Below are 72,089 nucleotides of genomic sequence, written 5' to 3' on the forward strand. Positions count from 1 at the left end.
GAAAATCATCAGAATCATGTATATAGAAGTGATTTGCAAAATGAAAAGCACTATATGATATCAGCTAACCTTTATTAGTGTTTCTAGGTGTCAGGCCCTGTTTAAAAAACTTACCTGTATTATCCTTAAGCTCTGCCTCTTTTGATTCTTATCAGCCCTAAAATTTGGCACTACTATTATCCCTGATTTACAAATGTGGAAACTAAAGTTCAGAGAGGTTAAATAGCCTATCCGAAGTGTTAGAATGGTGGACTATAGAGCTTGCCTTCTTAATCAGTTCATGATCTATGAAGACACTTTTCCCAATTTTAATCGTTTGTTAATTAAAAATACAAGAGCATTACAGAATGGAGGTAAATGTAAAATGAGGCTAACAGTACTTCTAGCAGACATGTCAAGAGTATGAATCAGGCACTAAATATTGAGAGCTAGACCTGAGAAGTAGCAGAAAGGCTGGGTCTCACGGTATGCTGTCATCCGTCCAGGAAGCGGGACGGGGACACTGGTGCGCACTGGGACAGTGGGGAGCATCTGCGGAGAGGACCTAGGTGAGAGGAAATCTCAGAAGTGGAAATTGGGAATTTGAAAGCACCGAAGACGAACTTAGCCTGGGTCACAACTAGAACCAGTCGTGTTCAGTCTTTTACGAAAACATTGGGGCCCGTTGCAACCCTAGATGAAGTTGTTTCTTTTTCTCGCTGAGGAACCCCCAGGGAAACATGAAAGCCCACCTGCGATGCCGCTTCACGCTGAGCCGTCTCCCAAGGCAACCGGGGGGAGGCGTGGCCTGATAATTGATCCCGCCTCCTTTCCCTCCATCCCGAACAATGATTGGTTCGCAGGCGCGGCGGAGGCGCAGGGGGGCGGATCCAGGATCACCCTCCGGCAGGTCTGTGCAGTCGTATTGGGTTGTGTAGGTTTTCGGGACGTTCCGAGTGCGGCCGCATGCCCGGCCGGTTCCTCAGAACGCAGGCCTGTGGCCATCGTCCGAGTGTGGGTTGGAGCCGGGAAGCATCCCTGGGGGTAGCGGCGGCGGGGGCAGGATGAGCGCGGAGGCGGCGGACCGGGAGGCGGCCACCTCCAGCCGGCCCTGCACCCCGCCGCAGACCTGCTGGTTCGAGTTCCTGCTGGAGGAGTCGCTGCTGGAGAGGCATCTGCGCAAGCCCTGCCCGGGTAAGCGCGGCGCCTGCAGCCGGGGAAGCGGGACACGGTCACCGGCGCTGTCCATCCGGCCTCCCTCGACCCCGCGCCTTCCTCGGCCACCGAAGCTGTGGCCTGGGAGGCGCGCACGGGGCCCAAGCTCTGGCCCGGTGCCTCGATAGGCATTAAACATCCTTGTGCTGGGGTCAGACATCCTTGTGCCGTTTAGGGACAAGAAAAGGTTCAAAACAGGATTGTCCACACCCGATGGGCGGGCCCTGCTTTGTCAGCCCGCCTTCTTTGGTCCTGTTTACTGTCTGGGGTTTCAGCACCTGCGAGGAGGGTCGGAATCCTCTTTTATAGAACCCCCGGCTGTATAAAATCAGGGAAATGGGAAAAATGAGCTATTCTGATGCTGATCCTGACGCTCATTAGTTAGTATCTTAGGTTCTTCAGTGAGGGGCTTTTACTGACTCTTAATTATATGTTCCAAAGTTGGGCTGTAAATTAAAATAAAATCTTTGAAAGCAGGAACTGCTATACAGTTGCAAGATGGCTATTGTATAGTGGTGATAATGATTAATATTCCAATTAAATGGGCATTACTGGGGAAGAAGGAAACTTCCAGGCATTTCTGGAAAGAGGTATTAGCATGAAAATTAAGTTCCTTGAATTGCATTTTACTAAATTCAAATCCAAATATAGCTTGTTCAGTTTAAAAGACGCCTTAACTGATGAGGACTACTATGTGAGAAGTTAGTGCACTTTTACTTGGGCGGTTTTACCACCTATATTATGTCCTTTTAATTCATTCTTTTTGAGAAGCCTGTGTTGAGTGCTTACAGGGTGCCAGGCACTGTGCTAAATTCTTCACATCTGTTATTTCGCTTTATTCAGTTTTCACAATAATCCTGTGGGGTAGGTTGTGCTACCCTCTATTTTGCACTGGAGGAAACAGGTGTAGAGAAATAACTTGATGGAGGTCCCCCTAATTAAGTGTCAAAACAAAAGTTCTTAAAGGCTGCGTCTCTTTCCTCTAGTTGGCATTGGTTATTTGCTGAACTGGGAATCTAGAACTATTATGCTCTTTTCTTTCTTCTGCACTAATCTGTTATCCTTTCCTCTTTACCGCTCTTCCTGATCTTCCCCTCTTCAGCCCCCTGCACACTTCTTATCCTTAGTCACTATAACTACGCAGCTGTTTGTATTCCTTTTGTGGCCAAAAACAATACATTAAATCCTTTTGCGTCTTCATAATTAAAACTTTAGTTAAGAATTTACTTTCTTTTAAATCCTAGATCCAGCACCAGTTCAACTTACAGTTCAGTTTTTGGAACAGGCTTCCAAACCTTCAGTTAATGAACAAAACCAAGTTCAACCTCCACCTGATAATAAGAGAAATCGTATGTTAAAACTACTTGCTCTTAAAGTTGCTGCACAAAAATTTGAAGTGGGACTTAGACATATTAGAGAAAAGGTTTAGAAGATTTAAGTGACATTCTATTTGCAGTACTATCTAGATATCTTGGTTTATTTTTATATATGGTATTTGATATTGGCCCTTAAAATAGAATTTTTTTTTTCATTCTTGGTAAAATGTGTACGTATTTTTCAAAAGGTGTAAGAAGGCATATGAATGTTAGACGAATTTAAATTGCCCTTTAAAGAATAAACGATGTTATCAGTAATGAGGCAGCTTAATATTATTATTTTTGACATGGTAACTAGAAAAAATTCACACCTAAACTGTTTTAAATGTTTCTATTGACTTTTACATATCTGAGTAAGATGAAAGAAAGTGAATAAAATTAATGATGGATGTTGCATAATGTAGATGATTTACTATTGAATAATTCAGTTAATTTTACTGGTCATAAATCAGTCACTATCTCCCAACTATTAAAATAGCATATTAAAATCAATGCATATTTGTTTAAACATAAATACTTTCAAGGCTATGGTTAGAAATGACTTGTTTTCATCCCCTTCCCTTCACAATTTAAAAAGAAATACCTTATAGAAAATTTGGAAAAATTCAGAAAATAGGAAATAATAGGGGAGGGGAGAGAAGTATATTTTAACATTTTTTGTGTAATTTTTGTCTTTTCTCACTATATTTTTAAACAAAATTTATACCTCCATTGGTACTGTTTTGATTTTTTTCCACTTAAAATATGAATATTTCCCCATTTTTGTTTTTTTGAAGATGATTCCATTGTATGGATGATTAACTCATCCTCCATTGACAGTCAGTTTTTCACTACTATAGATCACAAGGCCTTAAATATCTTTGTCCATAAACTTTATTTGTGTCTTGATTTATATCCTGAGGATAGAGTCTTAAATTGCTGGTCATTTGGTACAACTATTTTTAAGGCACATGAGGCGTATTGCATCCCATCAGAGTTTATACTCTTACCAATAGTATTTTTAAAAAAACCTTTTTTTCAGCATTTTCAACATTTTCCAGCATTAAATATTAGAATAAAAAATGTATTCTTTAATCTGAGGGGAAACCTATACCTTAATAGACCGAAGAGACATATTAATAGCAGTGTGTACAAAGAAGTATGGTATATATGAGACAATTGGAAGATGTAATACTGATTGGATATTTGATGATAATAGCAAATTTTGATTTTTTAGATTAGAAATTAATACTGCAATTATGTTGAGTTAATTTTTTGAGATACAGTCTGAAATATTTATGGAAGAAATGATTTGGGAAGTTGTTAAGAGTAGAGATGGAACATGATTGGCCATCAGTTGATAATTGTTGAAGCTGGATGATGGATACATGGGTTTTCATCATATTATTCTGTCTACTTCTGTATATGCTTAAATTTTTTTCATAATAAAAAGTTTTAAAAATCTTTTCAAATTTGATAGGTGTATGTAAAGATTTAGTCCTTTAGCAATGTAGTTGTTTTCAGTGAAGATATGGAATTGTGTATTTTGTGCTTCTTATGCAGCTAACATGCAAACATGTACCTTTTGCTTCTTCCTTTTAAGTTTGTCAGTTCCAGTGTTGAATATGCTGCTAAATGAACTGCTCTGCATCAGTAAAGTTCCTCCCAGGACAAAGCATGTAGACATGGATCTGGCCACTTTACCTCCAACCACTGCCGTGGCTGTACTTCTCTGCAATAGATGGTAAATTTTTTCATAGACCCCGAATGTGTCGGGCAACCTTTGTTTAATTGCACTGTCCTTCACGTGTATGCTTTTAAGGGACCTCTTTTGCTCCAGAGGTCTCGAGAGGATATTGAGAGCTGTGAGTCTGATGGAGAAAATTTGTGACTGCATAAATGAAAAGCATTCTGATAAAAACCTGGATGATTTTTAAAGCATTATATGTCAAAGTATCAGATAATTTATGATACAAATCTTCTAAGGAGTACTTGAAAAAATAATTGAAGTGACATTTGTAATATATTAAATTTTCTTTTTTCTGTCTTTTCTTCAGGGCGATTAGGACAATTGTTCAAAGTAGTTTTCCTGTCAAACAGGCAAATCCTGGACCCCCTCAGTTAAGTGTGTAAGTTGGCAGATATGACCCTTGGCAGTTTTTTCATCAGAATTTTAAAAATTTTTGCTAGTTTTTAATAACTCCTGTTACAGAGGAAGTAGAGCAGAAATGGGAGGATAGAAGGCCTGCATGAAGGTTTGTTTGGGGGAATTACAGGGGTTGGAGAATCAGGTAGTGCCCTAGATATCTAGAGTAAAGAGCTCTGAAAAAGAAAGGGAGTACTTTGGGTATTGTGCCATTCATCTGAAAGTATTAAGATTTTTTATTCATTGAATTAAATTGTCTTGAAGAAGTCATATTTTTGTTTTAAATGTGGGCAAATTAATATCTGTAAATACTAGTTTAGCATATGAAAGTTAATTACAAAAGTGATCTCATCTGGAGTTCTGAACCTAATTCTTAAGTTCTAGGTAGCAGCTTACCCAAATGTGGAGCTAGAGAGCATAGTTTGTAACTTGACATAAATGAGCTTTTGTTGTCGATAAGTTTTACTCTTAAATTGAGTATTTTTTTTAATGCAAAGCAAATGAGAAAATACAGTTAAGTTAATGAACATCATAATAACTAGGGTTTTTGTTTTTGTAAACATGAAAAGAAATAGCATTAAAAAACTTTAAAGTGAACCTCACTTTCAAGAAAGGTGTTTTTTTAAGTTTTGAATTTTTCAGTCTTGAGAATAACATTTGATGGTCTTCACTCATTTCTTTTAGTATGAATCAGATGCAACAGGAAAAAGATCTAACAGAAAACATTTTGAAAGTGGTAAGTATTGGCATCAGTTATGCAGACATTTCTGGAACAGATGTAGATGTGCCTCTACTGTTAGGTTTTTACTGTTAGATATAGGTAACATTATAAATTGTACAGATTTTCAACTCTAATGGTAGTGTACTTTACCATTGATTCTATTGTTGAATATGTCATGATACTTTAGCAGGGAGAATCAATCTTACAGGTGATGTCTTTATATTCTTTTGTATATTCCAAAAATTCTACAATATGTATGCATTATATTTTTAAAATTATTTTTATAATCAGAAAATTATAGCAGTTATCTTTTAATTGATCTACTTACTATAAAAGGAGAAATGTGGAAGTCTCTGTAATTATTTAATACTTACAGTGTTCCAGAGATACCATGTAAGGTGTAGATACTGGGGGAGGAGAGGGAAGATAAGAAATAATCTAGCAGAAAAACAAAACAAAACAATCTAGCTATATAAAACAAATATGCTGTAGTAGTTTGAATAAGCAAAAAGCTTGCATCATTTTAATTTTGTTACCTAGTGCCTACTAAAATGGCTGGCACATTGAGGCATACAAACATTTCTTGAATAAATCCAAGTGGAACAGTGCAGATCTTGAGAGCTTGTTTGGAGGTTCTAGCAGGGGAGCGCAGCTACTCGTATACCCTTGACCGAAGAACGGTCCTCTCCTCTAGCGGGGAAGATCGTCCTCTTCGACCGAGCGCGCAGCTTCGGGAGGGACGCACATGGAGCGGTGAGGGAGGAAGGGGACACCCGCCTAGCCAGCCAGATCAGCCGAATCAACCCTGGCGATCAATGGGGTGACAGATGTCGCAGCCAGATCGCCCTCACATCCAAGTGCAGATCTTTAAAGCATTTTTCTTCATTAACTTTTCTATTGAAAAAAGATAGGTCTTTCCTATTTTTTATGTTTTCTAATTTTACAATAGGAACTTACTGTATTGGTTAATTTAAGACAACTTTTCAACAAATTTGATTATACTCTTGCTGTGTTAAAAATTTTTTTAACAATTCAGTACACTAAGTATCCTGTAGATATTTTTGCTTAGTATAATCAGTAGCTATTTTTGTATATTAATTTGCTTATTGAATTTTTGTAGCTAAAAGAACAAGCTGCTGATTCTATTTTGGTACTGGGGCAGCTCTAAAATTAAACAAGGATCTTTATGTCTACATGATAAGAACTCTAGATTTATTGGCCATGGAACCAGGCATGGTAAATAGAGAAGCTGAGAGTTCTGCTGCTGGATTGAAAATCAAAACTGAGAAAATGCAGTACCAGGTATTTATTTCAGTATTTAATCAATGTATGACAATTTTTTTGAAAATTTTACATGAGGTCATCCTAGTATTTTTAATTAGAATTTATTTCTGCCTTTGTCTTTTGATTTTGATTTAAGAGATTAAAACTTTGTTTGCATTGTTTTGTAAATTTTATAAGACATAACTTGAAATTTTTCTAAAGAAATTTAGGGGAAATTTCATATGATCTATTGTTTCTGAAAGAGTTTCCCAATTGTATTTTGGTAGACTGTTTAAATACTGAGAATTCAGTGAGTATACTTGTATCACTGATTTGCAGTTATTCATATTATTAAAAATTAGACCAAAAAAAAAAGCCCTATTAACATTGTGCTAGACTTTGAAAAATCTAGGCCACTAGAGAAAATATCTGCCTTTTCAAGGATCTTAAGTTTGTCTGCTTTCTCTAATTCTGGGCCCTAGATCCTTTGACAGCTTTCAGTTGATGTTTATTGCCAGATGCTATTTTAAGTGTTCATGTCTTCTTCTTCCCTGACAGATTGTAAAGTTTTTGAGGTCTCTTTTTTATGTTTTCTGAATCTTACTTTCTAGCACAGAGCCTTGAGTATAATAGAAATTTAAAAATATCTGATGATATCCTAGGCACTAGGTTAGTGCCTTTTAAACTATGTTCTCATTCCTTAGTTGTGTGAGTTGGGGTGGCTTCTTTCATCACTACTTCCTTTTCTAGAAAGGGGCAGAAATAGTTATGACAGAGTTGGGAAGGTGCCTTTTCAAATTAACTGGTTATAGAGCTGAATCACTTTTTTCAAGACCCCATGAGATGGAGTTTACAGGAGGAGTAGGAGTGATGAAGGATTGATACTTGGTAACCTTTTAAAATAATTAATGAAACTTGCATATATAGGAGGGTTTCTGGACTCTGGTATTTCATAATCTTTCAGAGTCTGTTTAAAAGTTTTTGTAGCACTTCTGATTTTCACAATATGGTGGATAATATAACTTGAAAAACAAAACGAAATTCCTATAAAACACCTAAGGGTGCGAGGTAAACTTTATCAAATATTCTTTTAATTACATAGCTGAGTTGCTATTTCTGTTTTTTGAATTGCAAATTAATGGTAATACTCATTTCTTGGCATGATAATATTTAAAGTATGTTCTTTTTTTCTTTTTCTCCCAAGTAAGCTAACCGGCCTTCCCTATATAGGGATCCGAACCCGAGGTCTTGGTGTTACCAGCACCACACTCTCCTGAGTGAGCCACAGGCCAGCTCTTAAAGTATGTTCTTTACATTACCAAAGTTTACCTAAGATTCAAAAGAAAAATTTTTAATTTTTTTCCCAGTAAACCAAGTGCTAACCTTCAGGGCAGCTTCATTATCAGTTTTTTTTTTTTTTTTTTTTTTTTAATCTGTTGAACACCTCTTATCTACAGAATTAAAACTCATTTTAATACTTGAAAATATCTTTTTGATATTTTATACTCTTTGCCTGGAAAGGGAAATTATTTATAAATATAGTATGTATATGTGTGCGTGTGTTATGTGTATGTATGTGTGTGTGTGTGTATATGTATATTGGTATGTATATTTATTTTTTACTGCTGTAGCACCCCTCCACTCCAGATGGGAGGAGCTTTCTAGAATGAAAATTAGCCACACATTTGGTATGGATTCAATAGTGCTTAGCAGTGTTGTAGAGGCTGAGAATAGAACTGTATCTATAAAGCATATCAATAAAGAGAGGTTCCATAATGAGTACCAGACATTTGAATTTGGCAGAGGAATAAGTATCTGTTGGCTAAGGTTGGTTTGGTATAAATGGAGATAAGGGGTGTGGAATGAAGCTCATTTCTAGGAACTGATATGAATGGGGAATTGAGAAGACTTATGTGATTAAAATAGAGGACAGTAGAGGGATTTGGAGAGAGAAGTTAATCCAGATTCTAAGATCCTTAAAGATTAGGCCAAGGAGCTTGAATTTTGTCCTAGTTTGGGGAATAACTGAGGACTTTTTAAGTAAGTCAGATGAAGAAGACTGATCTGTCAGCTATGTGCCGAATAAACTTCAGGCAGTAGTAGGAGCCTAGGGATCTGGGTTAATGCCTGGACTCTGTCACTACTTGATTATATGCTTTTCTTGTCACTTCTGGGCCTTAATATTCTTGTCCACGAAATGGCCAAGTTGAAGTAAATTTGAATCTTCTCTGAGTTCTGTATTTGGTGAAACTGAGCATCAATCTAAGAAAGTTCTTGGAAAAATATAGAAATTCTACCATTAGAAAAAGAAGAGTATTATTTTATAGTCATTAATTTTAATTTTTCAATTTACTCTAGTCAATCTATTATGATGGACATTTGTGCCCCCTCTCCTTTTGAGGGACTCCCCAGCATCTGTTCTCCTAAATTAGAAGAATTCGCTACCTTTTGAGACCTGGTAGGAGGCAGAGCATGCTTCCTATAATAGAAACTAAAAACTCCAAATACTAGCTTTCTCTAGCCTCATCTTGCTTGAGGGCAGGCATGTCACAGGCTCGACAGACAGAAACACTTAGTTGTCTGTGAATCAGTAGCTAGGAAGTCAAAGAAGTGGGTAAGATAGAGACTCCACTGAGGTGGTGGGTAACAGCAACAATGACAGTAAAATCTAGTTTCCAGAGGCAGTGCTTGGGAAGTGTAGCTGCTTCTTTCAGTAGCTAGTGTTGGTGGCTGCAGGGGATATAAGGTGTGAGGTCTAGTGTTGACCTTGGCTGCAGTTGTATCTTCATTAGAATAGTTTTGGCTCTTTTCCTGACTGCTTGCTTTTTCCCTTGCCTCTTTTGTTTTCCTAGCCTGATTCACCTTCCCAGTAATTCTGTAGGTTACCTGAAATCATATCAGTAAGTCAATTTTCTGCTTAAAAATCAGTCAGAGTTTGTTTCTGTTGATTGTGATGGTTTCTGTTGATTGTGACTAAACATTGATTATGGCATTGGTTGTTGAAATGTTTTCTTCCTATTTTTTTCTTTCCTTTGTTTTCCTTAGATAAAGATAATTTTGAGTTGTCAGCTCTTAAGTACATGAAAAATTATTAAGCAAATTGGTATTCATTACTGTTTCAGGTGTGTTATGATTTGGGTGCAGCATACTTCCAGCAAGGCTCCACAAATTCAGCTGTCTATGAAAATGCCAGATAAAAATTTTTTAGAACCAAAGAACTAATTGCAGAGGTAAATACAGTCATAATAGGCACATAATATTCAGTTCCTTAACACATCTGTAGGTTTTTTGGCTTTAATGTTTCTGATGATAAAAAACAATGTGTTCATTGTGGTAAATTTGGGATGTTAAAATATACTAAAAACTGGTTTTAAAAAATCTATATTACTGCCTGGAAATAACCCCTTTGGCTATTTTAGTGTATTTTCTTCCAGTTTTTTTCTTTTTCTTTTTATACAGTTAAGTTCATATTGTACAAGGGGTCTTCAGAAATTCATGGAAGGATTTGTATTGTCTTTTTTTAGTTTTTCCATAAACTTTTTGAGATACCCTTGTATATACTGTTTTGTATTGCTTAAATCTTTGAATAGGCATTTTAAATTTATCATGTGGATGTGCTCTGATTTACTTTATTTCCTTATGTTTGGTCATTCAGGTTTTTTTTTTTTTTTTTGGCAGGTGGTGGGTATAGGGATTAAACCCTGGACCTTGGTGTTATCAGCACCGTGCTCTAACCAACTGAGCTAACTAACCAGACTTGTTTAGGATTTTTACTCTTTATTATAAAGCTGCAATGTTTATATCTCCAAGCATAAATTTTTCAGATTTTAGAGGCTTTCAAGTTAAATTTCTTGAAAAGAATTACCGTGTCAGTGGTTATTAATTTTTTAAAGGCTGTAATTTATAGAACCAATTGCTTTCCAGGTACATTCCTCCCAGGATATTCCAATCAGCAGTGAGTGTTTTAAAAAAAGAATTTTTTTTTTTGTTAATTTGATGGGTGAAATACGGTATCTTTTATAAATTTGCCTTTCTTAATTCCTAATGAGGGCAAACTGTTTTTATGTGTTTATTATTTGCATTTTTCTTTTTATGATTTCAGATGACTGATTAAAATACATAACAAAAATATTCCTGGTGCCTGGAAAAATTCCCACTTTAATCTTTCCTCTCCTCAGTAGAGAAATTGATTAAATGCCCTAGAGGTTTAATTTAGATCTATTCTAGACCCATTAGGAATCCCCATTTTACTTTGCCTAGGGAACTTATCAGATTTCTAATTTTATAGCATTTCAGGTATGGTAATTGAAAACTTTCATTATTTTTTTCAAATTGCCTTTTTAAAAAAATCTTCTGTTTTGGTAGAAGCATTTCTGTCCTTTCCCATTGAGTTTTCTTTGCTTTCACCTTTAAATCTTTGCCTGTTTATATGTACTTGAAAATGTTTAAGCTTGTTTTTAACAGTGTTTACTCTTCATTAATGTGTTATTTGTCATACCTACTTAGAGTGATAATAATGTCCGCCTTCTGTATGTTGGCCTGAAAACTCTAAATCAGGGGTTGACAAATTTCTTTGTAAAGGATCAGATAGTAAATATTTTAGGCTGTGTGGGCCACATTCAGCCTCTTTTGCATACTCTTATTTGTTTTTTTTTTCCCCCCTTTACAACACCTCAAATCGTTTATAACTCTAAAATGTTCATAGTCTAAGGGACAATCAAAAGCAGAGCACTGCTCTAAATCTTTAACCTTTTCTTTTTTTATGGTTCTTCCAATTTTGAATTTTGAATTTTTCATTAGTATTTTCTTGTACTATTAAGATATGCTAAGGGGTGCTAGACTACTGTTTATATTACATTAATGGATAATGATGTATACCTCTTGCTTTACAGATAGGTTCATTACCTCTTCATTGTACCATAGATGAGAAGCGGTCAGCTGGCTATTGTCAAGCATGTGATGTTCTTGTACCTTCTTCTGATAGTACATCTCAACAATTGACTCCATGTAGTCAAGTCCATATTTGTTTGGGATCTGGCAGCTATCAGGTAAGACGTTTGATGGAGTGCCTGGTGTAGTTGAAAAGTTTTGGAAGCCAGATGAAACTCGGTTGAAATTCTGCCATCACCATTTATGAGTTATGTGATTTGGGAGAAGTATTCTCAAAAGTGTTATACTGGCCTATAAAATAGTGGTAATAATTATCCCATTTCATAAAATTCTTATGAGAATCAAGTGAGAAGTTATAGGTTATAAGTGCTAAGGCAAAGCACTGTTCAGATGTTAGTTCATTATTACTGGTATTAACCTTTCTTGAAGGTATGGAGGTTGCCCATTTTAAATGAATCTGTAAAAAACTCTGTAAGCAGAACTCTTAACATTCAGAATTATAGGTAGACAGCTTTTAGTTTTACAGAGCCGGAAGTCTTTTGTCTGTTTTGAAATTTTGGTCTTGTAGCCCAGCTTTATTAGCCACTGCAAACATTAAGACCAAATGAGAAAGTGAGCAAAGCAGTTTTGGTAGGTTGGATGGTCTTTGTTATGAGCCTGGTCATCATTTCTGTTTTACTCATGAAAAAGGCTTAATTAGTCTATTAAGATTTTTATTGTCCCTTTGGGATTCTTATCTTAAGTTTTGTAATGAAAATCAGTGGGAATTAGAATTTGTGTTTTTAAAATCTTATTGGAAAGCCTTTATTCTAGAGACTGAACAGTTTCTTCAGGTTATCTTGCTCAAAACAGGAATCATGAAATGACAAAGCTGTAACTTACTTTTAGTTTTATGTCTCCAGTTGGATTTTATCTGAGCTCTATTAGTTCACTTCTCATCTAGAGTTTCTTTTTTTCACAGAAAATAGATGAAGAGGGAGGAGATAGCACTTCCTCCCCTTTTCCCTGGCCCATTTTTCAAATATTGTATTGCCCTAGGGAAGAAACTAAACTTTCTTGAAGATGAATTACAGATCCAGGTGAATTTATTAAAGACTAGAGATCTTTTAGTTAAACATTTCCTTAGTACAGGTAGGCTTATAGAGGGTCAGGATCAATTATGGTGAGATACAGATTCTTTAAGTGGCTGACTAGAATGGCAAGACTTGTGCACGCAAGAACTTTAGAATATTACCCATAGACAGGCTTGTGTTACTGTGAATATATTAAAAGTACCAAAATATGTAAGTCAGAAAATAGTGTAATGAGTAGCGAGGAAGGGGAAAATAGCAATTTTGTTGCAACTCTGAAATTTTTCACTTTAGTAATTAATATATTTGGAAGTATCTTGGAAATCATATTTAGCCTTTTATTTGAATAGGGTTTTCTTTATATGAACTCTATAGTTTTTATTTTTATTTTTTGCTGATCAAGCAGTAGTTGAACGGCTATAACCAATGTGTCTTCTCACACTTGGGAAGTGGCTGTCTTGCTCCTTTGGAGCCCTATGTTGCTCATGTTTTTCTGTGGAGATGAGATAGTGGTTTCTCTATAGTTTTGAAGCCACTTTTGTCAGTACTTTTGTGGTAGTGGCCAATTAGCTTGAACTGTTTCCAGAAATCCTCTTCCCTGTCTCTTCACACTATCTCCCCTTTCTTTCCTCCTCTTCCATTGGTTGAGAAAAAGCTGAGAAAAAGTCTGTATGTAATAATGTAGGTATTTTCTGTAATTCACTAAATAATATATTTTAAACCATTTACCTTTATTAGAAGTGTTAGCATATGTTTTTTTCTAGCTGAATTATTTCTAATTAATTTAGTATTTTTAAAAGTTTGTTTTACGAACCCATGTTTAAAGTGGATGAGAATATTTTAAACTTTTTCTATAGTAACATAACTGAATTGGCTCTTATTGATTGATTTCTCCCTCACCTCTCATTTTTGGTTCATGATCTTCAATTTTTTTTAAGAAAGGGGAGGGCTGTTTTTACCTTTAATCTAATTTTAGAATTTTAGAAAGAGGTTTTTCCTAATAAGATATTTTTATTATTTTCTCAACTTATATTTTTCATTATAGAAAGACTTTTTTAAAGGAAAGAAACTTTGCCATGGTTTTTGAAATGGATGCAATTTTATGTATGTATTCCAGGAGGTAATACAGATTTTCACTGACCATAACTTAACCTTCAGTTTACCTGTCCAGTTCCGGCAATCAGTACTAAGAAAACTCTTTCAGAAAGCTCAACAGGGGTAAGTAAGTAAGTTGAAAAATTACTTTTTGAATAAAAGAGCAAGTGCCGTCTGGCTTATCAAAAATATACCTCCAAATTACCTGTGAATCTGTGGCATTACTTTCACTTTTGTTAATGTAAAGGAAATTCACATAGCCAGAGGAGCCACTCTAACGTTTGGCCATCTAGTTCGTTTTAAAAGTGCTCGGGGGAAAGATTATACATAGCAGAATTCCATTATGTTGCCTAATCTGTAACTAAATTGTTCCTTGATAAGTTCAAAAACTAGTCTGCTTTTTTCCCCCAATTTGTTATATGATATTTACTAATGTGCTTGAATATCTTAAAATCTTACCTCAAGAATAAATGACTCATTCTTGTGAACTTAGTTTTGTAATATACACCTTTCATTTATAATAAAAATAACATTATTGGATCTACTTTTGTATTCTACAGAAATGAAGCTCTAGGTGAAATCTGTTTTAAAGTCTGTGCCTGTAATACAGTCCGTGATGTAGTGGAAGGTAGAACAATTAGTGTTCAATTTAACCAGCTATTTCTTAGACCTAATAAAGAGAAAATAGACTTTCTTCTTGAGGTAAGACTTTACTTCCCCTTTTGATTTATACTTGTGCTTTACAATTACTAGTGATCTCTTAATTGCTAAATCCAGTGTCCTCTTTTTTGTCTGTCTGACTTGCTTTTCTGTAGCTGATAGTTGACACTGTCCATAAACTGCGCTCTTCTGCCTTGTCATCTGCTAAGCTTGTTTCTAGTTCTCCTCCGGGTTTCCTCTCTACTCTTTATTGGGTTCTCCTTCATCCTTCATTGACTTCTCTTTTGCTCTTTTTAGTGTTTTTGTTTACTGGACTTTTATCCTTGGCTCTCACTTATTCTTATGTCATTTTTTATTCTCATCTGAAGCTTCAGTCACCTGTTCAATCACCTGTTTAATATAAAAACTCCCAAATCACACCTCTAGCCTCTCATGTAAGCTGCAGAATCTGTGTTTCTACTGGATTTCTCAGCCTTTCTCTTAAACAGTCTTCATGTAATAGACATTGAGAGAAGTACGTAAAGCACAAATAATGCAACTTAATTTCCCAAACACAACATTGCCAGCACTCTATAGAAGCCTTTCTTATGCTCTTTACCAAACCCCTCTGCTTCCCCTTGAGGTGAACACTGCCTTGCCTTTTGTGATAATCATTTCCTTGCTTTTCTTCATATTTTATTGCTTATCACCTTTTCGTGCGTCCTTAAAGAGTATTCTTTATTTTGCCTATGTTGAACTTCATATAAATGGAATCATGATATTTATTCTTCGTTTTCTTTCACTAAGCATTAAGCATTATATTCGTGAGATTAATTCAAGTTGTGTGTAAAGATTTTTTTCATTGTCGTAAGGTGTTAGAATATTATATGGACCATGCCACAATTTATTTATACATGCTTATGATGCTGGACATTTGTGTTGTATAAACTATAAAATTTTTACTGCTTGGAACATGCTTATACATATATCTACATGTACACATGTCCTAGTTTCTCTATGTTATATCGCTAAGGAAAGTATATCTGCAACATTAACTTTTTGATATCAGAGTGATTTGTACCATCAGCATACATGAGCATTCTCATCGGTCAATATCCTGTGCCAACATTTGATATTATCAGATTTGCTTGTGAAGTGGTTATATAATAGTATCTCATTGAGATTTTATTTTCCATTTCCCTTATTACCAAAGGATTTAACAGCTTTTTGCTCATGTTGATTTTGCTTATATAGATTTTGTCTTTTGAGGTACTTGTTCTAAACGTTATGCCTCATTTTTCTATTAGAATGTCTATTTTTTTAATTTTTGGAAGGAGTTTTCTTGTAGGAGTTCTTTATATATTCTTTTACCAATTTTAAATATTACAGGTGTCTTCTCTGAGTTTGACTTCTCTTTTAATTTTCTTTATATTGTTTCAAAAGCTCTTAATTTTAATATGATCAAATTTATGATTCTTTTCTTTTATGATCATTTCTCTGTCTTGTTTAAGAAAGCTTTTACAGTCAGGAGGTTGTGAAGGTAATCTGTTTTATTTTCTAAAAGCTTTACAGCGTAGCTTACTTTTACATTTAGGTCTTTACCTACAATTGATTTTTGTGTTATCAGGTGAAGTAGGGGATCAGACATCTTTTTTTTCTCCATATGATTATTCATTTGTTCCAGCACAAATTTATTGAAAGGTCCATCTTTTTTTCACCAATCTTTAGGGCCGTCTCTGTTGGATGCCAAGTATCTATAAATGTGTGGGTCTGTTTCTGAGCTCTCTATTTTGTACTACTTTTTAATTTGTTTATTCATACCTCAATATCCCTGTGTCTTGATATCATTAAGAGCAAGTCCTCCCATCTTGTTTTTCAGGTTTGTGTTGGTTATGTTTGTCCTTTGCATTTTCCTGTGTAAACAGACTCAGATTGTCAAGTTTCACAAGTAAACCTGTTGGAGTTTTGTTTGGAATTACATTAAATTTAAAAACCAATTTGGGAAGAATTTACAATATTGAATGCTCTAATGTCTGAACTGGTGTGGCTCTTGATGTGTTTAGGCATTCTTTAATGTCCTTCAGAGCTTTATAATTTTTCCATAGACGTCTTAAATATCTTTTTATTAAGGTTTTTAAAATATGAACTTGAAAATAGTTTATGCATTGATATAGAGATACAATTGAACTTTCTAACAATTTTGTATCCAACAATTTTGCTAAACTGTTAGCAATTCTACTAATTTATCAATAAATCTTTTGTTTATCTAAATACACAGTCTTCATCTGTGAATAATACATTTTGATTTTTTTTCTCTAACTTTCAATTTTTAGTTTTTACTTGTCTTGTTCTTAATGTGCTGACTATGACCTCCACTATAGCATTCAGTAACCTCCTGGTCTCACTCCCAGTCTCATAAGGAAAGCTTGTACTATTTCTCCATTTAGAGTGATGTTAATTGTAGATTATTCTGTTAGCTATTTCTTACCTCATAAAGGAAGTTCCCTTTTATCCTCAGTTCACTAGGAGTCCTTTTTTTTGAAATCGTGAATGATTTTTAGATTTTATTAAATGCTTTTTCTGTGTCTATTGAAATGACCACATAATTTTTCTCTTCTAATCTGTTAATGTGGGAAAGTATATTAATTGATTTTCAAGTGTTAAATTACTAGGCATATCGGGAATGAACCCAGCTAGGTTATGATCTTTTAAAAATAAAGCTAAATTTGATTTGCTAATATTTTATGATTTTTTTTTTTTTTTTTACATTCATGTGTGAGATTTATGCATATGTATTTTTTCTTGTCTTTGATTTTAGTGTCATGGTCATGCTTGCCTCATAAATAACTTGGGGTATGTATCTTTTTTATTGTCTAGAAGAGTTTGTATAAAAAGGAGTCGTTGCTTCTTTCAGTGTTGGAGAGAATTTACCAGTGAAGCCCGGGCCTGGAGATTTTTTGTGTGGGAAGATTTTGGCAGTGCTTCAGTTTCATCAGTGATCGTAGTAGAGCTATTCTGTTTTTCTCTTTTTTCTTGAGTTAATTGTAAGAAGTTATTTTCTAAGAATTTGTCCACTTCATCTAAATTTTTAAGGTTATTAATATTTAAATTTACTATCTTTTTAATGTTTACAGCATCTGTAGAGATGTCTGCTAGTTCATGTTTTTAATTAAATAACTATTTTAATTGAGGTGAAATTCACATAACATGTGATCTGTTATATTTGCTTATTAGAAAGTAACACATATTCCATGACATGGATACAATGCATCTCTGTATGTGAATAAATAATCTGTTATGAAAGGGGACTCAGGTATTACTTACCATAATAAGATATCTTACACATGGCAGCAGACTTAATAGAAATTTAAATATACAGTGGAGCAAAATTATTAGAATGCAAGTACATTGTACATACTCTAAGATGCTCAGATGTGATTTATCCTTATTGGTTTTTGTATTAATCAGAAAATAGTATTTTTGAGCATGGTACTTTTAAAATACTATTATTTCTTTTTTCTATAACAGTTTCATTGAGATGTATTTCACATACCATACAATTTGCGCATTTAAAGTGTACAATTGCCTTTTAGTGTATTTCTAGAGTTGTGCAACCATCACCTTATTTCTTCATTCCCCAAAAAACCCTCTTCCCCAGTAGAAGTCACCCTTCATTTTCCTTTAGTATCCCCAACCCCAGGCAACTAATAATCTACTTTCTGTCTCTATAGATTTGCCTGTTCTGGAAATTTCACATAAATGAAGGCATATAGTAGATGGTCTTTTGTATCTAGCTTCTTTTACTTAGCATAGTGTTTTCAAGACTCAGTTTGTAGCATATATCAGTACTTCATTCCTTTTTATGGCTGAATAATATTCCATTGAATGGATATACCACATTTTAGGTGTCCATTCATCAGTTGATGAGCTCCAGGTTGCTTTCACTTTTTGGCTCTTATGAATAATGCTGCTATGAACATTTTTTTTTTTTTGGCAGCTGGCTGGTATAGGGATCTGAACATTCTATATTTCTCTGTGTCAACATAAAGAATATTTGACAGTTTTTTACACTAATATTTTATTTTGGCTTGTAAATACTATATGGGGAGGAATCCTAACTTAATGAATAAATTCAGAATAATGTTATGAAAATATTATTTGCAGATAACTAATATTACCATGACTAGTTTCTGTTATTCTTTGTTTTCACTATTTTTTAAACCTTGGTTTCCTTCTTAACCACTGGTTCTATATTAATTAGAATTTAGTTATTGATCATTCTTTAAAACTATCTCTTACAGGAGCTACTGATTCCTAAAGTTTATCACTTTGTACAATTTGGCAACATACTTATAAATTCTGAGAGAACTCTGTAGTGTGTATATTAGCACATTATATATTTACACACACACACACACACATATACATATACATATGAATACCTGCAGTTATTAAAATAGTCACATTCGACTCCCTGTCTATAACGGATTGTTATTCCTGGGTCTCATTTCTTCTCTTAAATTACTTAACCAAATCTGTGGTTGGCATATGGTTGAAACAGGAAAATTCAGTTGTTTTTATCTGTGAACTTTTCAGATTATAATCAATATTTTTTAAAGGACTCATAGTCAAATGAACATTACTCAAATTCCTAGGTTGTTCAAGATCAGTAAATTTAGAAAAAGCTTCAGAGTCTTTGAAAGGAAATATGGCTGCTTTTCTAAAGTAAGTATGTTTCTTTTCTTTTCTTTTTAAACTTTGAACTTAGTCCTGTGAAAAAAGTATCTTTTATTACTTATCTTTTTGTATTTGTTCTGCATATCTTATAACTAGGCAGTAACTGGTGTTGGAGAACCAGTTAAGTTCAAATTTGTGTAGCCACATGAAACTTTAGTTTTATATAGTAAGCTCACTGGCTGAGCGTGGTGCTGACAACACCAAGCTAAGGGTTAAGATCTCTTTACCGGTCATCTTTAAAAAAAAAAAAAAAGAGTCAAGATTTTCACTACACTGTAAATAATATCCATAGCATCTTTTTAACCTTATGCTAAAAAATACTTCCCAACTTGAAAATTTATATAAGAAAGTAAACACTTTTACAAAACTGTTTTAAGAGGGAAATGAGCAAAGAATCTCTTGAAGGCAATGCTCTAGAGCACTGGTACTCTAAAGTATGGTCCCCACACCAGCAGCATCAGTGACATTTGGGAACTTGTTAGATATGTACATTGTTGGGCCCCACCCTAGACCTACTTAGTCAGAAATTATGGGGATGGAGCCAAGTATCCTGTTTTAAGAAGCCCTCCAGGTAATTTTGATGCACACTAAAATTTGAGAATTGTTGCTCCAGACCAATACTGTCCAGCCAAATATAATATGGGTCATGTATGTAATTTATAATTTTTTAATAGCCATGTTTTTAAAAATACAAAAAAGATGAAGTTTAATGATAATACCATATTTTATTTAGCACAGTATGTCTAAACTAACATTTCAACATGTAATCAATAAAAAAATTGAGATATTTTCCATTCTTTTTTTTTTTTTTTTAATGTGTGTGCCAAACCTTCAAAATTCAGTGAGTATTTTACACTTAGAGCACCTTTCAATTTGGACTGGTCACATTTCGCATGCTTAGTAGCCACATGTAGCTAGTGGCTGCCATATTGGATAATGTAGGCAATTGTAAGCCATTGAAAAGTTTTAATAGGGGGTGTGTAGTCAGCAGCTTTTCTTCTTCCATTCCTGAAATAACACTTATTGAGCACAGAGACTATTTTGCAATTTCATATACATTTATTCTTTTATTTATTCACAACAAACTGTGTAGAAGGTGTTATCTCAATTTTATAGGTAAGAAATTAGAGACTCAAAGGTATTAAATTGTCCAGGGCCACACAACTCGCAAGTGGCACAAGTGTTAGGGGGGATAGAGGAGAACGTATTAGAGAAGTGTTTACAAGGTAAAATCTAGAAGTAATTGGTAACTGATTTGATGTGGAAGGCAAGAGGGAGAAAAGAACCAAGGATGATGCTTAGGCTTCTGGTTCGGGTGTCAGAGAATGGATGGCAGTACCAGCAAGTGAATGTACAGATAGAAACATTTTTGAAGGGCAGATTATGAGTTTATTTTTACAGTGTTTAATTTGAGGCTGCAGTTGGTAACACGAGCCTGAAGCTCGGGGAATGGTCTGGACTGGAGTTACAAGTTTGGGGGTCATCAAAGATCACCCAAGAAAAATATGCAGAGCATGGAAAATTAGGGAATGCAGCACAGGGCCCAAGGAAGAGTACTATGCTAGGTGTGAGGACCGGGCAAATGTGCAGTCACAATAGCCAAGAGAAAAGAGAATGTCAAGTAAAAGGCAGTGCACAGCAGTGGGATGCAGCCTCTAATTCCAGTAAGAAAATGGAAAATGTTCAGTAGACTGGACAATTAGAAGATTGGTTTGTGAGATTTGGTTTGTGAGAACTATTTCTTTGTAGTGATGGGGGCAGAAGCCAGGTAGTTGGAATGAATGAGGCATGTGGAGAGAGAAAATGAGTAAAGAATAGTCTTTGCAAAAATTAAAGTGATCTGGGTAGGAAAGGGTTCAGGTCGTAGCTGATTTGATTTATTAACCTATTATATATGGGAGGGAGGAATGCGTAATGGGCCACAAATAGCGATGACAGTGAATATTGTTGAGTATAATAATTATTCTGATTTGAGCATCATATATTACATACAAGTATTGATATTCAACTCTGATGTGCAGTTAACTAAGTTACAATAAAACAGAACAAAACAAAACCCTATTATATAGGATAATAGGGTAGTATGCAAAGATTGTAGAACGTGAAACCTGTTGAAAGATCTAAAGTCTAATTCTGAGTATCTTAGGTTGGGAAGGGTGCTTGTCATAGAGTTTTACACTTGTTTAATACAGAGAAGTCTGTTATTTTATAATCTGTGGAAAACTTATTTAGTAATATAGCATGTATTTTATATTGATTATTGGATTTTTTAAATTGCAAGAGAATTAAATATTGGAATAAATTAACAATACAGAGATGATAAAGAAAAAGATAATCTAGTCTCACTCTCCAAGATAAGCACTGTAAACCATTTAAATTAATTCTTCTCTTTGTTCTTTACTCATAGAGATGCATTTTTTGATGCCAGAGGAAAAAGGTGACTCAGGCTGTTCTGTTATTTCTTTTCATAGGACTTTTCCCATGCTAAACAGCTGTTTGCTGCTTGTTTGGAGTTGGTAACAGAGTTCTCACCAAAACTTTGTCAGGTCATGCTGAATGAGATGTTGCTTTTGGATATTCATACACATGAAGCTGGAACGGGGCAATCAGGAGAGAGACCTCCTTCTGACCTTATTAGTAGGATGCGAGGATATCTGGAAATGAGGCTTCCTGGTAAGACTGTTTCACAGGGACAAATTTCGGAAATTCAGTACTCAAATAATTGTAGGGGAAAATCTAAAAGACTTGACTTTTCCCATCTATAAACAAGTTATTTCTCTTCTAAAATAGAATTTGAGTTTGGAGTTCACTTAAAAACATTGGGGAAAATGGAGGAAACTGTTCATTTCCTAGGATTTCCATTACACAGTACCACAAACAGGGTGACTTAAAACAATAGCACTTTATTCTTTCACAGTTGGAGGCTAAATGTCTGAAATCAAGGTGTTTGCAGGGCCATGTTCCCTCTGAAGGGTCTGGGAACAATCCATCCTTGCCTTTTCCCAGCTTCTGGTGGCTCCTGGCAATCTTTGGCATTCCTTGGCTTGTAGCTGCATCACTCCAGCCTTTGCCTCTGTCTTCTTGTGGCATTCTTTCTTATATATGTCTTGTCTTCTTATAACGACACCAATCGTTGGATTTAGGTCTGCCCTAATTTAGTATGCCCTCATCTTAACTAATTATATCTGCAAAGACCCTGTTTCCAAATAAGGTTACATCTGAACTTCAGGTGGACATTAATTTTGGGGGGATGCTGCTTAACACACTACAAAAGCTATGTTGTGATTTTAAGATTCCTGTTAAAAAAATCAAAATGTCATTGAATGTACAGGTTGAATTTCCTCATTACTGCCATAAAATTCCCTCAAACTGATTGGCAATGATCCAGGAATTCATTTGTGGCTTTCTTAAGAACAGAGTTTGGGTGTCCATATAAATTTCCATCTATGTCATATAAAAATGTTTCTTAATTAAGGCAGTTTCATTTTATATATTTTAAAAGTATTTAGAGCAAATAAATCTTACTGTAAACTTTCATACTGTGAACAGTAAAATTGAATTGTAAAGGAAGGTGCTAATGTGCTAAGCAGAAACAACTGTTGGCTTTCTGGGGTCTTCTGAATTAATTTAATTATTACATTCTAATGTCCAGCAGGAGCTTGTAGTGATAATTATCAGTTTTTTAGCACTGTATGGATAGAATACCTTTGAACTGTAATGCATCAGTGCTCTTAATCTCGTAATGTCTTGATAAGAATTGGTCTGATGGTGTATACTGGCACTAAGTGTTGATGGACACACGCTACTGGGTGCGTGCTTACTATTTAAAGGTGGAAAGTTGGTTTTTCATACATGGTTTTTCTAAAATTAAAAACAAAAGAATTCTAAAACCTTCACATTTGTTGTTCTGAGAGACTTAGGTGCATAATTCATAATTCATAGAAGCTCTGTGAAGTAGCTACTGTTTCATTATCCCCATTTTGTAAATCAAGAAACTGAGGTACAGAGAAGTTAAGGAATTTGCCCAGAGGCACACAGTAAGAATGAGACAGAACTATAATTTTAATTTATCAGTCCAACTTCTAAGCCTGTGCTTTTACTCCTTGAAATGGGTAGAAATGCCTTTAAATAATTATGGTCTATTAGTAACTGGCACGGTCCATGCCATGGCAGGATCCTAAAGGAGTCAGCTTGGGCTGCCCTCTCCGAGTTGGCAAGGCCGCTGGAGGGAGAGCTGCTGGCAAGGCCACAGCTACGAGCACTTGCTACAACCATAAGGGTTCCTGCCTCAGCTTCGTGGCTTTTGCCTTCTCTCTTTCGATATTTTGGTTAGCGTGGCAGTTCTCTGAATTCCCAAAAGATTATAAAAATAACACAAATAATTATGCGGTCATTGAACTAAACATTCCCACAGAGGATCCGAGTAAATTGGACAATTTAAAATTATCCCCTTATGATAAATTGACCAAACCAACATATGTTCCAAAAGCACCGCTCATGACTAAATATGAGCTGCAGCCTAATGTAAGTTGGCAAATGTCATTTACTGGAGATTATGTTAAAGGCAAGAGAATGGTTGATATTAATGGGAAATTATATGATTGGGACAAATTAAGTATATGGGAACGAAACTGTAGAACCCCCTTTACTTGGTGGTGTCCAGTTTTAAGTAAATCATTAAGAATCAGGTGTTGGGATAAAAATATATGCTGTGAAATTATTAAACCTGCAAAATTAGATCTTAGAAAAATAAGAGAGTACACCTAGTTTTGTGAGGGATGGTGCTGTGCACAATGACACTTTAACATTTAGATCAAGATTATAGGGCCACAGCGAATGCATAACCTCAAGATGTGCATGATAATGCTGCTCAAATATCCACTGTTCTTTTTCCATATGAACAGTAGGTTCATTCCATTAGAACATAAAATCATTACACCCCCATTAGAATTTAAATGTTAGCATTTTTCCTTTTAACAAATTTGTACTTACATTTAGCAATAGACATAGGTCATATGATAGTACTGTCTATCACTCTGCAACTGCAATAGTCCCACCCTGTTAATAGGGTAGATATTAACCACAGCTTGCCAACCGGAAAAGGTCACAGGTTAACTTCAAGACAATGAGAAGATGGTCCCGATCTGATAACCTGATACTGAAAAGAAGAAGCATGAGCTAATCACCTGAGACGTGTTAACGAAGAAAAAGAAAAACTGGCTTCCCCTGTCCCTTTTGAATTATTAATTCAGGCTTGCCAATGTAATAAAAATAGTACCCAAAAACCCCCTGCAGAGAAAAAACTAAATAAAAAGCATTGTCTCATGCTCTACTGTGCTCCAGCTGCAACACGCTGACAGCCCTCAGAGAGAGAACATGCATACTGATGCATTGAGTTCTCTGTCTGTGTTTTTTATTTTCGCCGGCTTCCTCATCCCTCTTTCAAGGACCCACAACTCGACTGGAGCTGGTCTCTGGCAAGTAACCTTTTGGGGTTAGCAGTTTGGAGTTCACATCACTTTTTTCCCTTTTTTTTTTTTTGGTGAAGAACTCATAGCTTTGCACATAATTTGTGTAAACTAGCTTATTGAATGTTCAACAATTTGTCCTATAGCTTGTGCTGTGTTTAAAATGAGAAGGGTCCAGCATCCTGCTGTAGGGAAAAATAATAAAATAAATAAATAAAATGAGAAGGAAAGGTTAAGTTCTTTCAAACAGGAGGAACGAGAAATGGATTTTTCCCCCACAGGCACGATTCCTGTCTTTGACTTTGGCTAATCCTCAGTTATGGACTGAGTTACCCAAGTTCAGCATAGATTCCTGAATGTAATGCTCTTGTAGTTCTGTGCTTCAGTGCCACCATGAGAGTCATGGTGGGGAGGCATGCTCCTTGGGTCAAGATTAGGGGGTGGGGGCTGGCTGGTTAGCTCAGTTGGTTAGAGTGCCACCTTTTAATACCAAGGTCAAGAGTTTGGATCCCTGTCCTGGCCAGTTGCCAAAACGCAAACAAACAAAATCATTTAAAAAAAAAAAAAGATTAGGGAGTGGGAGGAGTGTCATCTGCCACCTTCACCCCATTCCCCTTTTTTAGGAAAAATGCTGCTCCCTAGTGGTATAAGGCCAATTTTGAATATATGCCCTCTATAGAATGCAGAAAGAGAAGCACTCTTTTATGTGGGTTGAGCTGGCTTTATTATCAGGAACAAGAAGTGATCTTAACTGACAACAGATCCAATCTTTCAGTTGTAATAGAAATAAGGGCTACAATTTAATTGTTCTAAGATCAGTTATGTCTTTTGGGAGAGACCCCCAACTTTGCATACCTTTGTAGCAAATCAGTTTGACTTTCTGTTTAGACATATGTTCTTGTTATGTTCCTCAGTTTCAACAAAATTGAATGTTAGGTGTACTCTTGCTGTTGAAGCATATGACTCTACCTCCTTTTAATGAATAACTGTATTGCAGGTGCTTAAAGGGAAGTTTAATCTCTAAATCACTGCCTGTTAGGCTATATCAGAACCCCACTCCCTAGATTCTGATTCTCCCTTAAGAACCATTTCTGTAGTGAGCCAGTATTACTAATGGAGAATGCCTGGTGAGTAAAGGATGCCTTGGAGCCAAGGCCTGCCTTTGGCAAAATGTATAAAACTCAATGACACACATGCATTTGGGGAACTAATTTCATTTCTGTACTCATTCCTTTAGATAATGATGCAAATAGTGTATTTTAATTTTATTTTGCTCTGTTCCTGCACATCTTTTTTTGTCACCTCAAATCTCTTTTTTGAAATAAGGTGAGATATACCTAAATTCAGTGGCCAAAGGCACTGTCTTTTTAGAAATATAGGTACTCTGGAAAAGCAGAAGTTTAGTAAATCTCCCCATTTTAAGTTTGAACATTGTTTTCTAGGATTCATTGTGGTTTCTTTTTCTTTTTCCTGAAATATATTAAAACTAGAAATTATTGGGCTGGCCTTTGGCACACTTGGGAGAGTGTGGTGCTGATAACACCAAGGCCACGGGTTTGGATCCCTGTAATAGGGATGGCCAGTTGGCTCACTTCGGAGAGCGTGGTGCTGACACCACCAAGTCAAGGGCTGAGATCCCCTTACTGGTCATCTTTTGAAAAAAACCAAAACAAACAAACAAACAAAACCCTGAAATTATATACTTTGAATTACAAAAATTTACAACATATTGGGGTATATTTAACAATTATTTCAAAAGAGAATGTTCAAAACAAGTCTGAGTTATTTTTCTTATTACTTTTTTATTTAAAGTTGTTTCTGGTACAGTAGATATTTTGAATGAATGAATGACTTGTCTTTTATGAGTTACATTTTAATCAGAAAAAAATTATTAAAAAGGAAAAATATATTAACTCAGATTTATTACAAATTTGTTATATGGGCTACCTCTTTCTTTGCTATAAATGTGCTAAAAGTTTATACCATGCCATTTTATACTTATTTTATTTGTGTGATTATTGTCTGCTCATTTGAATTGTAAATTTCTAGAGGACAGGTATCAACTCGTAGACTTTCTCAGTGGAGTGTTGGGCCTCTAAGGGACAGATAATTTTGCTGATTAATAGTGGGGACCATGGCAGTGAATGTTGGGAAATGTTAACAAAAAGTATAAAATGTTAGTATTTTTCTGTTTTTCATCTGTAGCTATTGGTTTTTTTACTCAATTGAAAAATGAGCAAATATTTGCTTTGTTCTCATTTTAATGTTATAATGGTAATTTAACTATTTTCTTCTTTGTTTATTAGATATTCCTCTTCGTCAGGTAATAGCTGAGTGTGTTGCTTTTATATTAAACTGGAGGGAAAATGAATACCTTACACTGCAAGTTCCTGCATTTCTGCTTCAGAGTAATCCATATGGTAATTAATGTTTAATCTAAATAAAAGGATTATTAGAATGGTACTATTATACCTGTTTCTTTATACTACTTTGGGAACTTGTCTAATTTCTATGATACAATGTAGGATGGGACAAACACTTTTTCGTTTGTAGATAAAAGCATAGTTTTTGATAATTTAGGCATTTAACTTTGCCCTCTCTAAAATTTTTTTCTCACACCTTGTAATTCATGAGAATGCAAACACAAATTATTTGGTTAACAGACAATACTTTGGTATAATCATCAGGTAGTGAGAGATTAGTCAACTTTTCTTGCTGGTGGAAACCGTCAAGGAAGCACTTCTAGCCATCCTTTATTTGAATACCTTAGCTTTCTTTAGAACCTGTTTACTCCTGTAAGTTTGATATGCCTGAACCTATAACATGTTTGTAAATGAGCTAATAACATGTTTGCTCTAATAGCCATGTGAAAGAATTCATTCAGTAAATTGGTAGTAAGTTGTTTATTTGGTCTTCCTTCTTAATTATATCTGTCCTCTACAACCTAAAATGCTTTCTGAGGACAGAAAATATCAAAACTAAAGAGAAACTGGAACGTTTTCCAAAGCTTGTATCTTTCATGTGTTAATATTATATATACCCTGAATAAACAGTGGACTTTACTCCCTTTCTGGTCTTGTAGTTAAAAAGCCTGAAATAAAACATTTGGTGATTTAGCATTTTTATAAGGCCTCCCCTCCCTTTTGGGGGTACATTTAGTCTTTCAAATTTCCTGATTTCTTTTCTTACTGCTCCTATTACCTTTTATGGTTCTTCCTTATCTGCCCCCACCTTGTCTTTAATATCTAGTCTTTTAAATCTGTGCTTATCTGGGAACTCTTGTAAGCCTATACCACTTTTTTATATTTGTCTTTGGTTATTTGTTTCTTCCTTCATGTTTCATGTATGTCCTTTTAAAAACTGAGTTCATTTCATTTTAACCCTTTGAAGGTTTATTGATTTATTTAGTTTTTTTCTCTCCTTTTCCTCTTCTTTATAATTGTTCATAAAAATTTATCATCATACTTGAATCATCCTTTTCTTTGGAATTTCAGACATTGGATCATATCTATCTCTTTGGTGAATTTTATGGGATATGAGTTTCTAATATCTAGGGCACTTGTCTGATTATGCCCAACACTCTCTTTTTAGCCTTTAATAAACTCTCAGTAGAGGAACCATTTGGTTCCAAGGTTTTTGTCATTTCCACTTAGAATCATAGCTTGTTGCTCAGTGTTAAGACAGAACAGTAGCTCCTCTCTTTGCTTCTCCTAGCAGTGAATTCTGTGAAGCTGTGCACCAGGAGAGATGAAACACGTTTGTGGAATAAACGTTTGAAGGTGTGCAGTGTGTAAGGACACAGGAAGTTGTGTTGTATGTTGCCTAACTTTGGGCGAGGCCAAAGTTAGGCAACATACAACTGCTTCCTGCAGTCCCCCTGATCTGGTGCAAAGGGAGGAAGGATGTGTGGTGACCTCGCTGCAGCGTAATCACTTAAGGAAAAAGGAATCAGAGAAAGAAGTCTAGAGTAAGGGGTTGTGTTTTGAAAATAATGCAATTTGGAGCAGTTTCCAAACTTCCAGTTTGGTGTGGTCTATATGTACATATGCATAGGGAAAAGTCTGGAAAACATTATATCTAGGTGGTGGAATATTAGGTGATTTTAATCCATTTTATTTTTTATTTTGTGATATATTTTCTTATTTGAATATATATGAATTATATAATCATAAGAAGGAAAGGAAAAATCTTAAGCATGTGACTAAAATATACCCTTTTGAAATAATACAGAGCTGTCTAGCCTGCCCTTATATCAGAATGGGAGGCAGTGTAGTATAGTGGAAAGGGCACTGGATTTATAGGCACTTGGATTATAAAAGTCTAGCTGGTAGGAGGAGGAGGAGCAGTGATAGTGTAGGATAGAAACCCAAGTTTTTCATATGACCTGCGAGGCCTTTGAAGGTGTGCATGCTTCTCTTTTTCCAGGTGCACCTTGCCCTGCTTCTTGTCATGCCTGTGCGGTGCTGGCTGCACGAGAGGGCTCACATGGTGTTTTCTCAGGCATCTGTGCATTTGCGCCTGCTGTCTCTTCTCTTAGCTGGAACGTCCTTCCCACTTTTGTATATTTGTGTGGTTTCTTTGATGCTGTTTCATATTCCTTTTACTGTAAATGAGTAAATCACTTTCTCCTCTTGCTGTCTTTGTACTGTTGTACTGGTTCTACTGCTGTTGTCCTGTTGACATATTTCTTTTATAGCATTTATGCTGTATGATAAATTATTTGTTCACCTGTGTCTTCCCTGTAAGGCAGTGAGCTTCTTGAGGGCAGTTCATTTTTATATTCTCATTCTTTACATGATGCCCAGCACATAGTAGGTGCTCAAGAATTTTGTGGAATTCAATTAATTTAGCGCCTGAGATTTCTGAATATTCTTTTAATTAGATAACTCAATAAATTTAGTGACCTTCAACTAAGCGTATGGTCTCTGACAACAGAAAATGAATTTGAGATGAGGAACCACAATAGCCCTGGTATTGTACTGCAGTAAATAGCTACATGTACAGGTTGAACATTCCTGATCTGAAAATCTGAAATGCTCCAAAATCTGAAACTTTTTGAGCTCTGACATGCTCATTGGCATATTTAGGATTTCAGATTTTCAGATTAGGGATGCTCAACTGGTAAGTATAATGCAAATATTCCCCCCCCCCAAAAAAAAAAAAAATCTGAAGTCTGAAACACTTCTGGTCCCAAGCATTTCGAATAAGAAATACTCAACTCCAGTAGTTGGAGAAGAATGTATTCGGTGCCCATACAGGATGAGATGTCCTACTAGACTGTGGATCCTTGATATCCATTCACATAATATAGTTAGGGTTTTTACATTAATTTTCACTAGCTATAGAAAGCACCAGTACTCTTGTTAATTTTCCTTGGTGTGATCCTAGAATTGTGGTTATGTAAAAGAATGTCCTTGTCCTTTGAAGATGTATACTGAAGTATTTAGGGGTAAAGTGTGCCTGTAACTTACTTTCATATGGTTTAACAAAACGATATATGTAGATAAATAAAGCAAAACATGGCAGAATATTCAGAATGTGTTGGGTATTTATTGAACTATTCTTTCAATTCTTCTGATTGAAATAACAAAAAAAAAAAAGCAGGGGAAAAGCACCAGTTTTTATCTTGTCATAATCCTGCATCCTTCTTAAAGAAGTTACCTCAAGCAGTGGGGACCCTTTTAGAAGGCTTTCTATGTCCATTTCAGTGGTGACTGGGGTTTCCTGATGGAATTGAAATTGTGCTTGCCACTGCACCCTCTAAAAGAGCCGTGATGTATAAAATTTAATCTGAACAGAGATATAGGGGCCCTCTCTTGCTTTGAAGTTACAGAGGGAAAGAAATACTGACTTTGATACAAGCCTCTTTTTTTCCTCTGTACTTTGAGCCTTTGTTTCTCTGCTCTTTGCGTTCGGCTCTTCCACTCTTTATTTTGGGTTCTTCCTACATCTTAGATCCTTAAGGCCGTCTTTCTTCAGATCATTCACTTTCTATAATCTGTCCTTCCTTAACCCCACCTCCTCATCTTAGCAGTAGCTCCATCCCCAGTTGCTACCATTTTTCTGAGAGGAAAGTTATTCTAAATCTTCTTCTTTTATTCTTCCAACTTCAATTTCCATATTCTTTCTCTTATTTTTTCATTTAAAAAAATCTTTAAAAAAAAAAAAAGTAATTAAAAGCAACGTGTATGTGTGAAACCTAAGCACTATTTTAATCTCACCTCTGGACTTTACCACAGTTAACATTGTGGTATATGTCTTCCATTACGCTTTTTTTTTTTTTTTTGGTAGTATCATACTCTATATATTTAGCAACTTTTTTTTTTCCATTTAATAAATCAAATACCTCTTTGCATTGTCTCATTTATATTCTCATTAGATTATAATTGTTCAGAAACAGAGAAGTTTGTATGGGAGAGCCAGAGGATCCTCTTCCTCAAACAGATTCAGATCTGTCAGTAGACAGCGAGACTCAGAGGTTGTATTGAATTCACAGCATAAAGTAACTGCTTGGTATGTTTGGGCAGTCATCATCTTTTCTTCAGTGTGCCTTAATAATAGGACTATCGTGTGTGATGTTACAGATTATCTTCTGTGTGTTTTCTGTCTGTTTTTCATGTTATAGCTTGGACAGCTTTTAGCAGCTACAGGCAAAGAACTTCCAGACCCTAAAGAAAGTTAGGCGGACTGCCAAAGACCTTTGGGAAGTTGTTCAGGTCTGTAGTGTGTCCAGTCAGTACAAACGAGGAAATGATGGCAGAGTTAGTTTAATAAAGCAGAGAATCTACATTAGGTGTAATGAATTGGTATGTATTGGTACGTTTCAGCTATATTTTTTGTTTTTATTATTTATACTATTTGTACTATTTCAAAAACATCTACCTTGGTCCTATATATCATAAAGATGGACAATCTTAAGAATTCTGCTAGTCTCTGATGGGCCTGCCATGGCCACCTTTGGAAATATCTTCTGTTTATATGTTATATTAAAAGACTTAATCATTTAATATAATCAACTGGAATTCAGTACCAACAATGTCTAAGGTTGGATAGTACTGAAGACTTCACATGTAATTAAAACAGGGAAGAAATGTTATCAGGTTAGTATGACAATATAATATTATACTCCTTTCCTACAATTAGAGAGTTAGGAATAAACTTTCACACCTATAATTTACTTGATGTTATTTTTAATTTCTGACATTAAATGTGCATACAAAAATTTTTATTGAAACATATTTGATTGTACATATGTGGGGTACAGAGTTGAATATTAATACCTGTGTGCAATATGTGATGCTCAAAAAATTTTTTTATTTTTTACAGGAGTGAACTGCTTTCTTTTGTCAACAAATTATGGGTAAGTTTTATTAAAAATATATCTAGTTACTGTTGCTGATTTTTGTAGAATATGACTTAAAAATGAATGCTTCAAGTGTCGATTCAATTATTAGTGTGACATCTTGAGATGCTCGTCTTCAGTAATCATTATTGGAGGTGGGCTAATTTGAATGGAGAAGTTTATTTTGCATCTGTTTTAGTGAATAGAGCAGGTATTTTAAAAATTGTCTCCATAATAGGCTAGTCTCCACAGTAAGGGTAGATGTATGAAGCCTAGCTTTAATTTTTGCTTGATAGGATTGTCATATTTACTTGCTGGACATAACCTACATTTCATCCTTTAAATATTATTTTAAGGAACAAAAAGTCAATTTTGGGGGGGAGGTAAATGGAAATATTAGTTAGAAAGCAATTTATTTACTTAATTTCAAAAGTTATATGAGGAGTTGAGCCTGGAGATAGCACCATAAGCCAGACTCCTAAATACAGTAATTTTTATGTAAGTTGTGTGCTATGATATTTTTTCATGAGATTAAAAATGAAGTTGATCTTTAGTGTGCTCTAAACTAAAGCAGATGCTAAATTTCCAAAAAGTAAGGGTCTTTTGAAAGAAAATACTTGATGTCTCTGAGGTTGAAAGGAGAACTATTAAAAGATATATATACTGTTTAAGGATTCTTTGTTTTCTTTCTCATAGGAATCATTGGTTTTGATTATTATTTTGTCACTCTTTGTGAAACTTCACAATGTTTGGGTCAGTATTTCATAATTTCATTTAAAAGTATATTTGAAAGGAATTTCTTTTTAAATCACACCTTTTTTTAAAAAGGAGGACATTGTGAATGATATTGTAGCTGAACACATTTCTATTTGGCCATCTTCCATTCCCAAGTAAGTAATAGTACAGCTTACATTTTATTGAATTAGTTATGTACTTAGAATCCATTCCTACTGGTATAGATATCCTTAGATAATTTGATGAAAAGGCCACAAATCTGTTAGGATTCTCCAGCCAACTTTGTGTTTCTCTGTTACAGTAATTATCTTCCTAAAAATTACAAATAAGACATAATATCTAAGAGCAGAATATCTAAGTGGTCCTGATTAGTTGTCAGTGAGTAGAATTGGAAAGTTGAGGGTAATGAAAGAATGACTTTCTGTCAGGTTTTCAGCATCTTTTCTCCTTTACAAGTATCCATTTGAAAATAATTTTTTTTCCATAATTCCTTATAGATCTCTTCTAATACTGTGATTGCCAAAGACTCCCATTCCCTTTTAGTTGCCATAGGAACTTCTTTAATTATTACTTTAAGAAATCTTCTCTCTTGCTTTCATCACTTTAGAATCAGAATAAGATGATGGAATTTTTTAGGGGAGAAAAATATGTTTATTTTGTGGAAAAACAAAGCATTTACATTTTTTTTCTTCCCACACATAGCAACTACTCATATAGGAGAATCCACTTATTTCCTCACAAAACTTTCTTTTCCTCCCTCCCCTCTCACCCAGTCTTCTTACTTTGTGCTTAAAGGGCAGGTCCAGGCCTTATTTTATTGCTGTCATTGGCATCTTTGAAGAAGAAAAGATGAGTAGGTAGGCAGGTGGACAGTAGAATAAGAATAAGTAATTTGCATCTCATTCTTAGAGATTGGAAGCAGCACTGTGTCTCATATAGGGATTTGTAGGGTCAAAATGGGTGAGTAGGGCTGGCTGGTTAGCTCAGTTGGTTAGAGCACGTTCTTGTAACGTCAAGGTTAAAAGGTTGGTTCCCTGTACTGGCCACCCACCAGGGGAAAAAAAGGGGGGAGGCGGTGAGTCACCCTACCCTCCACTTACTGAGGCTTGTTCACAGAGGAGCACTCTGCTTCCTGAAGCACATGTGCACGCTCCGCAGCATTCCAACTGCAGGTGCCACTGTAGTGTGTTTCTAATTTTTACATAAAACTTGGTATATTAGATAACAATCCAAGAATCAGGTAGAGACAATTTTGCCTTTTTAGTTGGTGGTTTTAGTGGTTGTATTTATTACCCCTTTGGTATTACCTCTTTTGTCTAAGTTTAAACTGTACAGATTGATTTCCAGTGTGTGTTTATAAATGAGACAGAAGAATGGCTTACTGTAGGGGTTCTGAGCGAGACTTATAGGGTCCCAGTCTCAGCCTCTCCACTTACTGGGTATATGACCTTGGGTAAGTTGCTTTCTGTGTCATTTTCCTCATCTCTAAAATGGGTATAAGAATAGTACCTACCTCAGAATAGTGAGGATTAAGTAAATTAACATGTTTTCTAAACTAGGTGTTTAGAGTAAGGACTGGCACATAGTAGGCTTAACTATTATCTTCATGACAAAAATACTTTAATGTAAATTGACCCAGAGAAAATGAAATGTGACTAAATGTTTGACCGGAAAAAGTATTTCTCCTGAGCAATAATCTTTATTGATTCTAAGAATAGTAAGAATGGCACTGGATTAAGAATTAGTATTTTAAAACCAACTGTTTAATGGGTAGATAGAATTCTTAGGCTTGTTAACATTTTATAAATGTCTGTAGAATATAGTTATAAACCAGTCTAACTCAGTTGTTAAGTAAATAATTGGGTATTTGCTAATAGTACCACACTTCCTTTCCCACTGTACTGGGCATAGTGGTGAGCTATGGTTAAATCTAATCCCTCAGGGCAACAGAAGTACTTTGTCCAAGTTCACTTTGTAAATGATAGAGCCATGACTTGAACCTCATTTGTGTGTGAATCCAGAGCCTGTGTTCTCTACCACTGTGCTTTACTGCTTTGAGGAGGTAGTAGCGATCACCTGTATTTCTTGGGTGCTGACCTGGTTTTTAATCTTCAGAGTTCTATCTTCTGATTCTGTATCTCAAGACTTCCATGTTTAACCATGCTCAGAGCAGCCTCCCCTATTCCTGTTGCTACTTGACTCTGTTGCTACTGAAATGCACTGAAGTGGTATACTTGCCACATCTAGCCTCTAACCCCATTGGGGCCAGTGAACGTCAGTTACTCTTACAAGAAGCCATAAAGTAGGTTTAAAGCCACATAGCAGTATTGTTAGTGTTTAAGCCCTTGTTTTTAGTGGTTTCCTCTAGATAACAGAACTTAAAAATCATTTGGGGGCTGGGTGGTTAGCTCAGTTGGTTAGTGCATAGTATTATAACACCAAAGTCAAGGGTTCAGATCCCCATACCAGCCAGCGCCCTCCCGCCAAATAAAAAAAGTAAAAAATCATTTGGGGAAATTTTATGAGCCTGTCTTACTTTTTGTTGCTTGTAAATTGTACTAAAAGCAGAGATGAGGGCTTTGTTCTGCCACTTTTATATGCTTTAAACATTTGTAAAAGATATAAAGATTTTTTTTGGTATTTTCTAGTTTTCTCTCTTTGGCGTTTTGAAAAAAGGAAACAAAAATCAGATTGTTTTCAAATCCCGATAAAACGTTAGCTTATCATACTTTCTCAGATTTAGTTGTTTTGATAGTTTTTACATACTTACTCCTAGTAATATTTAACATTATACTTAGGATCACCTAAATTTTGGCTAGGTCTTTTTGTTTTTAATAAATGCATGTATGGAATTTGAAGTTAACTGTTAAACTAGAGGTTAATGTTAAGTGTCCTTCCTTTAGCCTCCAGTCTGTGGACTTTGAAGCTGTGGCAATCACAGTGAAAGAGCTAGTTTGGTATATATCAATATAAATCCAAACAACCATTCCTGGTTAATTATTCAGGCAGACGTTTAGTTTAGTAAGTAAGATGTTGCTTTTGTTTGTTTTGTAGCGCATTTAGAAGTGAAAGAAAATTACACATTTTATTACACTACTTTATTAAACTTTATAAAGTTTTGTTCTTGAGACTTACTCTTCTTCCTTGGTAAAATTAAGACAGTAAAACTATAATTGTTTTATTTGTGCATTTTTTGGTGTAGAACCTTTGGTTCAGATGCTTTTAATTTTATGTTGACTACCTTTGTTCTGTTTTTTTAAAAGAGTGACCACTTTTTCATCTAATAAGTTGGTATTACATTATTAAGGAATGATGGCGAGGTTTTGCTTGCAAAATTGCTATTTAAAGATTCTAAAATCTCTCCAGATACTCTTGATAATTATTTGTGTTCTTAGAGATATATTTCTAATCCTCCCCACCTCCCACCCTGGTTGTATGAGATAGGGTTTTCCAACTTGATATGAAATTTCAATATTTCTGTTATTGTACAGATCAAATGAAATTTCTGACTAGTATAATTTCAGGATTAGTTTTTTAGGAGTTGTTTCTTTTAAAAAAGAAAGTTCAAAATATAAAGGTAGAAGGAATTGTATAATCAACCCCAGTGTATCTGACACCAAGCTTTAATAATAATTAACTCATGACCTGTCTTGTTTCTTCTATACCCTACCTACGTCATTCCTCTCTCCTCCAGATTATAATTGCTTACTTTGATGCTCATTTTCACCCCAGCCCCCAAAAGAATTTATCATCAAGATCTTAATGTTCACTTGCAGAATAGATATACTGATTCTGAACTACCTCAAAAAATTAAAATATGTTTCTAGTTTGGACATTTGGGAAATAAATACCTCTAAATACTAAATTCTGTAAGAGTAAATTTGGTGAGAAATCTGAGCTAAATTGTTGGCTAATCAGTTTGAGGAGGCAAAGAATCTTTTATTTTTTGGCAGTGGGCCAGTATGGGGCTCTTAACCCTTGACCTTGGTACATAAGGCTGCACTCTGACCAACTGAACTGACTAACCAGCCCTGGCAAAGAATCTATTATATCGCTTCTTTAATGTGGTTGGAAAAAAATAAAGGCAGTTTTTGTCAGTATTGACCTGAATATGTATAAAGTTTTATCCCTAGATCTATGGTTTGTCACTCCATAAAGTTATACCTGACACTTCACAAGAGGTCTTGTCTTTTTCCAACTGTCCTATCCAGTGATAGGTAATTCTTTATCTCCATTTTCTACTTCAGCAACAAATAAATATTCAGCAGCTCTTCATTATTACCTCCAAGCTGGAGCTGTGTGTTCTGATTTCTTTAATAAGGCTGTGCCCCCTGATGTCTGTGCCCCACAGACCAGGCAAGTTGTTTTTGTGAGCTTCCTCTCTTCTTGCCTACCTTTACATGTTCTTGTTCCTGGGTCCCTTTTTGGCTGAACTTATCCATTTCCATGTATGCGATGGTAATTCCCAAGTTGATGGCTCTAGACCAGATTGCTCTCCATATTTTCAGTGCTCATATTTCCAGTGCCTGTTGCTGCTTTGATTTCCCTAAAACCCCTCAAATTCAACCTGTCCAAAACTGATTTCAGTGTTTTACTTTACTTTTTCAGTAAAGTAGTAAACTCCTAATAAACTCATCTGCCTTTCCAAAAAAAGAAAACAAACTCCAAAATATCAAACATGTTGGTTTAACCATTTGAGTTGACCAAGTCCAAATCCTGAGGGTCATCCTTGGCTTTTTTCCTTACTGTACTGACCCTCCCACCAACATCCATTCAGCCTTTAAATCATATTGATACTATCTCCTAAATCCCCAATTTTTTTCTATATTTTTTGTGTATATTTAAGGCCTACAACTGTTTTGTTATACGTAGAGAAATGATTGTGACAGAGAAACATACCCACTACCTTCATAGTTACCCTTTTTTTTGAGATAAGAATGCTTAAAATCTACTGTAAGCAAATTTATTAACTATAGTCCTTATGCTATGTATTAGATCAATAGACTTACTCATTCTGCCTAATTACAAATCTGTGCCCTTTGACCTACTCTCCATTTCCTCCACAACCTCACCCCTGGTATCAAATATTGTTCATTTTCCTTTGACATAGTGCTCTTTCCTCTGAAATCATGACTTAAACAAATGGCATGATTTCATGGAACCAGTATCATGACTTAACAAATGGCATTTTTCAATATTTATAATAAGTGGCTTTTGAAACAAGATTAAAATTTTTTATTAGTTTTTTAAAATTTTACTTTTAACAGCATTTTAAGAGTTCACAGCAAAATTGAGTAGAAAGTACAGATTTCTATATATCCCATCCCCACATGCACAACTTTGCCCTCTGTTGACATCCTGTACCAGAGTGGTACATTTGTTGTAACTGTTAACTAGTTTTTGGAAATAATCAGGATTTTGTCTTTGTAGGTAATAAAGCGAATGATAAAATGTTATTCTTTGAATTGCCACACACTGGTTAGTTTATAATATGAGGTTAGTTTATTTTCATGTATGTTAGAGTTTATAACATATATATAGAGCATTGGACTGGAAAGTAGCTTTTATTTTTCATACCAAATTTCTTAAATTTGTGGTATTTAAGAGTTTGACATATTCTTAAAATATTTTTAGTTGTTTATAGAACTTAACTAAAGTGAAAGTATGAATTAGAAAACACCGACAGTTGAACCTCTTAAACAGAAAAGAAGCATTCTCAAGTATGTTTTCTTATATTTAAGATTAGATATATACATTAGTCATTAGGGAAATGCAAATCAAAACCACAGTGAGATACCACTTTACCTTCACTAGGATGGCTATAATCAAAAGACATCTAATAACAAGTGTAGGTGAGGGTGTGGAGAAACTGGAACCTTCATATATTGCTGATGGGAATATAAAATGATCTCAACCTCAGGAAAAGTTTGGCAGTTCCTCAAAAAGTTAAACATAGGAAATACCATATGATCCAGTAATCCCACTCCTACATATATACCCGAGAATTGAAAACGTGTCCACAGAAAAAGTTGTACATGAATGTTCGTAGCAGTATTATTCATAATAGCCAAAAAATAGAAATAACCCAAATGTCCATTAAATGATGAATGGCTAAAGAAAATGTGTTATATTCATATAGTGAGATATTATTCACCATAAAAAGGAATGAAGTATTGATCCATGCTACAACATGGATGAACCTTGAAAGATAATGCAAAGTGAAAGAAGCCAGACACAGAAGGCCACACAGTGTACTATATTCCATTTGTATGATATGTCCAGAATGGACAAATCTGTAGAGATGGAAAGTAGATTAGTGGTTACCAGCGGCTTGAGAGGAGAGGGAATGAAGAATGACTGCTAATGGGTATGGGGTTTTTGGGGGGCAGGAGGTGGTAATGAAAATATTTTGGAATTAGTAGTGATGGTTGTACAATTTTGTGAATATACTAAAAACCACTGAATTGTGTACTTTAAAAGAGTAACTTTTATGGTATGTGAATTATATAAAAAGTTAAAAATATTTTTTAAAGAGATGAACATATGACCCACATACCTGATTGAAATAGATGCTTTCTTTATTAAGCACACTGGCAGCCTAAATTTCACCAAAATGAGGTGCTGTAATTGTCAGCTGTGAAAGGTCTAATTGCATGTTCTGTGTGTATGTTCTTGAATGTCATGACACTTTAGCTTGGCAATTTTCCATCTCCTTCCGTTCAGTTTTCTGAACTGACTTTTTGCCAGCTTCTCATTCAAATAAACAAAGCTCTAGAAATTTGTGGGTTAGGTCACTGATGAAGAAAATATTGGTCAGACAGATACTTTTGTAAAGGTTTTTGAAATTAAAATTGAATGGAATCCATAAATATGAGCTGACCCAGTTACCGTAATCTGCAAGGCTTCTAAAAGAATATATTCTTTATGTAAGAATAATTAAAGATTACCCTCTAAAACCAAGACAGTCGTCATTACATGAAACCATTTTCAAATCTTTGTTTATGCAGGTGGCAATTTTATGTCAGTTCCTCAGAGAAATTGACTACAAAACAGCCTTTAAGTCACTACAGGAACAAAACATGTATGAACGATTTTTAAAATAAAATGAGGTTGAAATTTTTCTGCTTACAAAAGAGGAAATAACTGAATTCTGTTTTCAGTCATGATGCTATGGACTCCTCCTATGACTACATATGGGATGTTACCATTTTGGAATACTTGACTTGTATCCTTTTAGCAACGTATGTGATGTTAGAACAGTTCACGCCTGCAAATTAAAGTATTTAATATTGTGTATTTTCCAAATCAAACCAAAAACAGAGTTGAGATTCTGTCATGATATTTAATACTATGATTTATTATCCTTAACTGATTCATTCAGATCTTCATCATAAAAGAGGAGAAACAGATAAAAGACAAATTGCAGTAAGTTCCCTTATGTCTTTCTTCAATGATATACTTAGTTTCCAGAATATTAATTAAGATTTGGACCAACAAAAAAAATATTTTGTGTGCTTATTTACTGCCAGAATTTGGTTGTCAGTGTTTACTTTTTAAAAGGTCCTTTTTTTGATAATATAAGCTGTTCCATCTCAGTTTATTTTAAAGTGTTAGATCATGTCATTTCTCTGTTCCAAACGAGTGGTTTCTCATCTCGCACAAAGTCAAAGGCCTTACAGTGGCCTACAGGCCACATATAACTTGACCTCTAGCCTTCCTATCTGACTTTCCCCCTCACTGACTTCTGCTACACCAATACCCCTACTGTTCTTTGAACATGATGAGAATATGCACTACCTAAAGGCCTTTGAAATACTCTCTTCCAGGGACATTCAACTTCCCTCAGGTCTCTCCTCAATTGTCACCTTCTTAGTGATCATCCTTTCCTTGAGCATCTTAAAAAATGAAAATTTCTACTCCTTTTTCCTCTAATTCTCTTATTCTTATTTCCCTTTAAAATTTTTCTCCATAACATTTATCAGTATCTGATATGCTATATATTTATTTATTGTCTATTTCCCCCATGAGGGTAAGGACATGGTTTTGTCATAGTTGGTACCTAGAATGGTGCCTGGCACCTACTAGGTGCTCAATAATTACTGAATAGATGAATAATTTATTTAAATTTGACTTATGGGCCAAAACATTTTAAATTTTATGTCCATTTTTAGTTGCCTAATATTTGTTGCGTCAGTATAACCACAGATATTTTCTTTGCTCTTTCACTCATATTAATAAAATGTATATGCTGTTTATTATGTGTCTTTTAAAACTTTGTACTTGGACTAAATTATACACCCATTACTTAGAGGAAACAGAATAACAGCACCTTTTAAAAACAATAACAAAAAAATATGAAGCCAGTTCCACTTGATTGGAGGCCACTCCTCCCATTTTCAGTTTACCTGGGGTTGGGCTGGCCAGTTAGTTAGCTCAGTTGATTCAATTGCAGCCTTATAACGCCAAGGTCACAGGGTTTGGATCCCTGTCCAGGCCAGCCACCCCCCCAAAAAAAAGAGGTGGAATTTTCAGTTTACCTGGGGCTGGAAGACAGTATTGAAGTTTTCCCAGCTCCCTTTGCTATTTCCAAACCTTTTTTCATTTTCTTTCTTTCTTTCTTTCTTTCTATTTTTTTTTTGGTGGCTGGCCAGTACAGGGATCTGGACCCTTGACCTTGGAATAACACTGTTCTCTAACAGCTGAGCTAATTGGCCAGCCCTCAAACTATTTCTACTTATATCCTTCTTTAAGCTTCTTCTTTGAAGCTTATACCTACTCCTTACTAGCTCATCTAACTTCCTGGTTATTCCTCTATATTTGCCAAAAGACATGATGAGCTTCTGTGTCACCCTTATCTTCATAGGTCCTTGCCAGCCTCAGTTCCATTGATCATCATCTTCACCCCATGCCATCCATCCACACCCATAGCCATACTATATTGTCAGCCAAAATTGTTCTACATAAGATCTTATACTGCAACCCACTCTCTGCCAGTAAACTTTCTCTGCCTTCCTGATTCCTCCTGATAAGTAAGATGGTCAGGTTTGGGATAGGATTTTTTCTCAGTCTGTCAGGCCATTCCATCCAAGTACAGCAAATTTCAGTCTGTGTACTCAGAGATACTGATTCACTTGGTCTGAGGTGACGGCCTAGATCCAATAAGTTTCTTAGGCAATCTGATGACAAACCAGGTTTGGGAAACCCTGCTATCTGTGGTTGACCGTGAGAACTACTCTTTGACCAATATTTTCAGCATCTTTGCCTTTTTGTCTTTTATCCCATTTGGAAACAAGTCCTAGCCCTGAATCAGTTCAGGAATTTATGTTTTTCTTTTCTTGGGCCACTGAGTTGTGTTGGAAAGTACTACAACCATACAAACTGGCACCACTACCAAACCACAGTTTCCAACCTTAGCTGGCCCCTCAGCGCTTTTACTTGTTTTACCTGCGACTAGTTAGTGGTCTGTTTTACACTTTCCCTCTGTTTTCTTTCTACCTTTTACTTCTCAATTACTTCTTTGCCTCTTGTAGGCTTAGGATAGACCAGAAAAAAAACTGACTAGCCCGTTTTCATGGAAGTTACAGTCTTGGGAATTGTGGCTCTGAGTTCCACTTCAAATTCCTGTTTCAAGTCCCTCCCTGCTTTCTACCTCCACAATAATCTACAGCTGTATTCATTGTTAAGCCCATTATTCCAGTCAGTGAAAGAGTCATACTACTTTTTGATGAAAGCAGATTTTTACACTTTTGATCTATTCCTTCAGGGATCTTTTAATTATTTTCTTTCCTGTATTATCAATCTTTCCATAGTCTATAAAAGAATCTTATCCTAATACAAACTTTTCTATACTGTACCTCTACCTCTAGCCACCTCTCATCCCTCTCTGCCTAATTTTTTGAAGCTCTTCAACCCAGTGCAATTTGACTTCTGCCAGCTCCACTCTTTAATGTTCTCTCAAGAGTCACCAAATGCCAATTCCAGTGGATATTTTTCAGTCCTTTTCCTATTGTTTACATCTCCTTTCTTTAAATTCTTTATTCCTTAGGCTTCCTGGACATCATTTTTATTCAATTATGTTCCCTGACTGTTCTTCCTTTTTTTTCTTGTTGGTATCTCCCTCTGCCCACCCCTTAAACTTGGTTTTCCCAAGAAATTAGTCCTTGGGTTATTTTCTGATCACCCTGCATTCTCCCTAGGTAATCTCATCCACTCACAGTTTTGACTCCTACCCACATGGGGTATATTATTTTTCAGATGTCTCTTGGCTCCTATTCCAACTTCTGTCTTACACATTGGACTTCTACAGCCAGTTGTCTTTGGGATACCTTGTTTGTTTGAAACAACTCTTTAGTTATATCGACTACTAGCCTTTGCCATATGAATTCCTTCATATTGAAATGGCATCATCCAGGCAATTCCTCCTATTCCATAACCTCCACACCCAACTGGTGATGATTTCTGAATATTCATACCTCCCGTCAAGCCACATGTCAGAATAGTCTTGTTGTTTGAAGAAGTTCTTATTTTATTTTATTTTTAATCTAAAGGTAGATTCTAAGATCTTAAACTATGTTCTCACTAAACACTCTATAGCAGAAAACTGTTATGGATATTTAGTAGGTAGAGATCCTTTTTTTCTTTTTTGGCTGCTGGCTAGTAGCGATACGTTTTTCTGATCATGAAAAGTTAAGCTACCATATGCTATTATAATGCTGGGCAACTAGATATTTGTGCCCATTAAAAAAGTGAAACCCTGAAACATGAATTGTGATTTTTCGAACTATTCTCAACCTTAATGTAACTGTAAAAAATATGTCAAATTACCACATGGAGTTCACTTACTGTTATCTTCAGTCAAGTAAACTTACACGAACTTACTTAATGTAATGAAACACCACTGAAATTAATTCCATAAACTGTGGTTCAGTAATTGATCCTTTCCTTAAGAGTGGCTCTAGTCAATCTTTCCCACAACTTTTGGGTTTTGCAGTTAGAGGTTCAGTTAATCAGTAAACTAACTTGATCACTGTTAGCATGTAGGTAGCTTTATATTATGTATAACAGCAAGACAATTTTTGACCAGACCTCTAATAACATCACTTTTCTCTTTTGGAAGATCAAAGCCATCGGCCAGACAGAATTGAATGCAAGCAACCCAGAAGTGTTACAGCTGGCAGCGCAGAGAAGGAAAAAAAAGTTTCTGCAAGCAATGGCAAAACTTTACTTTTAAGCCGTTAAAGTTTTTTAACTTTTATTTCTTAAACAATGGGCTAAAAATAAATAGTATTAAAAGATTGTTTATATAATACATATGTACACATTTAGTGGTGTTTTCAGAGAAAATACTAAAACAAATATTAGTTTAAAACAAAAACTATACAGAAGACTTCATACTGTAACAATAGCTTAAAGTTATAATTTCTTCAAAGGGAGAAGAGATTCACATATCTGATAACAAAATAAACTAGCAATCTAGTATAATTTTTTCTAATTAAATCTACTTTGAGCCTGACATCTATCTATTATTTTATTTATTTATTTATTTTTTCTAAAAGATGACTGGTAAGGAGATTTAACCCTTGGCTTGGTGCTGTCTGCACCACGCTCAGCCAGTGAGCTAACTGGCCATCCCTATATAGGGATCCGAACCCGTGGAGTTGGTGTTATCAGCACCACACTCTCCCGAGTGAGCCATGGGGGCCAGCCCTGAAATTTATTTTTTAAAAACTGAAATATTTATGTAGAAGTAGCTAGTCTATATACAGGAAGTTCTTATGTCTTTTTTTTTTTTTTTTCAATAAATATATTTCTAGGAGTCAGTATACATTTAAGAAAATACAAGTTTAGGTCAAGTGTTAAGCTTTATCACTTTGATACTGTCCTTATAATGTAAGAATTTAAAAAGGACCTTAAGAATTTTGCAAACATAAATAAAGCCTTAGTCACACTAAAAATTTAAAAAAAAAAAAAAAAATTCTTAGGGATATCTTGTGACTTTCCTATATAAATAGTTTGAAACTGTACTTAAGTTTTTCACCCAAATTGTGATATACAAAAAGGTTATTATAAAAGCAAGTATATGTCAAATAAAGCCCCAAGTAGAAGCCACGCATTTGTCTTGTTGATAATTTCTTTGGTACTCCCACTGTTTAGAGCACAGTTTAGACAACACGTTTGTCTAAGCCTCACTAGTTAAAAAAATATGTTATGGCAAGACAAATAAACTAGTTAAAAAACAGGTTATATTTCACCATTTGTAAAAATTCAAGTTTTATAATAGCTTGCTAAAGCAGCTATAGATAAATTAGTTACCTTATTACAAAACTAAACCTTCCTAAACAAGATTAAATTTTTATTTTCAAGAACCAAATTGCACTAGTCAAGAATAGGAATTTTGAGAATCTAAAAGCTAGATTCAAAGTACTACATCACTTAATGTACCCTTTAAGGTAGCACTTATCTAGTCTAAACTGCAATGATAAAATTCCTAGTTTGTCAAGATAAACATAGTAACACTGGATCCAAAAAAAAGTTGCTATGGCATAAATCATGGCTAGCGTCTATTCAGTAACCTTAGGAATGAAATCATCTTCATAAACAAGTCCTGTTGTTTCTTTAACAGCTAATATAGTAATTAAACAAATTTCTTCTTTAGTGCCAATTTTAAGTGGTTCTGAAAATCAAAGAATGGCAGTGTAACCTCTGAATTGGCTAGGACAATCACAGCACTGTTATCCTGTAAAACTTTAGTAGTACAGTTGTATGAAATTCTACCCAGGACTTGGTCAATTCCAACTTGCTTAGTTAACTTCTTTAGTGTTTTCCTGGTGGTTTTTCGGTGCTCTTCGGTGGTGTCATAATGCCTCCACTGCACACTGGTGACAACTGTCCCCCTTTTCTGAAGGTGTTTATGTAATTTACTTCATCCTGTACATACGAAGAAATCATGCATTGATATAGTAAAACAAAGTCAAACCAGACTTCTAAGTATTTATTTTGATACTATGCGGGCCCATTATGGTCTCTTTATGTCTTTACAAGTGTGAATAGTCATATTTTGAAGGCTTAACAATTTGAACTGCGTATATCATATATATATATTTTAACCCTTACCTAGACTATTGGCATTGATCTTGTGAAGCTTCACAAATCCTGTTTTGACTTCAAGGTAAATTTTATTAACTTTTCTACATTTTGAAATCAGTATGCCATTAACTTACTTTCCCCCTTACCATCTTATATAACTGCCTGAAGTGTAGTAGACCATAGTACGGTTTCAGTGACTTACTAGGTAGCAAGACAAAAACCCATACAAAAAACATACCAGCATATCCAAATAATTTGTATGTGTCTGGATATTATGTGCAGCTTCACTGGACTAGTACTTTTTACTACACTAACAAATGGCACCATCCAGTCTACACATTCTGAAATGTTGTCCCATTCCAAACCTAAATAGGAAAAAGTTAGAAAAATGTGAGGGTTGTACATCAGAAACTCTTACATATATATGCCTAATATATTTGCTCTTGCTTCCAAATTTTAAGACAGTTATTTTAAAACTCAAAAAGAAACCAAAATAAATAAAAATCAACAAGTTTAGCAAATCAAAAGAGATTATCATTCTCAGTGTTTATAACATGACTATCTTGAAGGGGAAAGGACTTCAGAACTTCTTAACTATCTTCTGCATAAGAAGTTGAAATTGTCAAATCCCAAAGAACTCTTAAAGCAGAACTATAATCATGTTAATTCACTTCAAATGAATGTAAATTCCATTTGGCACACCAAAGATTGGAAAGAGCTTCTAACAGAAAAGATAATCACCAAACTGCTAAATTTTTCTGCTAAAGTTTTAAATACATATTTAGCTGGATGTTAAAGTCCCATTACAAGTTCTGAACAGGTAAGAAGACAACAAAATATAGACTTACCTGAGGCTTTCTTCACTACTTCAATGGAGGTAAAATGGCATATGGCAGCAGCAGCCAGTATTCTGTACTGGAACTCTAATGAATCAATGGCTAGAGTACACAGATCTAAAAGCTAACAAAGGAAAAACAAAAGTACAATTAATTTAGGAGGAGGAGAATGAGTAACTACATGTCCCTACTAAACATCAGTCAGCTACACTTTAGTGAATTTATCATGTGGACCATATGCCAGGAATTGCTAAAATTCTCCAAAAATAAATAAGCCACCACCCCAAAGGAAGTCAAGTCTTAGGATTGTAGGGCAGGGAGTAACTAAACAAAGAAAGCATTGTTGCAATGCAGTGTGATATGCACTAGCAGGAAGGGCACCTAATCCAGACTGGAGAAGACAGTGCAGGCTTCTGATGCCTGACATGAATCTTCAAAGACAAGGCAGCCAGGAAGACTGGGAGGTAGAGAATGTGCTAGGTATAGGGACATTTCTTGGAACTCAAGTAGTTCAGAAAACCTAAGGTGAAAAATATGAAAAAAGCAAGGAGTTATTTCTTATCAAAAAGTGGGGGCAGCTAGAGAGAGGCATGGTCTAGATTAGATCATACAAGAGTACTTCAAAAGGTTGGTGGAAAATAGAATTAAAAGATAATACGAATCTCCATGAACTTGAAGTACCCTCGTAAAAGGACTTTAAAAAGTCAGATTAAACTAATTCTATAGGCTGATTAAACTAATGGAAGGTTTTAAATCGGGAAAGTTACATTTTAAGAAAGATATCTTAGACCATAGTGAAGCGGACAGACTAGAAGGGGACATGTTTACGAGCAGTGAGATTAATTGAGGCAGTATAATCCAGGCAATAAGAGAGCTGAACAGGAGCAGTGGAACGGTGTAAAAGGGCTAGATTTCAGAGGTTTGAGGTCTGTCCAGTGGAATAAAATTTAAATTATACTTGTCCTCATTGGTCCAGAAGGCAGGAATAGGAGACGAATCAGAAGTGAAATATTACTATTATATAACTCTAAAAACTGCTTTCATAATTTATCAGTTTATCAAAGGTTTACCCTGTGTCAAAAGGGTGTAACTGCCTATGACAATCTGGGATGTTGGGAATTCTGACTGGATAATAAGCCTTTATTAGAAAGTTTTGCAAAATGAACCAATTCCAGTATATTTATTGATTATCCAATTTTAGTATTCATGAGGGGCTAACTAGGTTTAGAACACAAATTTTACCTGAGTGACTTAATACTCATTGTGCCTTTGATTCCATGTGTAAGATTTTCACATCCTATGTTGAATAAGAATGTAGATTTTTTTTCACTTGTATATGGCAGATACAGCAGTCTAAGATATTAAGAGAAGCAGGAAAGAAAGAATGGAATTCTTCCTCCTCTAACTAATCAGAGGATTAACTCCTGTCTGGATTATAGTGCCTTTTAACTAATCTCATTTCTTATAACCAGTTTCCTTCTAGTCTATCTGCTTCACTGCAGTCTAAATTATCTTTCTTAAAATGTAACTTGCCTGATTTAAAACCTTGCAGTAGTTTAAATAATCAGCCTATAGAATAGATTTCTGACTTTGTTTGTTTGGTTTTGCTTTTTGTGTTGACTGACTAGTATAGAGCTCCGAACCCATGACCTTGGTGTTACAAGGCTGTGCTCTAACCAACTGAATTAATGGGCCAGCCCAATTTCTGGCTTCTTAAAGACCCATTATGATCTAATCTAGACTATGCCTCTCTAGCCACTGCCTCCCCCCTTTCATTTTGTCATTGTTTTTGTTTTTTGGTGGCTGGCCAATACAGGGATCTTAACCCTTGACCTTGGTGTAGCACCAGCCCCCACCCCCATTTTTTGATAAGAATGCCAAATAATATTTGTTAGAGTATTTGCTATATGCTAGCCTAGGAAAGTTTAAGTTGAACTTAAGTTTTAAAAAATCTCATAACAAAATAAGGTGACTTTAATTCTAATATGTAACCTAAATAGGTACCCTGTGTATTCAAATATAAAGAGAATAAGAACCACACAGAAAAATTCTGTATCATGGCAAGTCTAAAGACAACTGCCTGAAAAATGCTGTTCCCCATTTTATATCAAAAAGATATTTATCTATTTTGGACTCCTAAAGAATAAAAATACTCGTAAAAGTTTAAGGACTTTGTTTCCTAGAATTATTAAGCAACGTATAAATATTGGAGACAAAATTTTATGCATCTAGTCAGTTAAGGAGTGAATTTAATTCAGTGTGCCATTACTTTGTTGTGTAGCCTATTTAAGACTATATATACACTAAACAAACTTGTAATTAACAATAACATTAGATATATTCAATAAAAATGTCAATACCTGAGCTATTTGAATGAATGTTTCCTGAGAATACTGAGGTAGAAGAACTTTAGGAGCATCTTTAAGCGCATCAACTTGGAGAAAGAGATTTAGCCAGGAGATGATTGTTACAGGACAAAGTTCCTATTTTAAAGCCTGTTAATGAAATTAAAAAATGCCTGTTAATGAATGTAGGGACATATACTACGTTATATAGTAGAGTTTAGAGATTAAGTAAATTCTCCTCCCACCCATAACCACTGTCAATATTTTGATGCATTTAACCTCTTAGAACTGGATTCTAATACTAAAAACCTTAGTTTTGACTATTTACATTGTAGTATTTGAGATTCAGTCATAAATACTAAGGTGCAACTAGAAATAAAGACATAATTATTATTACCTTTAATATAATGAGTTCCATCCTTAAGATATCCTCTTCACTGCAAGCACCGTCAGTGACATAAGCAAACTTTTGGAGTTTAGGAGCATAGATTTCCTTTAAATTGGAATGTATTATTAAGCACAATTGAGACTGAGAGTAAAAGAATTAAAAATGAGACCACACAAGTGGCCTTAAGTTTTAAGGACAGCTTCACAAAATAATTATAAATCTTAGTAAAATAGTTCTACTATAGCCAAAACAACCTTGTTTAAGATGTTTTTCATATTTAGGTATCTAAAGTAGCAACTATATTGATTATCAAGACTTATTTTCATAGAAATTGACTTTGAATTTTAGTTTTAAACTACTAGAATGTTGCAGTCATTTCAGTTAAAAAACAAAAACTCAAACTTGTTTAAAGATTGCCTAGTATGTTGGTCAGATCAAACAAGACACTCAACAAATGAAGTTTAGAAACTAAAAACATTTCATTTACCCTGGAGCCAAATAAAGGTTAATCAAAAAATATTTTGTGCAGCTTGGCTGACAGCAAGTCTGTCTTGGTACAGAAAAGAACCAGAATGATCAAAGGATTAGAAGAGATGCCTGCCACATAGGAGAACAGGCTAAAGAACAGTTTTTCAATCTAGAAATATGAAACGCAGTATGATTTCAGGTAAGGATAGACTGAAGACAAACTTATGTGCTAAATTTGGCAGAATTTGGGGATAGCTCTTAAAGCTCAAAAGAAACATTTGGAATAAAAAAATACACTTAAGAAAATTAACATATGATCACAATCCTTCTCCTACCCTCAAGATGATACCAGCTGCAAAACTTTTAGATGAAAGTATTTATAATATCTATATTGTTTAAGAAAAGTAGATTGAGATTATGTGAAAGAAAATCTAAGACAGGAAAGTAGATGCCTTGTATCATGGCACCATCAGATACAAAAGTATTAGCCTGGATAGACCATGGATTCTAAACCACTTCTTTGATTTGATTGGCTGTTTAGTTTTCAAAGACCATTCTATTGAATCCAAGGACCATAATTACGAATATAAGGACAATACTGATACATTTTGTTAAGCAGAATGAGCCATAGAACATTTCACCTAGATATTAATTCCAGAATATAAACTGAGACTTATAATAGGCTCAGACACTGCAGAGGAGAACTATGATAATTTATCCATCCTCATCATAACACTCAAAAAATGTACTAAGGCACAAAACCACTCATTTTTCCTAAAGAGTTAATACCAAAAATAATAATGTTTTCTGAGATTCAATGTGTTGATTAAAGAACAAAAGTTTAGGATAAATATATCTATGAATAAACTGAGAACTTACCTCAAGTTTGGAAGCAATGAACAATGAGGTAATTCCAATGAGCTGAAGTATATTTTTATTTATATCCTTTTGTGTCAACATAAATCTATCAAAAAAGTCTTGTGCGAGATAAAATGTTTCCCTATGAAGTGTGTATACTTCACATACCTAGAGAAGAATCCAAACATTTAAATATTATCCTCCAAATATCTCTAAATTAGAAAGTCATCTCTTAGCATACCAGACTTCAGAATAATTTTATGCCAAACTTTGCTTTTTAAGATACCAAAGCTAAGATAGGAGAGAAAAAGAAATGATCATGTACTGATGAGATAAATCTTTTACCATCCTCATTTACTCTTATTAGTTTTATATATTTTTTCATATGTTTTTACCTCATTTATTTTTCATTTTACTGCACTGGCTAAGAATTATAGAATACTGAATGAAATAACTGGTGACAGACAAAAACCTTTATCTTATCTCTTATTTCTAACTTTAATAGGAATTGCTGTGATGTTTCACTGTTGTTAATAATAATAAATAGTAGCTGTCATTTCCACACTTACTATACGGAAAGTTTTAATTTTCACAACTCCATAAAGCAGGTACCAGTATCCCCATTTTGGAGATGAGGAAACAGAAGGACATAGATACGTGAGTTTCTAATAAACATAATATATTAAGGAAATCTCCTATTCCTAGCTTACTATGTATTTTAAAATCAGGAATGGATGCTGAATTTCAAAAAATGTCTTTTGCATCTACTGAGATCTTAGGATTGTTCTCATTTAACTGCTAAGGTAATAATAGATTTTCAAATGTTGAACCATCTTTGCATTCCTAGACTGAAAGAACATTCTAAGACAAAGTAGAGTTTAACACTGCTGGATTTATTATATTCCATACAGTTTTGTATATATAATCATATTTAGGAAAAATAGGAATAAATTGGATGGGACAAATGCTGGATAAAAATCACTATAACATGAAAAGGAAAAATTTTTTTAATTAATGTAATTGTGCTTAATTTGATTCCATCTTATACCCACACAATTAAAATATAATCTTTTCTTCTAGTCAGAATAAGGAACAAGATGACCTGATGCAAAAGGACAACATTTTGTAGTCTTAAAATCTTTTCTGATAGCTTCTGAGATCTACTCTGCCCTGTGCTACTCCACCAAAAAATGTAGTCTTTCTCCAGTGGAATGCATCATCTCTATCTTAAAGACACACTGTAGACAGCAAATATCCAAGGGCTGGTGGAAAATTAGTTTTATGTCAACAGAAGTAATCATTTCCTCAATACTAACTTTAGAGACTCTTAGAATTATTCAGAGAAAGGGAATGGGCGTAACGAGAGAAAATTCTGGCACAGATCTATAGGGACTTTAGGATCACTGTTATTCCTTTAAATTAATGGTATAGTGTATTTCTGAAAGGAATTTACATATATAATAAAGAGAAGCACACAGACTAGAGAGCTTAGAGCTTCCAAATATACAAAGCCACATTATGGTTTAGAACATAGAAGTCAGGATTTCTAATCATAATTTGATTTTGGAATGCAGAAAAGGACTTTCGAGGGCCCTGAAGCCCAGTCCTGGTTCTTCACTTTGCATAGAAGAATCCCAAACCTAATCAACTATATATTCTATTTATCTTAGGTGTCCTTGGCACCGGGAACAGTGCCCACAGATACCAGGAATTCTGAATTGGTTTGGGTTGTACGTAGTGGCTCTGTCCCTATGACTTTATTCTTATAGAAAGTGATTTTCCACTTTGGGTACTATCAATTATAGTAAGTACTCCAAAAAAGAGGGCTTGCTGGCAATGGATAATATACCCTGAGAGCACATGGAAAACACACATTTACATCTAAATATTTTCCCATCATACAGAGACAAAGGAAATTTATATTGCTGGAACATACCTCTAAAAAGCCAGTCTAGAAGTATTGACCTCGTCTGTGGTTCCAAGTCAGAATGCAGAACTTCAAAATGCTTGTCATGAACATATTTGCTTTCTTTTTTAAACATGTTTAGCTAAACCTCCTTTGAACATCCCCAGCTATGGAAAAGGGAAAAAAGATATAATTTAAATTGTGTGATCCACATAATATACAAGCTATCTGTTTCACACAAAATAAACTTAACTTTCAGACTTGAAGGTAGAACTTGGAAGCTCAAAGTAAATTAGGAAAAAATTTCTTCCTTAATATTTAGAAACCATTTCTTTTGCAGGAGAAAGTAGAAGCCTAAACTTAACTTTCAGACTTGAAGGTAGAACTTGGAAGCTCAAAGTAAATTAGGAAAAAATTTCTTCCTTAATATTTAGAAACCATTTCTTTTGCAGGAGAAAGTAGAAGCCTGAAATAATACAGTAAAAAACTGAACTATGATAACCTAAATTGATTTCAAAAGAGTAGATTTCAAAAGAGTGCTTTATAGTCCCACTCATTTTTAATTTATAAAGTTAAAGGTAACCATGATTTCTCAAGAGCAATACTAAAAGAGTTAAATATTTAAAGCATATGATTTCAGTAGAAGTAAGTCTCAATCACCTGCAAATAGATCAATAGTAGAGTCACCAATAGTGGGGGTAAGGTGGGGTATGGGCGAGAGGGGATTAGGGAATTTAAGTGTCTGATTCCATTAATCTGTTTATTAAAGCCAAACAAATTATTACACTATGTTTTTCATATTAAATTGAAATCATGGACTAGAAAAAAGAATGAAATATAGACCTAACTAAGCTTGGTAAGAAATAAATAGGGTTGATATATCAGTTGAAAAAGCCATAAGTGTTAAAATGCTTCTATCTTAACAACTTAGATGAATTATTTAAACTCCATTAAAAATAATTCAGTTCTGTTAAGTCTTATAGTACTCAGCAAGCAAATGAAAATTTTATAGAATCAGTGTTTTAAATACCCATACCGATTACAACTAGCACTACTCATATAAAATGATATATGCTTAAACGTTAGTCAAGAAAGCAATTTTTATAAGTTTTTCTATTTTATAATGAATACAAAAGATAAAATTGTGTAAGGTATTAAATCAGTACAATTTTCATCTGTGATATAAAATTACCGAAATTTTTCTTACCTTAGATCAGGCAAAGGTGATGGCTTAATTAAAATATTTTTAAATCTGTAATTTGTAAATCTGGAGAAGTCACTTTTTCCTATTTCTTTGTGGGGTGTTTCAATGATAATGCAAGGACTGATCCCCCCAGATAATACAGGTGGCCAACAATTGTCATTAAAAAAAAAGAATCTATTTGTGCAATAGGAAACCTTAGCTTCTGTCCTGGATCTTTCATAAATGAAAAATAATATTTTAAACAATCTGTAGTTTTAGCTAACATAGCTGACAATCTTCATAAAGGGTAACAGGATGCTTTAGATACCAAAATACAATTATAGTAATACAAGACATTAGGTATTGATGGAGTGGTAACAAAATGCATCGGTAGTCTAAAATATTAACCACTTTCAAAATCATAAAATTGCAGTTCTCTGTATCTAGCAATAGCAGGGCACAATTTTTTATAGAATGCTCTTTTTTTTTTTTCTTCTAGCTAAGCCTGCTCTGATACTTCAGAATACTTGAAGGCAAAATCTTAAAAATGGAATCAATTACTTAGAGGACCCTTTCCCCAACAATGCTGGTTTCAAAGGGAATCACTGTCTCTAAAGTGCTTTCTGTACAACACATAGGAAGAAAAGGTAGCAAAAGGCTGGGTGCCAGGCTATCAGTGATCTCACATCCTATTTATGCCTAAGAAGCAGCTATTAGAACCCTCCACTATAGTCTGAGAGGGAACAAAGAGCAGTATATTGGACAGATTAGGCGGGCCCTGGTGCACCAGGCAGCTCCAAGAGGGAGGGATTTACAAAAAGGAACCAGCTGCTTCAAGGCAAACTTACTCTGCAGCTGTGGTAGGATTTAGGTACATATAAACCACCCAAAGATAAGCACCTTCCTGCTGACCTCTAGGGGCATTAGAAGTAAAAGTGTCAGAGGAATCTTTCTATTGCAAAGCAGTAACGCACAATTCTCTTCTTATTCTCCTATGCTGCGTTTGTTTACCCCAAACCCACCCAGCCCAGTTCTGCATTACCTTAATCTCATACTGCTGTTTCTTGGTGACCTTCTCCTCCTTTCTCTTTTTGACATCCTGAAAAATAGAAAAGACCATTAGTAAACAAAGGTCCCAGCAAGGAATTTCCTCCCTCCCTCTTTCTTTCTCTTTAAATCACCTGGGCTGTTTTCCTTTTTGGCCTGGATTATCTGGGCTTCTTGTGGGGACTCCGTCTGGCTGGGCTGGGGCTGGGGCTGCTGCTTAGCTTGTTTGTAAACGGCTACTACGGTGAATTTTCCAAAACAAGTTTAATTAGTAAGTCAAAGGCAGCAGCTAATTTTGAAACATGTCTCCAAGACAAATAATGAATTTTACCTGCGTCTTGACATTCTCTTCTTTCAGGTGTATGAAACCTCTGAAAGGTGGAGAGGAAAAACCAGAGTCAAGCACATTGTCATCCACATTCTTCAAGTGCAAGTGCAAGTTCCAATTAGACGCTGGTTCGGAGGTTACAGCTAAGTCCCTCAGAAGGTGGCCTGAGCCATTTTACCATGCTATCTCCTTCACTGTAGTTATCTCATGGTAATTAATGTTGGACACATCCGTGCATTTCCTGATCCGTACGTACAGCCGGGACGCGAGTGTCTTCAAAGTTGACAAAGGACCCCCAGCACCCTGAACGCGCAGTGAGGCAGGGCTCCCCAAACGAGTTTTTCTGGGTCCTCTTCCCTCTCCCCTGTGCACCCAGAGTGGGGCTTGGGCGGTGCCCCCACGACCCGCCTCCCATCCTGGACGAGCCGCGGAGGGGGTTGTGGAGGCGAAACGCTGTGGAGGAGCCGGTTCCGCGCCAATTTGGAGAGCGGCGGTGGCGGGGAAGCAGGGGGCGGAGGGAACTGAGACTGGTGTCACGTCCTCCAGTCTCTTTTCCCTCCTTCTCAGCCCCACCGGGCCCTGCCCGCCGTTTGGAGGGGCATCGAGACCCGACTCCAGATGCGGGGTGGGGGGAAGGAAAAGGAGTTAAAGAAAGGGGGAAACTGAGCTGGTCGGGAAATTTTCTCCCCGTGAAGGGGACCCAGACCTCCATCCTCTCTCCCGCGGGATAGCTCCCCAAATGAGGGTGGGATAGAGAAGCCCCTAGGATGAAGGGCTTTCCCGTGGTCTCCCACTTAGCGGCAGCCCTATATCCCACATCGCTTCCTCGTCCCCTGCCAAGGGTCCTGACAGGGACAGAACGCGGGGACCCATTCCCCCCAGTCGCCTAGGTCTCAGCGCTCCCACTTTCCTTCCCTTAGGCTCCCGCCGGCGGGATGGATCTGCCCAGCGAGGCTTTCTTTCTTCCCGCATCCCCCGTACGCCCACTACTTCCTCACCGCCAGACCCGCTACCGCTCGGATCTCAGCTGGCGCGGGCGCCAACCCAATACATAGGCCGGGCCAGGCCCGCCGTGCACGCATGCGCCTCAGACTGACACCTCCGGACAGCGCGTGCCCTCCCCCGCCAGCCCGCGCGTAGCGCCCTGCCCTCAGCGAGAGCCGGCCCACCCCGCTCCACGTCCACCCGCGCTGCACTTCACCTGCCAGCGCGGCCCGGCGGCAGCTCCCCGCCGCTCGCCTCCCGCATCTCCCGCCAGTTCGCTTCTGCCCCCTCCCACTGCAACTCTCGGATCCCAGGGGTGTCAGTCTGCGGCTCAGCCCCAGTGCACAGCCAGGCGGAGGTGACTCGGGCCAGCATAGAGTGGCCAGGAAGGGGCCAGCCTGTGGCGTGCCCTAGTCGTCCCTCCAAGGCTTCAGGGAACCCGGGCCTTTCCAGAGAGGCGCGGGGACGAGGAGGCCCGCCCCTCCGGGAGGAGCGAAGCTTTGCCTGAAGAGCTGGCCAATGGGGAGGCGAGGACGGCTGCACAACGTGGAGCGGCTGCAGAATGTAAACACAGCCCCGGCGCGCCGCGGGCCACGTGCAGCCCTGGGCGCCGCCGGGCCGGCTCCTGGGACCACCCGGGACCATCTGTGCCACCGCAGAGCGGCCACCGTAAGGGAAGGCATCTCCATCCCGCCGATCGAGGTACGTACCAACTCTGTTTGCCCGCTCCCTGATAGCCCCGGGTTACCCTTCCCGTTGGCGGGTTAATCCTCCAGCCCGCGCCTTGCCTCTACCCTGCAGCTTCCAGCCCGCAGTCCCGCGCAGGAAAGGCTAGCGCCACGCCGCGTTCTCTCCTTCTCTCCTCCTAACCTTCAGGTCCAGAGCACCCGAGAGTAAACCCCTCTCCTAGCGGGGCCGGGGTGGCATTCCACTCTCCTCGCGAGCGCGGTGGCCCTCCAGGGCACCGGCCCGGTAGGGAAAACGGTCGCCACCAAGTGCAGGTCCCGGGCCCGCCCGCCGCCGCCGCCGCCGCCGCCAGCGCGCCCTGCGGAGCCCGCGCAGCCTCTTGCGCGGGAGGGAACTGCCCGTCTCCGAGCGCTAATGGGAGGAGGCGGGCTCGACGCTGTTCCTTTCCTTTCCCCAGTATTTAAGCCTAGGGCTCCCCTCGCCGCCTCTGTTAACGTCCCGCCCCAGCGCGCCCAAGACTGCAGGTCTCCACGCCACATATGCGGCTGATGCGCCCCCAACAGGTTTTGCGGCGGGAGACAGCTCCGGGAACAAACACCCCCGGGCTGGAGAGCGGTACGAAAGCTTCCATGAGCCCACGGCAGCTCGGCTGGACTCGGGGCGACCGGTGTTTGTTTCCCTGCCCTGGTACCCGGTGAGCGGGTGGGCGAGGGCCGGGGAGATGGCGCCCCCCAGGCAGGCCCGGCGGGCGATGCACCAGGAGGCGGCCACGGCGGCCCGGGACCGCCCCAGGCTCCGGGTCCCCGCCTTCTGTGCCGTGGGCCTGAGAACCTAGAAAGAACCAGTGCTCTGTGGGTGCTTTCGGGTCCGCGAAGTCCTTTTTCACACTTTGTCTTTTGATTCTTCTAACAGTCCCGTGACGCTGGCAAAGTAATTGTTTCTCTCCCAATTTAAGCATAAGAGCCTTGCCCAAGGTGAGTCAGAAGCCTGTACCCTGTCGGTCCCAAGAAACTTCATGCCGTTTATAATGCTATGGTGGCTCTGTGTAGGGCAGGAGTTGACTCCCTTCTTCAGTCACTCAAAATGCTGTTACCATGTAGAGCCAAGAGATCCAACAGCGTAGCATGATGGCAAGAAAAGGGAGGGGGGAATCTTCCAACAAGCGTGCGTTAGCTGAGCATAAGCAAAAACTGGTGGCCTACATAATAATCAAAATATACTGAAAACCAGGGATGTCAGTTAACATTTATACAATTAATCTTTGAGTATCGTATGTCCGGCACTAGGCTAACTAGTAAATTAATTGTAAGTAGGGCAATGTTACTAGAAATGTACTTTGGTCATACCCTTGACTGTTAATTGAACAGAGTGCAATCATACAGTAAAGGAGAAATTAGAAAGAATCCCCAGACGGCTTTGTGTGGAAAGGAACAGGGTGAATTCTTCCATATTACCAGTACCTACCTGGTCAGTGGATTAGCGGGTCTGTAAAAAACGTGCTTTCCTATGAGATGGACTATGTTCTAATCCTGTGCTCCTGCAAGTTAGTGAATCCCTCTGAGCATGGGTTTTCTCTAGAAAAGATATAACCAGACACTTGTCTCAAGGGTTGTTTTAAAGACTAAATTTGGTAATGTATATAGAGATCCTCTCTCCCATATGTACCTGTCACAGGGCAGGTGCTCGGTAAGTACTAGCTCTTTGTCTTACCCACGCACCCTCCTTACTAGTAGAAATTGAGAAATAATTTTAAGGATCCTGAATCAAACAGAAGGCTGAATTACAAAATTTCTTTTTCCCAAAATTTTGTTCACTTAGCCCTCCTTTATAGGGTACCTACTTTAGGCTTCATCTTTCAATATGTAATGTTTGTTTTATATTTTTATATGTTCATACTTAGCGTCCTCTTTTCCCACTCATCCCAATTTTAAAATTCATTTACTTTGAAATATATGGAATTCCTTTATATTTGTAATAATTGTAGAAATTTTGGTATTAAGTCTGTTTTCCCTATTGTACATTCATAGTAAAAATGCCATTGTAAATAAATTGTTGGCCTTACAGTGCTTCTTTTGGATAATTATTTTGATTATTTCACATTCATTTTTTGGGGGGGAAACAGGAACATTCTTGGAGGCACGGGTTTAAAAAAAAAAATCAGCCCCAGCCCACCCATTTCTTGCTTCTGTGCCTTGTTTTTCTTTTCTTTTTTTTTTTTTTTGTGGCTATGTCTCCTCTGTGTAGGCGTCCCAGATCCTTTCCTCTATGCTCTACAGTTATGCTCACCTCACAGGACAGTAATTACCTATTTAAATGTCTTTTATCTTTCACTAGGCTTGGACCTTCTTTTGTTCATCTTTTATAGCCGATACCCTATATCCTATGAATGATGCATAGGATAATGCAATTACAAAACTGTAAGTCTCTAGCTTAGAGTGATGGATGCTAGATGAATGGTACAGTTATTCACAATAAATTCCAAGGTTATTTTCTTATAAATAGACTATTTTTTAGAACAGTTTTAGATTTACAGAAAAAATGAGCGGGTAGAACAGAACTTGTGTGCACTCATTCCCACACACAGTTTCCCCTATTATTGGCATTGTATATTATGGCACAGTTATTAGCATATGATATGTTCATTAGTGAATCAATGTCAATGCATTATTATTAACTAAAGTCCATATGTTATTCAGATTTCCTTAGTTTTTACCTAATGTCTTTTGACCACTCCAGGATCTCATCCAGGATACTATATACTGCATCACTTTGAGATGTCATGTCTCCTTAGATTTCTCCTGGCTGCAGCAGTTTCTCAGACTTTCCTTGTTTTTGATGACCTTGACAGTTTTGAGAAGAGCTGGTCAAGCATTTTGTAGGCTGCCCCTCCACTGGAATGAGTCTGGTGTCTTTTCATGGTTAGACAGGGGTTATGGTTTTGTGGGAGGAAGATCATAGAGGTAAAGTGCTATTTTCACCTCTCATATCATGGGTACATACTGTCATCATGGTTTATCACAGTTGATGTTGACCTTGACCACCTGGCTGAGGTAGTGTTTGTCAGGTTTCTCTGTTGTAAGGTTACTCATTTTCCTCCCTTTCCGTATTGTGCTCTTTGGCAAGAAGTCATTATGTTCAGCCCACACCTAAGGAGTGGGGAGTTAGCTGCTCCTCCTATAGGATGAAGTATCCACATTATTTGAATTTCTTCTGCATTGGAGATTTGTATCTTCTCCCCCATTTATTAATGTATTTAATCACTTATTTATATCAGTATGCACTCATGGGTATTTATTTTATACATTGAATTATAATTCAATAATACTTTATCTTGTTGCTCAAATTGTTCAAAGCTTTGGCCAGGGTATTAATACATTTTTATTGTCATGGGATTGATTTGAAGCTAAGCAAAAATGAATAGTGCTTACTGAAAATCAGTATTTCTCACATAATGAGAAATGAATAAAACATTTTTTCCCATTTAATAAAACTTGCTTATCATCTGTGCTTATCTAAAACATCCAAAGGAAAAAAAAAATCAACCCAAATTTTAGCAATGGATTGCCAGTTAAACTATTTCTTTTATTGCCTCATCAAAGGCATTGTTAAGTGAAACTGGCTTTTTTTTTTTTTTAAACTGGGAGTGAATGGCGATAAAGAATATGACTACTGTGTAGCTTGGTGCCACTGCTTTAATTTATGCTAAGGCACTAGCAGTTTTAACCACCATTGTTATTGCATCATCACAGTAAATGTTAGCACAGTAAAAGGTCAGGCGTCTTAATTTTATTATTAAGTAAATAAAATACATTTTATTATTAAGTAGTTTTGACTTCATGGTCCATCTGAAAGGGTCTTTGGAGCCCCAGAGGTCCACAGAACACACTTCCTGGCAGGTCTGGTCCCAACCAGAATCTTGGGAGTCAACTTAGTCATTTCTTTCTTCTTTTTTCTGAACTCCATAATCATAGTTAGTATTTCCTGAGTAGGATAATGTGCTAAGCTGTACCCTAAGCTTTTACATGGTATTAACTCCTGTAGTCCTTAACCAACACTATGAGACAGGTGCTATTACTGTCATTCCCATTTTACAGATGAGGGAGCCGAGGCACAAATGTGATTTGCCCAAGATCCATAGTGGAGTCTGACTCCAGCGCCCTGTGCTGTACTGCCTCCATCTGTCACCAGTCTCTGTTTCCAGGTCATTTCCAAATTAATCCTGTATTTCCTCTGCTTTACTTCAGGACTCCATTTTCTCCTTAGGGCAATAACCTCCTACTTAGTTTTCCTGATATGTGTTGCTCCTTCCAGTCTGTGTTCCATTGTACTGCCAAAGCTCCCTTTCCAAAGTATAGCTCCTGCCACCCTGCTTCAAACCCTGCTGTGATTGTCTCGGGATAAAGGCCCATAGTCTAACAGACAAGGCCTTTCACCCCTGGGAAATCCATCCACATGCTGTTCTCCACACACCCTTCCTTTCTTACCTTTGGACCTTTGCCTCTGCACCTCTCAGAGAGGAGTAAGAGGAAAAAGAAAAGAGAGAAAGAGGAAAAGGAGGAAGAAGAAAATGGAGGAGGAGGAGGAAGAGGAGGGGGAGGAAATAAATGAAATCAAAAGTCTGTTTGAAAATTTCAGTTGAGTCTGAACAAGAACAGAAAAAGGATACAGATTACCAATATTAGGAATGAAAGAGGGCTATCAATATATACTCTACCATTATTAAAAGGATAATAAAGTAATACTACAGACAATTCTACACACACAAATTTGACAGCTAAGATGAAGAAAAAAATTTCCTTGAGAGATCCATACTACCAAACCCCTGAAGAAGTAGATAACTTGAATTATTCTATATCAATTAAGAAATTAAATTTGTAAATAAAATCTTCCCCCAAAAATCCAGCCACAGATAGTTTCACTGGTAATTTTACCAACTATTTAAGGAAGAAGTAGTTTCAACTCTACATAGTCTTTCCCAGAAAATAGAAGAAAAGGGAACACTTCTTCACTCTTTTTATGAGGACAGCATTAACGCTAATTTCAAAACCAGAAAATAATATTATGAGAAAAGAAATCTATACACCAATATCAGTCATGAAAAAAGAGTGAAAAAAACTTTTAAAAAATATTGCCATATCAAACTGAACTATAGAAATTATATACATGTATATGCATATGTGTATGTATGCCTATGATGCATTATGATCAAGAAAAACAGGGCTGATTCACCATTTAGACTATGCAAAATTATCATCTCAATAGTTGCAGAAAAAGTATTCAGTAGAATTTAACATCCATTTCTGACAAAAACTCTCAGCAAGTTAGGAATAAAAGAGAATTTTCTTAACTTAATAAAGAATATATTTTAAGGTCTACATACTTAATGGTAAGGATTGAATAATTTTTCCCTAAAACTGGGAACAAGGCATTTCTATTTGGTATTGTATTGGAAGACTTGCACAGTGCAATGAGAAGAATAAGAAATAATTGGCATACATATTAGAAAAAAGTTGAAACGATCTTTATTTGCTGATATACTAAATATCTATGCAGAAAATCCCACAGTATACACAAAAAATATTCTATAACAAGTGGGATTAACAATGTTTTAGTATCAAAGGTCAATATATATCAGTTGTTTTCTATGTATTGGGAATAAACAATTGAAACAGTTTTTAAATTTCTTTTTAAAACAAGGAAAAATTTAGTATTTAAGAGTAATTCAACAACACAAGTGCAGGATCTGTATGATGAAAACTACAATACATGGATGAAAGAAATAAGATTTAGTAATTCATGGATTCAGACTCAGTGTTAAGATGCCTGTTCTTCCCACTTAGATTGTACATTCCCTGCACTAACAATGAAGTTCCCAGAAGACTTTTTTGTTTGTTTTATTTTGTTTTGTAGATATCAACATGCTGATTCCAAAATTTATATGGAAAGGCAAAAGAACTAGAATAGCCAAAATACTTCTGAAATAGAACAAAGTTATATGACACAAATTACTTGATTACAAGACTTATTGTTAAGTTACAATACTCAAGATTGAGTGGTTTTGGCCAAAGGCTAGAAATATAGACCAAAGGAATGAATAGAGATCCCAGAAGTAGACTCACACAAATATGTTCAACTGACTTTTGACAAAGGTGCAGAAACAATTCAAGGATGAAAGCTATTGTCTTCAGTAAATAGTGCTGCAATAATTGGATATTCCTGTGAAGGAAAATGAACTTTGATACATATTTCACACCTTTTATGAAAATTGACTCGATCACAGCCCTAGATGTAAAATATAGAACTGTAAAAGACTATAATAAAACAAAGGGGAAAATATGCATGACTTTGGGTTTCCTGGTGAGTTTTTAGGTAAAAATTAAAAGCATATACCATAAAAGAAAAAATTTAAAAAGGGACATTATCAAATTTAAAAATGCTCACTCTGTTAAAGACACTTAAGAGAGCAAAACTAAAAGACAATGGGGAAAATTTTTAGCAAGTAGTTTATCTTATGAAGGCTTCCAGAATATATAAAAGAACCCTTAAAACTCAACAATACAAAAACGAATAATCCAATTTAAAATGAGCAATAGATGTGGACATATACATCTTAAAAGAAGATATACAAATGTAAAATAACCAAATGAAATACATGTTCAGCATTATTTAGTGGGGGAATGCCAAGTTTAAACACCAGGGAATACCACTACACCCCATTAGATTGGGAAAAACAAAACGAAAACATCAAATACTGGTGAGGATGTGCAACAAGAACTCCCATTCATTGATGCTGGAAATGCAGAACGGTCTGGCCACCTTAGAGGCAGTGTGGCAGCTTTTTATAAAGTAAAACATATACCTACAATAAGGTCAAGCCATTTTATTCTTAGGTATTTATCAAGTTATAATAAAAACATTCACATAATAACCTTTATGCAAATGTTTTAGCAGATTTCCTCGTAATTACCAAAACCTAGAAACAACCAAGGTATCTTCCAACAGGTGAGTAGATAAACTCTGGTACATCAATATGATGAAATGCTACTCAGCAATAAAAAGGAGCAAACTATTGATTTACCCAGCAATAAAGATGAATCTTACAAATATTTTGCTAAGTAAAAGATGTCAGCCGCAAAAGACTACATACTGTATGATTCCATTTATAGAACATTCAGGAGAGGGCAAAATTATAGGAAAGGAAGGGTTGACTACAAAGGGATCACACAAGAGAATTTTGGGGTAATGTAGCTGTTCCGTATAGCAATGGGTGGTGCGTTCATGAACCTATGGATTTGACAAAACCCACCAAATGCTACACCACAAGAACTGATCTTTATTCTTTCCAAATTAAAAAAAATAATAAAAAAACTACCAAGATGTCAGGGAATTCCAGGAGGAAAAAGAACTGACCAAAGTAACTTTGGAAAATGGTAGTTTGACAGGATACTGTAAGGCTAAGACCAAATGAGCTGTAGATAGGTGCTGTGCTCTAGTTGATAATTTTGTTTATCACAGGGGAAAAAGTTAATTCTGACATTACCATACATGTATACTAAGCTAGAAGAAATAGGGAAATACGTTGTAGATAATGTGAACTAGATAAATTTTGTGTTGCAGGATTAGAGTCAAAGATATCAGTATATATGCACATAGATATACAGATATAGATAGACGTACATTGACAGATATATAGATAGATTGGTAGATAGATATAGATCTGTGAAATGTTGGATAGCTAGATATAGAAATATGTATACACATGGATTATTATGCACACATATTTGCTAGCTCTGCCAAGAAGATACAACTCAGGAACAATGGGCACAAATCTCGGTTTCTAAATACACCTCCAATATAAGAAATCAGGTCCTTTTGGAGAAATGGTTGCTTCTAGGGCTGAGGCAATGAAAATGTAAGATGATCCTGGAGCTCCCAGAGACTCAAGAGAGTAAGGACAGGAGACTTGTCAAGGTCAATGACTCCTAGACAGTGCGGGGAAGTCATCACACAGGCAGCTGGACATACACGACTACGGTTCAGGAACAGGGATCCAAGCTGGATATATAAATTTGTGAGTCGTCAGCATATTAATGTTATTTAAAGTCATAAGCTCCCCTAAAAAATGATTTTTTAAAGAAATATCAGTATGAGAAAATAAGGGTAAATTATCCAAAGACTCTGAGAAGAAATGGTTTCTGAGGTGGGGGGATAACAGAGAATATTGTGTACTAGAAACCAAATGAAGGCAACTTTACAACTAGGAGGGAGATGTGGAAACAAGCGTCAATTACTGCTCCAATGTTAGTCAAGAGGAAGACCAAGAATTAACTTTTGGGTCTAGCAAGAAGCCAGTGATGACTGACAAAGCCAGTTTTGATGGGGAAAACTGCTTGAGTGAGTTCTGACAGAGTTGGAAGAGAAGAATTGAAATCCTCAAATATTCATGTACATTGGAGAAGAGAAATGGAGAAGTAGCTTGAGGTGAATACAGGGCCAAAAGTAGTGGTATGTTTTTATTTTTTAAGAAGCAAAAATTATAGTATGATTTTTTAATTGTATTTTGATTGTAATGACTAAATGTGAGGGAAAATTGCAGATGCAGGAGGGGGCACTGGTCAGTATCTGGAGGTGTGTCCTTGTGCAGGGGACAGTGGACAGATTCTACTGCAAAGTGGAGGGTTTGGTCTCTGATAGGTACGAGGGCTTCTGTGGCATCAGGAGGGAAAGCGGGTGCACGGACACACAGGCATGTGGGTGGACGGATGTGGGGAAACATGGAAGGTCTCTCCCAATTGCTTCTATTTCTCAGTCCGATAGGAGGAAGGTCCTCTGCCAAGAGTGGGCACTGCGGAGAAGGTTTTGGAGGTTTGCAGAAAGGGAGGGTGGAAAATATGAAATAATCTAGGAGCATGGGAGAGCTACCACACCAGCGAATATGTTAGAGTTGTTGGCCCTCGTGAAGTTAGTGGTCATCATAAGTTAATGAAGCCAAAGCTTAGACACCCTAGGGGAAATCTGGTCCAAGTGAGATTCTGGTTGTTTCTGTCAATTAGATTCATCACTTGGACCAGTCCCATTAATTGATGCCAGAGGCCCAAGGAGAAAAGGACAAAGAGTTATAGTAAAAGTAAAAAATAAAATAAGACAAAAAACTGTATCATGGAAGTGTTCATATTTTAAGACTAATTTTAAAGCATGCAAACAAAAGGGGGAAAGAGGACTGTCTCCCCCACCCAACCTCTCATCACAGGACTCCTCACAGAATTTCTTGCTTTGGCACTGGTGAAATTTTCAGCCCCACCAGGTGAAAATGGTGGTACCTTAAGGAAGTTTATGGAAGCTGCACATGTGAAAGAGGACAAGGGCACTGCAGGGCCCAGGAAGAGAAAGAATAAAATGTGGGTATCACTTGGTAACTGACTAGAATTTCTCACCACCAAGATCCCTCTGAGAATTGCCAGAAGTGCCTGAATGTGGACTTCACTCTTTACAGAAGGATGGATGTAGGCTGTGGTAGGAAGAATTCTTAACATGGTCCTTGCTCTGGCTGACAGCAGAAGAGAAGGTCAGGGAGATTTGGAGCACAATGGTATTTAACATACTATTGCTGGCTTGAAGGCAGAGGAAGACTCATGAGAAGAAATGTAAGTGGCCTTAAGGTGTTAAGATTGGACCCTGGATGTCAGTCAGCAAAGAAACAGAGACCCCTGTCCCTACAACCATAAGAAACCAAATTCTAACAACCTGAATGAGCTTGGATGCAGAAATCTCCCTAGAGCCTCCAGACAAGGGATCCACCTGGCCCAGCACTTTTATCTCAGCCTTGTAATACCCTGAGCAGAGAATCCAGCCATACTGGAAACTGCATGTTAATAAATGGGTGTTGTTTTTAAGTCACTAAATTTGTGGTAATCTTTTGCAACTATAAAAAATGCATACACAGGTCTTTATATTTCTTTTGCTCTGGAGTCAGATGAGTTTCAGAATAATGGCATTTGTGGTTATCAGGTGGCACTCAGCCAGGTGAACTCAAACCACACGAGATCATGTTCTTTTTTGGAATCATCAACAGACCTGGGAAATTGTGTGCGTCTCTGTAGTGATGGATTAAATTGTTGAGATCTTTTCCCCAAAGTTGCTGGGTTAACCTTTGAGCATGATTCAATTTCAGTCATTTTATTTAACATAACTCTCTCCACAAATTGCCATTTGCTTATTTACTGAAAAATAATAAAACATTATTAGCTTATCATAAAAATTCAGTGTTGATAATGGAAAATAAGACCCTATTAACACTCATTGTATCCATGTCTCCAATTCATTACATTTTAGGGATTAGAAAGAAAAATGGATAAATGAAGTTATTGTACAGAATGACTATCATTTTTCTTGTGGCATTGATGAATTTTCTTTCTAATTGGTGTATTAATTTTCTCCAGGCTGCTCACCAATCTATTCAAGTATTCAAATAATAAAAAATAGCTGATATAATTTTAAGACAAAAAGACGTCTGATTCTGGCCAAGATGGAGAAGCTCTATTACTGCTATGTCATCCTTGTTCCAACTAAAACCCTGGATTTAAAACAACAAACAAGCATAGAAAGCCTGAAAGATAAGAAGGTGGACTCCTGGGGAATGACACAGTGATGAGTTTCCTGGCTTTTCTGTTTTATTCCCTTGTGCCCTGGAAAGAGTGTGCAGAAGCCTTCAACCAGGAACCACCAAAAGGCACAGACAAAACAGAACCCTCCACGAAAAGCCTCCTCCCACAGCCAAAGGACCTGAAAAAGGCCAAGTAACAGGAACCCTCTCTGGCAATACCCACCTTGCTGCAGCCAAACATCAATGGAAAGACTACTTGCCTCCATGGCTCCAGTGAGGTCAAATGACTAGGTGATTATCCACTTCACTCCCACCAAGTGGAAGGAAGTAGTGACACTTTGATTTTCTTGCCTGATGGTACCAGCAGACCAAGCAGGGAGCTGATCTTCTGTGTCCCACTGGAAGAAACAGGTGGCATTCAGATATCCCTTCTGGAACTGTTCTTCCATCTCTCACCTGGCAAAAGCAGACAATTCTATGGGTAGTGTCAGTGGGGACTGGAGGCAAACAAGGGGACTTACTAAGGCAGTATGTGGCAGCGCTTGATGTCAGCCTCCACTGCCACCTGGAATCACTGACAAGGCAGTATGAGTGTGGGCTAGTGAGAACTCTGGTTTCCTGCCATTCCTGTTGTCAGCAGGGCCCAGTGGAAAACAAATTAGGAATTCTCTTGAAACAAATGAAAACCTTGAAAGTGTAGGCAAAGAAGTGCAAGTTATAAGAAAGAACCAAATGGTAATTATAAAATTAAAAAATACAATAAAATAAAAATTTGCTGGATAGGCTCAATAGTAAAGCGGAGAAGACAGAAGATAGAATTAGTGAACTCAAGGACAGATCAGTAGAATTAACAAATTCTGAACAACAGAGAAAAAAAGATTAAAAAAAAAAAGTCTCATGGACCTGTCAGCATCAAAATAACTAGCAGTGTATTGTCAGACCCAGTGAGAGAATACCGAGAAATGGTGGAACTTAAAAGGTATCCAAAGTAAAGTAATATCTGGAAACTTCCCAAATTTAACAGAAACAGAAACCTACAGGTGCAAGTAGGTGAGTGACCCCTAAATAGGATAAACCCAAAGAAGTTTATGTCAAGACATGTCATATAAAAACTTGTGAAAACTGGTGACAGAGAAGTTCTTGAAAGCATACCCAAGAGAGGTGATGTGTACTTATAGGGAGACACAAATTTGAATGACAGTAAATTTCTCATCTAAAATTGCAGAGGACTAACAGAAATAAACAGCAGATTCTGCAACCATTAAAATGATAGTGAATACTACTAACAAGGTTATGCTCATCAATTCAACTACTTATAAGAAATGAAACAATTTCTTGCAAGCCGCAAATTATTAAAACTGAGGCAATACGAAATAGGTAACCTGTGTAGCTCTATTAACTATTAAAAACACTGAATGTGTTATTAAGCAGCTCCCTGTCCCCCAAAATCTCTAGGCCTATATTGTTCACTGTAGAATTTTACCAAACATTTAAAGAATTAACACCAATGTGCACAATTTTTTCTAAAAAATAGGAGAGCTACTTCCTGAATAATTTTATGAAGCCGGTATTGCCCTGATACCAAAACCAGACAAAGTGCAAAAAAAGAAAACCACAGACCAATATCTCTCATAAACTTAGACATAAAATCTGTACCAAAACATTAGGAAATGGAGCACAGCAAGGTATAGAAAAAGAAGTACACACATGACCAAGTGAGATTTATTTCAAGTATCACGCATTGCTGATTGATCATTCAATGCTCAATCTATGTTATACACTGTATCAATAAGCTAAAGAAAAACCATTTGCGTAAACTGAGGCAGAAAAATCTTTTGACAAAGTATACCACCCTTTTATGATAAAAACTCAGAAAACTAGCAATAGAAGGGGACTTCCCAAACTTTTTCAAGAGCTTTTACCAAAAACCTACAGCTAAATCATACTTAATGATGACAGACAGTGCTTTCCCCTGAGACTGGAAACAAGGCAGAGATGTCTGCTCTCACCACTCCTGTTAGACTCAGCACTAAAATCCTAGCCAGTACAAATAGGCAAGAAAAAAAAGTATAAAGATTAGAAAGGAAGAAATAAAACTGTCCCTATTTGCAGATTACATGATTGTCCATGTAAAATCCCATAGTATCTACAGAAATCTTATAGAAATAATAAATTACTTCAGCAAGTTCACAGGATAAAAGATCTACACTGGAAAACCCATCACATGTCTATGTACTAACCATGAATATGTGGAAACTGACATTAAAAAGATAATACCTTTACCATTGCTCCAAAGAAAATGAAATACTTCGGCATAAATCTGACAAAACTTTGACAAAATCTGTGTGATGGACGTTACAAAACGTTGAAAGAAATGAAAGAAGAACCAAATAAATTCAGAGATGCACTATGTTTATAGTTTGGAAGACCCAACATAGCAAAAACGTTACCTCTTTCCAAATCAATCTATAGAGTTAATGAAAATCTTATCAAATCCCCAGCAAGCTTTTTTTGTACACATAGATATGTTTATTTTAAAATTTGTATGAAAAGGCCCAGACCCTAGAGTAGCTACAACAGTTGCCAAAGAAAAATAAAGTACACAATTTTACCTGGTACTGAGGTTTAGTTTCTAGGTTCAGTAATGTAAACTGTGTGATATTGGTGAGATATGACCAGTTGATGAGTGGAACAAAACAAGGAACTCAGAAATGGAGTCATGCAAATATGTCCAACTCATTTTTGACAGAGGTACAAAAACAAGTGAAGGAGGAAAGATAGTCTTTTCAACAAATGGTATTGGAGAAAATGGATATCTGCAGGCTAACAAATCTCAACCTAAACCTTACAACTTACATGCTCATTAAGTCAAAATGGATCATAAACTTAAATATAAAATGTAATATTATAAATCTTTTAGAAAAAAATTTCTAGGAGAAAATCTTTGGGATCTAGGGCTAGATAGAGTTCTTGATTCTTCTTATAATTATTTATTTATTTAATTTTAACTTCTCAATATACATTGTAGTTGATTTTCATTACTCTTTACCTGTTCCTCCTCCCCCTCCTTCTCTCCCCTTCCCTGCTACATCATATCTTTTATTTTATTTTATTTTACTTTATTTTATTTTATTTTGTTTTGTTGATATACAGTGTGGTTGATTATTGTGGCCCATTACTGAAACCTCCTCCCTACTCCCTCTCCCCCCTCCCACCCAACAATGTCCTTTCTGTTTGCTTGTCATGTCAACTTCAAGGAATTGTAATTGTTATGTCTTCTTCTCCCCCCTGGTTTTTTTTCTTTTGTGTGTGTGTGAATTTATTTATTTATTTTTATCTCCCACAATAAGTTAGAACATGTGGTTATTTCTCTTTCTGTGCCTGACTTGTTTCACTTAATATAATTCTCTCAAGGTCCATCCATGTTGTTGCAAATGGCAGTATTTCATTCTTTTTTATAGCTAAGTAGTATTCCATTGTGTAGATATACCACATTTTCCATATCCACTCATCTGATGATGGACATTTGGCCTGGTTCCAACTCTTGGCTATTGTAAAGAGTGCTGCGATAAACATTGGGGAACAGGTATACCTTCGACTTGATGATTTCCATTCCTCTGGGTATATTCCCAACAGTGGGATAGCTGGGTCGTATGGTAGATCTATCTGCAGTTGTTTGAGGAACCTCCATACCATTTTCCATTGAGGCTGCACCATTTTGCAGTCCCACCAACAATGTATGAGAGTTCCTTTTTCTCCGCAACCTTGCCAGCATTTATCATTCAGAGTCTTTTGGATTTTAGCCATCCTAACTGGGGTTAGGTGGTATCTCAGTGTGGTTTTGATTTCCATTTCCCGGATGCTGAGTGATGTTGAGCATTTTTTCATATGTCTGTTGGCCATTTGTATATCTTCCTTAGAGAAATGCCTACTTAGCTCTTTTGCCCATTTTTTAATTGGGTTGCTTGTTTTCTTCTTGTAAAGTTGTTTGAGTTCCTTGTATATTCTGGATATTAATCCTTTGTCAGATGTATATTTTGCAAATATTTTCTCCCACTCTGTTGGTTGTCTTTTAACTCTGTTAATTGTTTCTTTTGCTGTACAAAAGCTCTTTAGTTTGATATAATCCCATTTGTTTATTTTTCCTTTGGTTGCCCGTGCTTTTGGGGTCGTGTTCATGAAGTCTGTGTCCAGTCCTATTTCCTGAAGTGTTTCCCCTATGTTTTCTTTAAGAAGTTTTATTGTTTCAGGGTGTATATTTAAATCCTTAATCCATTTTAAGTTGATTTTAGTATACGGTGAGAGGTATGGATCTAGTTTCATTCTCCTGCATATGGATATCCAGTTCTCCCAGCACCATTTGCTGAAGAGGCAGTCCCTTCCCCAGTGAATAGGCTTGGTGCCTTTGTCAAAGATCAGATGGAAGTAAGTGTGTGGGTTGATTTCTGGATTCTCTATTCTATTCCATTGGTCAGTGTGTCTGTTTTTATGCCAGTACAATACTGTTTTGGTTATTATAGCTTTGTAGTATAGCTTAAAGTCCGGTAGTGTTATGCCTCCAGCTTTATTTTTTTTGCTCAGCATTGCTTTGGCTATGCGTGGTCTTTTATTGTTCCATATAAATGACTGGATAGTTTTTTCCATTTCTGAGAAAAATGTCTTTGGAATTTTGATGGGGATTGCATTGAATTTGTATATCACTTTGGGTAGTATGG

The 72,089-nt window shown here is 36.4% G+C and overlaps 2 pseudogenes; one reads left to right on the forward strand and one right to left on the reverse strand.

Annotated features, from left to right (window-relative positions):
• Positions 1-1,013: 1,013 nt before the first annotated feature.
• LOC134363660 (integrator complex subunit 8-like) lies at positions 1,014-43,920 on the forward strand (annotated as a pseudogene).
• Positions 43,921-45,468: 1,548 nt separating this feature from the next.
• LOC134363661 (G1/S-specific cyclin-E2-like) lies at positions 45,469-56,182 on the reverse strand (annotated as a pseudogene).
• Between the last annotated feature and the right edge of the window lie 15,907 nt (positions 56,183-72,089).

This window comes from Cynocephalus volans, chromosome 15, assembly GCF_027409185.1.
Source record: "Cynocephalus volans isolate mCynVol1 chromosome 15, mCynVol1.pri, whole genome shotgun sequence".
Classification (NCBI taxonomy): domain Eukaryota; kingdom Metazoa; phylum Chordata; class Mammalia; order Dermoptera; family Cynocephalidae; genus Cynocephalus; species Cynocephalus volans.